General features: G+C 42.0%; 2 protein-coding genes across 2 annotated transcripts; both read left to right on the top strand.

The window, feature by feature from the left end:
* Positions 1 to 20,572: 20,572 nt before the first annotated feature.
* LOC126272129 (peroxiredoxin-6-like) lies at positions 20,573 to 25,176 on the top strand. The gene is made up of 4 exons (XM_049974732.1): positions 20,573 to 20,713; positions 24,259 to 24,415; positions 24,528 to 24,745; positions 24,867 to 25,176. The coding sequence occupies exons 1-4, from the start codon at positions 20,631 to 20,633 to the stop codon at positions 25,069 to 25,071; spliced, it is 663 nt and encodes a 220-aa protein (XP_049830689.1). The 5' UTR covers positions 20,573 to 20,630; the 3' UTR covers positions 25,072 to 25,176.
* Positions 25,177 to 45,961: 20,785 nt separating this feature from the next.
* On the top strand, positions 45,962 to 49,520 carry LOC126272131 (peroxiredoxin-6-like). The gene is made up of 4 exons (XM_049974734.1): positions 45,962 to 46,091; positions 48,668 to 48,824; positions 48,937 to 49,154; positions 49,285 to 49,520. The coding sequence occupies exons 1-4, from the start codon at positions 46,009 to 46,011 to the stop codon at positions 49,487 to 49,489; spliced, it is 663 nt and encodes a 220-aa protein (XP_049830691.1). The 5' UTR covers positions 45,962 to 46,008; the 3' UTR covers positions 49,490 to 49,520.
* The last annotated feature ends 22,569 nt before the right edge of the window (positions 49,521 to 72,089 follow it).

Raw genomic sequence — 72,089 nt, 5'->3', positions numbered from 1 at the left:
CCTCGTGGATGTGGAACATGTCAATTTTTTGAAAGCTGAAATAACAATACTGACAGTATGGGTATATTCATCATTTGTTTCTATTTAAAAAATCGTCAATGGAGTAGAAGGAGTTGGCAACTAGTAAGTCTTTCAGGCTCCTTTTAAATTGATCTTTGTTTGTAAATAAATTTTTTATGTTTGCTGGCAAATTATTGAAGATGAGTGTTCCTGAGTAGTGGACCCCTTTTTGAACTAAAGTAAGTGCTTTTAAGTCCTTGTGCAGATCATTTTTGTTCCTGGTATTGTATGTATGACCAATTATTGTGTTACTCTTCCAGTAATTGTCTTTTCTCTATCGTTTCCGAAGGTACTTTCAGCTTATTCTTGTATAGACAGAGTCGTCTCAAACAAAGATTGCACCAACAGAGATGACTCAGTAGTTAAGTCGCTGTAATCGGATACTTGGCAACGAGCGTTCGAGTCCAGTCCGGCATCAAGATTTAGATTTCCCGCAGTGTTCAGAAATCTTCTTCTTCCTAGCCATACTACTTAGTCAAAGTATCCGCTGGTTCGTGATCTGGTAATTCTTTTATCTTAACAATATATTCGGATAACCGTCTTACATGCACTCCAAGCTAAATCAGTGAGCCACAGAAGCCAAACCTAAATATGCTACTCTCCCACACATAGGCCCACTATCATACCAAATAGAAAACTTACTTAAGAAGAAAAATATCACAATCAGCTTTTCCACCAATAATAAACTACAATAAAAAGTAATCCATGATGTAATTACCTCCAAAGGTCCCTACGGTAAATCAAGAATGTACAAACTCAAAGGCGATACATGCCCAAAATTCTACATTGGACAGACAGGCAGAAGTTTTGAAGTTAGATACAAAGAACACATTGATGCTTTAAGGCTTGGCAGCTTGAACAAATCTGCATTTGCAGCCCATATTGCTGAAGGAAACCATTCATTGAGAACAAATTAAAAACTTTACATCTAGCAGAAAAAGGAGCTACTGTGAATACAGTAGAAGAAATAGAAAACCACACAAACACACACAAAAATAGCACCCCAGACTATATCCTTAATGAACAAACCGAGTTAGCTAACATACCTTTCCTCAAAAATTTCTAAAAATTATTTTCCACCCTCCAAAGCAAATAATAGTTCTACGTATAGCTGCAGATCAAGTAGCAAATTTTTATGTTACTACAATTCTAATGATGTTACATGTAAATAAAGAATGTACTGTCTTACCTATTCAGTACTAAAAAAATGTAACAACTTTATAATTGACGTAACAGTATTCATTCTTAAACTCACAAAATCAGTGTCTCTCTGTACTAGTGTAAAAGGCGTTTCAGTTGCGTAAGTAAATATATGATCTTTTTCCAAACATGGGACATCTTTATAATGTTACGATATGTCATAGCATCTTTGACACTCATATGTTTGTAAGCACTTTGTATGTATCAAAACATGTGGTGCATGTTAGAAATCTATTCTGTGACAAATCTAAAGTGTTCAGTGAGAAAAATTTACGTGTGCAACGATAAGAATGGAGTAGGACTGTATTTACATCTGTTGGACGAATGTTATGAAAACAAACACTCCAAATCGACATTTCACGTAAGTCACATACAATGAAAATCTGTAATGCAACCGTCTGTGTGGCGTGCTTATAATTATGTGTTATTTATATTTTAAGACAATTAATCTGTAGAAAAACGCACCACATGTTGTAATGAAAGCATGAAAACGGTCTGAAGATTAATCGTAACGATTCGAAATCAGTAACGGTACCCTTTGAATAAAGGAACTGAAAATAAATTTGTGGCTACTTGCTGTCTCAACACCATCAACAATTGTCTTCAAATAACAGCAATGGTCTCCAACCATGATATCTTATGACAAAATTGCCTTAACCTTCTTACTGCCACAGTCGTCGGTTAATCTACGGGATGAGAGTCGAATTCCCAGTTTACATGGCGTGTCTCCTAAGAGTCGTCAGACGCCCTTTCTGTAGTATTTCGGCAGATATTTGGAGTTTTATTTTTGCAATGTGTAGCTGGTGTCAGCCCAAAGAAACACTATCCACCACGTCTTTCATGCGATGCCCAGCATCGACGCAAAGCGTCAGTCTGATTTCCATTACAAACAAAATGATTTTAAAAGCGGAATTTTACGAGATCATTCGATAGAGCGATCCAAGATTAGTCTAGTGCGGTATTTGTTTTATCGGTATGTGTTAACACCGGCAGTCGAACACCAAGAATAACGAGTACTCCAGGAGTGATAGCACCATCCTGGTCCATGCTGCTGCCGCCATGCTGGAGCAGCGGCGCTCAGTAGCTGTCGTAGTACTGGTTGTTTTTCGTGTTTCTTTTTGTCCCTATTAATACATATCCATAAAACAAACCTCGCATTAGTCTAAGCTGGGATCTCTCTTTCTAATGGGTATGTAAAGTTCCACCTTAAAAATCGTTTTGTTTTTAATGGACATCAGACTGACGCTTTCTGTCCACATTGGAGGCCGTATAGAAGACGGGATGAGCTGTACTTGTTTTGCCCGACTCCAGCTACACATTGCAAAAATATAAATCGCAAATATGTACCGAAACACCAGAGAAAATGCGCCTGACGACGCATGGGAGAGAGACCCTGTATATATGAATAGCACAAGCTTTGTTCAGTATGCGATAGTATTTTCAGTGTTTGTGTATCGCCCTTGCTGGGGCGGCAATTTGGCACCAAATGCGGTATTTGCCGTGACAAGCATGGAAAACCACATAAAAAGATTACTCATGCTGGCCCGTGTGCGAGACGAAGAGTTGTTAATCCTGCACTGGGATTCGATCCGTGCAGAAACATTATGACCGCCTACTTAACAGCGTGTTGGTCGGCCTTTGGAACGCGATATAGCAGCGATTCTGTATAGGATGGAGTCGACAAGTCCTTAGTGGGTATATGTGGCAGATGTCTACACACAGGTCATACAATTCCCGTAAATTACAGGGCCGTGGGGTGTCGCGGCTGTGAGCCATCGGGTTCGGATCCATCGAATTTGGTAATCCATACAGCTTGAGATCGCTATCACACACCTCGAATTACTATAGCGTAATTCTGACCTTCTGACATGGAGAGCTATGCTGCTGGAAGACGCCATCACTGTCAGGCAAGACATCCAGCTGAAGGGATACTGTGTGGTTCGTGGCAATGTTCACGTGATCCACAGCTGTCCTCAATTATTACCAGACGTCCTCTGGAAGCCACGGTGAATGTTCTCCGCAGCATAAAATTTCCCCCAACGGCCTGTGTCCGTGGTGCAGTGCAAGTTTCGCGCATTCGTTCACTTGGAAGACGGTGAATACAGTCATGACCATTGTCCAGGTGTAACAACAAACGTCATTCATCCGAGCAGGTGACATATTTTCATTAGACCACGGCCCATCTCGATGCTCCTGTAGCCCTTCAATCGTAGCCGATGCTGTCGCTGGACCAGCACGGAAACACGTGGGTGTTATTTGCTGCCGAGACCCATGTTGAACAATTCGCTTAGAACAGTGTGCTCAGAAACATTTGTGTCTGCACCAGGATTGTATACTCTGTCGTGAGGTTTGCCACGCATCGCTCCCTAAGACAGAGCATCTTAACGTTATAAAGGAGCGAGAGAACGTTCAGAGCGTCGTAAAGAACAGGCCAAAGAAGAACACATTTATGTTGTAATCGTAGGAGTATTCAGGATTTTTTTCGATGCGAGGGGTGGGGAGATGGATACGGGTGGGATATGTGCAACCTTATGTGTGTAACAGATACAATATTTACCATTTAATTTCACCCCAAAAAGTATTGATATTAAGGAAACAGTCAAACAGACAAGAGATGCTCATGAGAGTATGATTGTGGATTCCAGAAATCCCGTCATAGACTAAAGGAAAGTCTGTCAGTGACATTCTTGCTCTCAAAGGAAAGTACGTGAGCTGCGATAATGTTTGGTTTGTGGGGCGCTCAACTGCGCGCTCATCAACGCCCGTACAAAGTACCAGTTTTTACTCAGTCCAATTTTGCCACTGTCACGAATGGTGATGATGATGAAATGATGAGGACAACACAAACACCCAGTCCCCAGGCAGAGAAAATCCCCAACCCGGCCGGGAATCGAACCCGGGACCCCGTGATCCAGAGGCAGCAACTCTAGTTACTAGACCACGAGCTGTCGTGCTGGTATTCACAATTTTGCGGGAAGTTCGACGAGTCGGAATTACAGGTTAACGGCTTCCGGTGCACTGATACAGTTGCCGAGAGCTGTGCGCAATGACTCGGCACTACGGCAGTCACATGCTCTTGAAGTTGATCGTGGCCAATGGGAACACGGCGAGCTAGGCACATCCCTTGTGACGTAGCTCTACAGTCGTCGCCATTGAAAGGAAATTTTATCGTGTCATGCCAAAGGTGGCTAACACGGCTATGATATTTACTGTTACCTAACTTACCGTCGCCAAACTTTCATCGTTCCTCAGATGCCTACGATAAACATACTGTAAATACCAGAAAATCGTGAGGAAGATTTCCCAGAAACAGAGCTATAAACTCACGAAGCCATCAAAACGCTCAAAAACAACTAAGCAAGTGGTGAAAAATCCATCACGGCATAATTACTGAAATGTGGCAGAACCAAACATTATATGTCATCTACACTTACTCTTTGAGAACACTGTGAAATCAGAAAAGATTCCAGAAGAGCGGAAAACAGCATTAATCCATACACTACATGAAAAGTCAACAAGTACAGAGAGGTGTCTAGTTTCACTAATGGCATACAAGATATTATCAAAAATTCTCCGAAACAGAGTTAAAAAAAAACTGTAGACGAACATCTAGGAAAATGTCAGGGTGCTTTTAGAAAGGCGAGATCCTGCGTAAGGAGATAATTTTAACTTAATCAATCGCCACAGGATGTAACTCTTATATTATCGTTTATTTATTTCATGAAAGCACTTGATTGAGCAGACAGAGAAACAATATATAAAATCATTGGAGAATTTGGTGTTAACGCAAAATTAGCAAACGTAACTGGCGAAGCATTAAGAAATACGATATCTAAAGTCAAAATTTATAGGAGACCTATCTCAACTATTTGAAACGAAAACTGCTGTTACATAAGGGTAAAGCTCATGAACTTTACCATTTAACTGCACTCGTATTTTAGAAAAAATTGTAAGGATCTAGAATCCGGAGCAAGAAGCACAAAAGTGAAACAATAATTCTTGGAATAAAATCAAATGGAATTAAGATAAACTGCCTTTCTTTTGTAGACCATTTTGGTAACATATACACCGAACTACATAGAAACACAAACAGGTAAAAGAGATAGTAAACTGAAACTATTCAGCAGAATAGACCAGAAAAATTTACAATACATGAAAGAGTTAGCAAAATGGGAAATGAGTGGTCTGACAAAAAATATTTGCAAGAATAGATGTATGTCTAAAAAAACCTAAAGAAGTGTACCACATTGGTAAGACCAGAAAGTTAATATGCTTGTAAACGCTTAATGGTGAACTATAAGCTGGATAGAATAGAGGTGACTGAAAAACGACTTATTAAGAAAATAATAGGTGAAATACAAACTACAGATAGTTGAAAAACGAGAAATAATAAGGTAATCTACGGAAATATAGAGGAAAGATCAGGAGCAAGGCGAAAGTGAAGATAAATCCTCTTTGGACATCTTTACAGATTAACCGAAAACAGGCTAACAAGACAAACATTCCTGTCTTTCTGGAAAAAGAAATCAAATCAATAATAGCATGAATTCCATAAATAAAAGAAAAAGTAGAAACAAACAACATCAAAGAATCGGTAATAATAGAAAGTAACATTTTTAAGAAGTAAATAAGACATTTAGAAGGCTTTCAGGTCGGAAGAAGTAAGAAATCGGTAACAACATGGACAGAAGAAAGGAAAAAAGACAATATGAGGAAAATGAAGGAGAATTAGAAAAGAAGGAAACAACAAAGGAAGAAAGGAACTGAAGTTGTCACGCGATCCTTGTTGGTCAATACGAATGTAAAAAAATACTCATATAAAATATTTTAATATAATAATAATAATGTGAATAATTTGTTTACATAAGTGCTTATTGCATCGTTGTAGCATTGCTCCCAATAAATTGAAATTCGGGGAAATACAGGTTTTAAAAGTATTTTTCGAAAATTTCCGAAGTACATGTATCATACAGTTGATTTTAGAACCGTAAAAGTAAAAGCTCTTACAACTTTGACGAAATCTTTATTTATGCAGCATACTGTCAAAGGGTTCACTCGACATTACGGCTGTTTCAGTAGCGAGTACAGCTGTGAACAAAGGTGTACAGATTACGTGTAGCGAATGCTGTCTTTTTTCCCCAAACATTACGTCCTGCACTCGGGAAGTCAGTCTTTCTGTGATTATTCCTTATACTCCGGGAGCCCATGACGAACAACGGCTACTATTTTATACTAGTTGGAGTTTTAAAATGTTGTTGTTGACGTCTATTATCAAAAAGTTCGTATTCTGTGACATGCGACACCCAAATAGTTTGAAATATGTCGTAAAATGTAATGTTTGGAAACTATCTCATACTAGCCAAAAGCTTTTTATGCATTATTTGGAACATAAGCAAGTACCTAAAGGGAACTAAACACCACTAGTAACGTTCGAAAGGAACAAAAAATATACACAGCTTAATCATTTTATTCTATTTGAAAGTTTCCTCTTTAGCTTCGTTTCTTTTCATATTATCATATAAAAATGAGAAAACAGAATTTCTTGGGGATCTGGGCGATCATCAACGTGTGCCTAAGTTTCACTGTTTTTTATTCTAATTTATTTTACTGTATCATAGTTATTATCCAGTATTATTCCATTGTATTATAGTTAAGTTTTTCAGATTTGATTGTTTAAAATATTTATTGTAATAAACAAACTCCTATTATTAATAAAGTCTATATTTTAATAGTTATAGTGCTGTATTGTTATTGTTAATAACACTCTTTACAGTGCGTGTTATTTGAATAGTGTCCAGCTTGCTGAATTCTTTCTGCCAGTTGATCCTCGACGTAAACAAATGTACCGTATAAAGACCGAAAGAACGACAGCGTGTTTCGTTACAGGTTCATGTAGTAGGAGCGGAAGGGTCATGGAGATGGTCAGCCAACTCCAGTGGCAGACAATACAAGAGAGGTCTTCTGTTCCCGATTTGGTCCACCGTTAAATTTCCGATAGCGTATGTTCCCAGAGGAGTCAACCAGTATATTGTTTTCTCGTACGTATGTTTCGCGAAAAGACCATGAAGATAAAATTATAAAGATTTGAGCCCACATGGAGGCTTCCCAACAATAGTTCTTCCCGCGAACCATACACTATTGGAACAGGAAAAAGAGAGAAATGACGCTGGTACACAAAGTACACTCCGCCAAACACGGTAAGGTAGCTTGAGGAGTACAGATGTAGATGTAGATTTATACCGCTAATAACGTATAAAAAGCTTTTAGCTACTATGAAATAGTTTCCGAACATTACATTTTACGAAAGGTTTAAAAGTGCGTGGGCTTCTCATCTCCCAGAATAGAAACACTTTGGTAACAGGCTTTTGTCGTTAGTAACAAAGTATTAAAACAACAAGTAGTATAAAATATTTGCGCTCCCGGACTATTAGGATAGTGTCTTTCACTTTCTTTCTTGCTTTAGTCCCTGTTGTTTGCCACTCCTACTTATTTGTGGCGTCATGAACCGTGTTAGAATTGTCGTTGGCAGGTGAATGTAGGCCTTTACGTCGCTGGCGGTCAGGACGCCAATCCATTCACGTAGAAAAGAAACTAAAAAGTATATCATGTTGAACATATCTCTTAATTTTCTTGGATTCTTTGCAATTTTCGAGAAGTCTTCGTGTTTCTTTATTCTCTGTAATATGGTTCAGAAATGTGGAGATTGATATACGAATATGTAAAGATGCAAACATTGTGATTAAAATACTTTTGGGAGGGGTCACCTCTCCCACGCCCCTCGCTTTGGACACGTGCCTGTCTCCAGGATTGTTAGTAGCCGTTCTCGTACTCTGAGGGCGAAGCAGGTAAGATAGGCCACCCCAGATACATACATAACGAGTAAATACACTGAAGAAAGGAAGACTGGAAAAACGGTCTAATATCGTGCAGGGCCCCCGCGAGCACGCAGAAGTGCCGCAACACGACGTGACATGGACTCGACTAATGTCTGGAGTAGTGCTGAAGGGAATTATCACCACGAATCCTAAAGTGCTTTCTATATATCCGTAAGAGTACGAGGGGGTGAAGATATTTTCTGAACAGCACGTTGCAAGGCATCACAGATATGCTCAATAATGTTTATATCTGGAGAGTTCGGTAGCCAGTGAAAATGTTTAAACTCAGCCACTCTGTAGCAATTCTGGACGTGTAGGGTGTCGCATTGTCCTGCTGAGATTGCCCAAGTCCGTCGAATACACAATGGACATGAGTGGATGCTGGTGGTCAGACAGGATGCTTACGTACCTGTCACCTGTCAGAGTCGTATCTAGAAGTACAGAAGTCCCACATCACTTCAACTTCACACGCCACATACCATTACAGAGACTCCACCAGCTTGAACAATCCCCTGCTTACATGCAGGGTTCATGGATTCATGAGATTGTCTCCATACCGTACACGTCCATCTATTCGATACAACTTGAAACGAGACTCGTCCAACCAGACTACACGTTCATCAACAGTCTAATGTCGGTGTTGACGAGCCCAAGCGAGGCGTAAAGCTTTGTGCCGTGCAGTCATCAAGGATACACGAGTGTACCTTCGGCTCTGAAAATCCACAACGATGATGTTTCGTTGAATGGTTCGCACGTTCACACTCTTGAATTGCTCAGTATTGAAATCTGCAGCAATTTGGGGTCTGGTTGCACTTCTGTCACATTAAACGATTCTCTCCAGTCGTCATTGGTCCCGTTGCTGCAGGATCTTTTGACGGCCGCAGCGATGTCGTCGATTTGATGTTTACCGGATTCTTGATATTCACTGTACACTTGTGAACTGGTCGTACGGGAAAATCCCCACGTCATCGCTACCTCGAAGACGCTGTGTCTGATCGCTCGTACGCCGACTATAACACCACGATCAAGCTCACTTAAATCTGAATAATCTGCCATTGTTGCAGTAGTAACAGATCTAACAACTGCGCCAGACACTTGTTGTCTTATATAGGCGTTGCCGACCGTAGCGCCGTATTCCGTCTGTTTACATATCTCTGTATTTAGATACACATGCCTATACCAGTTTTTTGGAGCTTCCGTGTGTGCAGTCTTCGCCAAGCTGTTGCGGACAGTAAACCCAATTTATTGACCTAGGCAGGTAATTTGTAATCTTTACACATTGTTTTTTAATAGTACTGTATAAATTTTCCTCTCCCCTCATGAACCATGGACCTTGCCGTTGGTGGGGATGCTTGCGTGCCTCAACGATACAGATAGCCGTACCGTAGGTGCAACCACAACAGAGGGGTATCTGTTGAGAGGCCAGACAAACGTGTGGTTTCTGAAGAGGGGCAGCAGCGTTTTCAGTAGTTGCAGGGGCAACAGTCTGGATGATTGACTGATCTGGCCCTGTAACACTAACCAAAACGGCCTTGCTTGCTGGTAATGGTTCAAGAATCATGAAAGAAGATTGTATACATGGAAGAACCCTGGAGATACTAGAAGGTTTCAGATAGATTATATAATGGTAAGACAGAGATTTAGGAACCAGGTTTTAAATTGTTAGACACTTGCAGGGGCAGAAGTGGACTCTGACCACAATCTATTGGTTATGAACTGTAGATTAAAACTGAAGAAACTGCAAAAAGGTGGGACGTTAAGGAGATGGGACATGGATAAAATGACTAAACCAGAGATTGTACAGAGTTTCAGGGAGAGCATAAGGGAACAATTGGCAGGAATGGGGAAAAGAAATACAGTAGAAGAAGAATGGGTAGCTTTGAGGAATGAAATAGCGAAGGCAGCAGAGGATCACGTAGGTAAAAAGACGAGGGCTAGTAGAAATCCTTGGGTAACAGAAGAGATACTGAATTTAATTGATGTAAGGAGAAAACACAAAAATGCAGTAAATGAAGCAGGCAAAAAGGAATACAAACGTCTAAAAAATGAGATCGACAGGAAGTGCAAAATGGCTAGAGGACAAATGGAAGAATGTAGAGGCTTATCTCATGAAGGGTAAGATAGATACTGCTTACAGGACAATTAAAGAGACCTTTGGAGAAAAGAGAGCCACTTGTATGAACATCAAGAGCTCAGATGGAAACCCAGTTCTAAGCAAAGAAGGGAAAGCAGAAAGGTGGAAGGAGTATATAGAGGGTCTATACAGGGGCGATGTTCTTGAGGCCAATATTATGGAAATGGAGGAGGAGGTAGGTGAAGATGAAATGGGAGACATGATACTACGTGAGGAGTTTGACAGAGCACTGAAAGACCTAAGTCGAAACAAGGCCCTGGGAGTAGACAACATTCCATTACAACTATTGACTGCCTTGGGAGAGCCAGTCCTGACAAAACTCCACCATCTGGTGAGCAAGATATATGAGACAGGCGAAATTCCCTCAGACTTCAAGAAGAATATAATAATTCCAATCCCAAAGAAAGCAGGTGTTGACAGATGTGAAAATTACCAAACTATTAGTTTAATAAGTCACAGCTGCAAAATATTAACACGAATTCTTTACAGATGAATGGAAAAACCGGTAGATGCCGACCTCGGGGAAGATCAGTTTGGATTCCGTAGAAATATTGGGACACGTGAGGCAATACTGACCCTACGACTTATTTTAGAAGAAAGATTAAGGAAAGGCAAACCTATGTTTCTAGCATTTGTAGACTTAGAGAAAGCTTTTGACAATGTTGACTGGAATACCCTCTTTCAAATTCTGAAGGTTTCAGGGGTAAAATACAGGGAGCGAAAGGCTATTTACAATTTGTACAGAAATCAGATGGCAGTTATAAGAGTCGAGGGACATGAAAGGGAAGCAGTGGTTGGGAAGGGAGTGAGACAGAGTTGTAACCTCTCCCCAATGCTATTCAATCTGTATATTGAGCAAGCAGTAAAGGAAACAAAAGAAAAGTTCGGAGTAGGTATTAAAATCCATGGAGAAGAAATAAAAACTTTGAGGTTCGCTGATGACATTGTAATTCTGTCAGAGACAGCAAAGGACTTGGAAGAGGAGTTGAACGGAATGGACAGTGTCTTGAATGGAGGATATAAGATGAAAATCAACAAAAGCAAAACTAGGATAATGGAATGTAGGCGAAGTAAGTCGGGGATGCTGAAGGAATTAGATTAGGAAATGAGGCACTTAAAGTGGGGAGCAAAATAACTGATGATGGTCGAAGTAGAGAGGATATAAAATGTAGACTGGCAATGGCAATGAAAGCGTTTCTGAAGAAGAGAAATTTGTTAACATCGAGTATAGATTTAAGTGTCAGGAAGTCTTTTCTTAAAATATTTGTATGGAGTGTATCCATGTATGGAAGTGAAACATGGACGATAAATAGTTTAGACAAGAAGAGAATAGAAGCTTTCGAAATGTGGTGCTACAGAAGAATGCTGAAGATTAGATGGGTAGATCACATAACTAATGAGAGGAATTGGGGAGAAGAGGAGTTTGTGGCACAACTTGACTAGAAGAAGGGATCGGTTGGTAGGACATGTTCTGAGGCATCAAGGGATCACCAATTTAGTACTGGAAGGCAGCGTGGAGGTTAAAAATCGTAGAGGGAGACTAAGAGATGAATACACTAAGCAGATTCAGAAGGATGTAGGCTGCAGTATGTACTGGGAGATGAAGCAGCTTGCACAAGATAGAGTAGCATGGAGAGCTACATCAAACCAGTCTCAGGACTGAAGACCACGTAACAACATACCTCTTCCTGGGGCATGACTTCAGCGACATGATATGAGTGGAACTTGAATAACTTGATAAAAGCGCCGCAGATAGCTGTCCCACATGCGTCAGCTCTACTGTACGAAATGAAAGCAGACACGTAGCTCAGGTACAGTTTGCGTATTTATTATTATCACTGTCTCATCAAGTGCTCAAAACGTTGGTCACGATCACTGATACACTTTATAAAGAAATTCAAGACAGACGGTACTGCAATTTCACCTCGACTTATTGCAGCACAGATCAGATATTTTTGTTTTTTGCCCACAATGGGAATCAACGAAATGTAATGGAAGTCAACGTTACGATCAAATGAGGGCGTATTCACACTAGATGGTGGGATATAATTCTACTGAACTCACCACTCTTCTTATAAGACTGCGCTCGACTGCGATCTCTGAAACCAAATCGAATCGATTGCTTCAGATGAACACTAGGCTTGTAAGGCCAAGCGTGGGGTATAACCTCCACAGAGATTTTTGATTGACTGCCATCGATATAGGAGTTAGCCACCAGATGGCAGGTTTGTCTTCTTGTAAGTTTTTGTCCCAAAAAGTTCGTCGTGACAGGGCGCTCCTGAGGTGAGAAAATGAGGTAAATCTGTTTTTTACTACTTACATTTATTCTTTCTCATGTTGTACATGAACATTGTATAATGTAGGGTTTGAAAAGAAGAATCAACGAATTACTCGTTGATGATACTGCATTTGAGCTTCACTTCCACGTGGACGTAATTGTCCCAGTCGGTCACCAAAATGATCGGTGTCACATTTGTTGGGAATTGGCGAAACTGTCAAATCTCCACAGGTGTTCTGGGGTAAATCCCCGAAGCTCCAGGAATGTATCTATGTTTCTTCAAAGATAATCCCCGCAAAAAATTAGATTCAACACACATTGCGTGAGATTATCTGATCTGAAGATACAATTCCGGTGTCTAAAATAATGATTTAGAGGAAACTTTGTGGCAAAAAATTGAATGCGTGCTTTTGATGTCGACACGCAATAAAAAACGAATGGAAGAATGATTAATGGGAGAAGGAAACGTTGCTGCTGAGAAGCAAGCGTGCTTTAGAAACAAAATGACATAATACATAAATGTAAAAAAGAAAGAGAAGAAAACAGGTCAAGCAGCCAGCTGATTATTCTTCACAGTGAGATTCAGACTTATCACATCATGACAGACGTAGATGCGGAACCACTATTTAGCGAAGAAGTATATGAATAGGAATAGGAAGAAGAAGAAGTTTTCAAGGAAGAATCAGAGGACATGACCATATTTACTAGGTACCTAGATAGACTGAACTCTTTCAGGTTACTCTAGTATTCCTCCTTTCGTGGAGAAGGAAGTACTACTTTTGCACAAATTGCTTTAAGCATTATTTTCTAATTTACGAGATATTTCAGTTCAGTATCGGCTTCAACACAACAATATTATTACAAAGGGTTACTTCAAGTGTTTTTATTATGCGGTCGCTAAGACCTACACTGTGGGGCTTTACCCCATTTTGTGAGATAAAATCATAACATTTTTGTTTTAGCTAAAATGTAAATTTCTTTGTAGTTGATATTCAGACAGAGCTAGAATTTGAATGGGTTATAGGTAACAATCTAACCTTTGATTGTGCTCATTGAGCACAATATTAGAAAAATTGAAAACTGCGGAGCTTTAACCGCATCTTCCCTACTTTGTAATCTATAACCTGAAAGTTTACGTAATAAAATTTGATTCTGATATATCGCTTACTGCATATCAAAGTCAAAATAGAGCCACACAAAGGGAATGGCTAGGAGTGCAGATGCAGTAATACTGCGTCACCTTTCTCGGCAACGTCGTAGTGGAAATGGTTTGCCATTGCCTTCGTTCGTCCTTTTATGAATTGTCAAGTTTGTATCTGCGTGGATGAATGTGATGAGCGCTTGTGCACTATAGCGTACTTGTCGACTACGACATTACTGCACTTGGCCTCTCGTGGCCGTCATGGGAAACACACGATGACGTTACAGTAAACACGTACAGTGGTGAGTAAGGAAAACCCTTCCAGGACAGTTGTGGGTATGCTATGAAATGGTTCACGATAAGCCGACCGAAGTACCCTCACTCCCAAGTACAATATTACTGTGGTCTACTAATATAGTGTTGTGTCTCTTGCTATGGGTGAAGGTAAGGGAGGGACTGAAACCCGGTGCCGGCACATAGCTTACTCTTCCCGAATTGACAAAAGGGGTCTATGGTCTTAAGTCCCCATCCGGACGGATCACCATCAGCAGTATCACATGATTTCACTCTGAGAGACAATGTGGGGAAATTCGGAATTTAATCCATGACATTGGTGCAAACACTGACGATCAGGAACGTCACGCCACAAACCCTCCTCTTCTTGCCGCCCAAATACTGGCTGCTGCTGAGCAAGCGAGTAACGAGACCAAACAGTGAAGGTTATCAGTCTCTTCTTCACCCCCCGCCCCCTCCTCTCCCCCTCCTCCAGAAGAGAAGCACTGTACCCAATGTGTCTGCATATAGAGTAAATACTGTGTGCAACTGTGAGAAACTGTTCTAAATGTTTGCGTAGCGTGTGTCTGAGGCGGAAAATGGGAACCAGCCTGGTATACACCAAGAGGGATGTGGGAAACCGCCTAAAACCACATCGACACCGACCAGCACGCCAACCCCTGATCGTTGATCCTCCGGAAGGATTCGATCCAGGGCCGGCATAACCAATATACAGTGATGGAAAAAATAGAACACCAAAAAATAATTAATGTTGAGTACTGAAATTTCGGAAATACATTTGTCTAGGTAACATATTTAAGTGCTTGACATTGAAAGATCAGAGGCTAATGCAAGTGTGAGATAACCCATTGTAATTGTGAAATATTGGTACATTAATAAGCCGTGTGACCGCCAGAATGTTGAATACTAACGTTTGGTGAACACACGAGGATCATAGGTGTGTTAAAGGAAGCCCCGGCTGGAGGAAGGAAATTTAAGAGAGCACTGAAGTGTTTTTTTGGTGAAGATTCACATGTAAGAAGGAAAACGGAAGATATTCGGAATAACTTAAGTGATGGTTAACATTTATGTGACATTCAAGTAACTTCGTAGTCGATGGACCCTCTAGCGTAACGGATGAGTGGGAGAAGTGTGAAGAAACTGTTAATATCAGACGCTAATGATCTTGTTTAGAGAAAGGGTGGCTATTGAATGAACAGTGTACTCGGCTAATTAAAATAGCATGTCAACATTCAAAGTAAAAACGAATTAAAACTATCCGATAAATTAAGAGGGTGTAGTATGAAGCGTCCCGTGAGACGACTTTGGTAATAAAGGTGCATGTTCTGAAATAGATAAATTGAAACGGGCATGTACTCTTTATTATGATAATCTGACGTTTTTCGAGTAATGTCTTATGAAATCCTATCCAGTGACATCCTTCAGATTATTTATTATTTTCGAGTAATATCTCATGGAATCCTATATAGTGACATCCTTCAGATTATTTAAGACTTATTTCATATCTAGCATCGTCCATGAGAAAAATTATGAATATAATAAATATAAACAAAATTTGTTCGTAAATAGTTGCTGAGGGCCTCCATTTCCGCCGTTTGTAGCAAATAGGACAAGAGAGAGAGAGAGAGAGAGAGAGATCACGAAGCATCTCACTGCAACAACTCGTGACATCAGCAAGGTAAGAATATACATCACAACTTCGAGAAGCAAATAATAACGAGTTCTTCACGTGTGAAGAATGAAACGTTATAGAACTGAGAAAACAACGGTTTTAGTAATAATAAGAGTTAGTATTTAAATTATAAAAAATTCAGAGCTAACTATTTGCTATAGTAAATATTTTCATGTAATGGAAAAGATTGTAGAGAGAGTTTATAATAGTGGAAAGTATCGTAACTTTGCTTATCCAAAACATTTAGTCTGATAGAGCGAGAACAAAAAACTGTCTCACTGGTGAAATTTCGTTGACCTATTATATAAATACAGTTAAATGCATATTTACTCTGATTAATTCTTCAAAGTGGATCACTTTTGCTCTGCTGTTTGGATTTGGCCCTACAGGTGGTGGCTTAGTAAGTAAATATCGTTCACATAACGTTAACTAAATACAGAATAGTTTTGAATCTCCGTTTCTTTGCTAACTAAATTATCATATGATAAACCTCTGCTATGAGTTTATTCCATGTTCTTGTAGGGTGTCTGAAAGCATGGATACGATTATGAATGTGCGTAGTGTACGCCGTTTAAGGACAGCTTACTGAGGAAGTAGTTTATTCGAGTACAAAAGTCTACGCAGTTGACCAAAGTAAAGATTCACCAGTAGTGATGGTAGCAAAGATATAGTAACACAAAGTATGGAAGTTATAGAAGAAAGTAAAAGTGGGGAATTAATGAAATCATCTAGGTCTTTCTTTGATGCAGCCATCGGTAAATAACATGTGTCTAGACTGTTGAAACCAGTGTAGTCACTGACAATACAAGATGGTCAGAAACAGTCAGAAAAATTGTTAGGGCGTTGCAGGGTAGGTTGCGCTGAGAAATAATTGTTAAGGAAAAACAATCGATACATTGCTCCATTTCTGAGTTAATTAGAACTGAAGTTAGCAAATAAGGTTGCTGCGTGCGCAGATGCAAGCGGTCGCCCCAGACACGATTAGCGTGTTGTTCTGATAGCGTGGGTCAGGGCTAGTCAATCTTTTGTACCCACCGCTCACTTTTGTATCTCTGTTATTATTAATGTTTTAGCTGCCCACCAGTGCCACAGTAATGGTGATTTATGAAGTCGGGAAGTGGCTTTACTTTACAAAATTTGTAAATCAGTGTTACAGCAAATTAAAGCATACAACAATGATTACTTACCAAATACTTTATGTCCAAATTTTATGGTAAAATAATGAAAGTGTTTTTAAAAATCCCTACCTACAAGTATTACCGTACATCATGAGAGCTAGAACGTCCGCTAGTGGACGGTAGGGACCAGCTTGACCACCACTGACGTAGATGGTAGTGCACGAGTCTGTTCAGTCTCTGGGTCGGGTTCGATCCTTACTACCGTCCCATGTCCAATTTTTGAATCGCTCTCTTGTTTAGTTTAAGGAAATCAAACGTAGTATACGTTTGGCGACACCATCCCTGGCGGGCCACGTGAATTTGCGCGCGCAACGGCCTGATTGACCAACTTCAATAATTATTAACTCGGAATCGGAGCAACGTATCGATTTTTTTTCTTAACAGTTATTTCTCAGCACAGCCTATCCTGCAACACACTTAAAAGCTCCTCAGACTGTTTATGGCCTCCCTGTGTTTGTGAATAATAACTGAAAAAGTTTTGGTGAAAAATAATGTGACGACTGCTGCTCTCATCCAGTAACGTGGTAAATGTAAGTAGCATAAGCATTTCTTAAAATAAAATAAAAAATAAAGAGACTTCGATCAGCAGCAAAAATAGGCTTCAATTTGAGAGAGAAATCACATTGCGTATCCGCCTTTTATTAATTCAGTTGCAGAATTTTCAGCTATGTATACTTGAATTTAGAGCACTGAGATTAATGCTGTAATTAGTTCCTTTCCTCTCCGAATAGCCAGACAGTAAAAGGGGATACATGAGTTGGCGTGAATCGCTGTCTGTGAGCCGACAGATAACAAGAGTTCATGATGGTGGCGGGAGCGCCTGCGCTGACGTAATGACGTAGTCGGTCACAGCGGCCAAGGTTGCTGACAAGACGGGCTCTTGTTGTGTATCTCCGTCTCTCTCTACCGCCGACAGTGACTTGCGCGACCCGAGGAACGTCCTCCTCAGCTGCTTTTCTCTTTCAGTTGCATCATTCACGCAGTACTCCATACATTGGACACAATACGCACCTTTAGTGAATTCTAGTTTGTTTGAAAAAAAAAAATAGATTAGAGCCACCCCATTTTCTCAGAATGCATGTACTCTATAAATGAAATTAGTTTCTCAGTACCAAAAGTAGACAGTTTCAGATGTGTGTTCTCTTGTTGCGGTCTTCAGTCCGAAAAATGGTTCTATGCAGCTCTCTGCGCCAATCTATCCTGAGTGAAGCTCTCCACGTCTGCGTAATCAATGCAACCTACATCCATTTGAAGGTGCTTACTGTGTTCAAGCCTTGTTCTGCCTCCACAGCTCTTACGTCTCCGCACTTCCTTCCACTATCAAACTGACGATTCCTCGATGTCTAAATCTCTTCTCTCAGTCAAGTTGCGCCACAATTTTCCTTTTTCCCCAGTTCGATTTAGTACCTCTTCATTTGTTATTATATCTACTTATTTTTCAGCATTCTACTATCGCATCACATTTCAAAAGCTTCTGTTCTCTTTTTGCCTGAGCTATATACCATCCACATTTCATTTTAGTACAAGGCTACACTTCTTACAAATAACTTCAGAAAACCCTTTCTAACACTTAAATTTGTATTCGATTTTAGCATCTTCTCTTTTTGAGAAATGCTTTTACTTTCTAAAATGGTTCAAATGGCTCTGAGCACTATGGGACTTAACATCTGAGGTCATCAGTCCCCTAGAACTTAGAACTATTTAAACCTAACTAACCTAAGGACATCACACACACCCATGACCGAGGCAGGATTCGAACCTGCGACCGTAGCAGTAGCGCAGTTCCGGACTGAAGCGCCTAGAACGGCTCGGTCACAATGGCCGGCTCCTTCATTGGCCCAAACAGATGAAAATCAGAAGGCGCGAGATCCGGGCTGTGGATGAGAAAGAACAGTCCAAGAAAGTTTTGTGAGCTCCTCTCGTGTTGTCAAACCTGCGTGAGGCCTTGCATTCTCATGGAGAAGGAGATTTTCTTTTGCATTTTTGTTGTGGCGAACATGAAACAGTTTCTTCAGTTTCCTGAGAGTCGCGCCTAGAAACGCTCGGACACAGCGGCCGGCTTTTACTTACTACCTGAGTTCTGTTCGCAGCTGTTATCACACTTAAATCATCACTCTTTCTACAATAACCAATATGCTTGTCAATTTCAATGGTTTTGTGTATTAAAGTCACCAACTACACGTCTTTGTGCCATGCTGTGCTGTTGCTGAAGTCAAAAGAAAGAAGGCCTGCTAGTCAGTTGTTACTATTATTCCCGTATTGACCCAATATAACCACGCGAGTTACTCTCAATGAATGTCACTCCTTTGTGTCCCAATTTGTTTCCCCCTTTCACAATGAAGTGTCTTTCTTTCATCAGATCACGGCGGTTTTCTTTACGGCGAGATCTATTTACGAAATTTCAATCACCTACTTTCACTTCCGAATGCCAAAATATTTTGCTGACGCCCACCTACGTAGGGAGAAATGATCATCATAATAAAATAAAAGAAAAAAAATGGCTCTGAGCACTATGGGACTCAACATCTTAGGTCATAAGTCCCCTAGAACTTAGAACTACTTATACCTAACTAGCCTAAGGACATCACACACACACCCATGCCCGAGGCAGGATTCGAACCTGCGACCGTAGCAGCCCCGCGGTTCGGGACGGCAGCGTCAGAACCGCACGGCCACCGCGGCCGGCAAAATAAAAGAAATCAGAGCTAGAACGGTGTTCCTTTTTCCCATGCGCCATTCGAGAGTGGAATGATAGAGAAGTAGTATGAAAATGGTTCGTGAAGCCCTCTGCCGGGCACTTAAGTGTGAATTGCAGAGTAACCATGAGATGTAAATGTAGATGTAATACGTTGTAACAAGGAAACTAATTATCGTACGAGGACCAAAGTTGGTAGTATTAATGTCAAGACCACGGGTAAGAGAAACGACGCAGAGTCAATTCAGCTGAAAAACTTTTAATGTGCTGCTACGCTACGACATACCATTACATACCGGTACCATTACTGCTACGGAAGGGACTCAATATGGTGCACATCAGTGTCTAGAAGTTCTGAAAGCTCTGGATTGCATTCTTCATAGCAGAACGAAGCACGTCCGTAGGTAAGCTGGCTATCTCTCCTGATATTCTGCGAGTCACACGAGCACATGTGTGAATGTTCCCCTGGTAAATCCTGACCTTCAGGTAGCCCCACAACCAGAGAGGTACTGCTGGGTTTGTAACCGGTAGATTCGACCAATACATCTTTCCGCGAATCGCTGTTGTGAAAGGTTGGAGTACCGGCATTTGCGACAGACTGCAGAACGATTCTACTGCCATAAATGTACATCTCACGTAAGGACGCCTAATAGAACATGAGAGAATCGCGGCTCGAAGGGAAGCATATAGTCGTTTTCTCTTCGCTCCATTTGCGAGTAGAACAGGAAAGGGAATGACTGGTATTGGTACAAGGTACCCTCCACCATGCACCACCTGGTGATACGTGTATATATGCAGATGTAGATGTAGGTGTAGAAGCAGTAACAAGCGCCCGTTGTTTTGCTTCCGCTGGAAAGCAGCAGTTGTCGGGTGGGAGTAAGCCAGGCCTTGCATATCGCAGTACGAATGACGCAGTGATTTCTGGCCGGCTGAAGAGCCGGGTGAAGAGCTCCGCGCGCAGCGTTCTTGCAGTGACTGCCCGACAGCAGTACGAGTGTTGGGTGACGCAGCACGGAGCGCGGCAGATATAAGCAGCGGCCGCAGCCTTCCCAAGCCAGTCTGCACACCACCGACCAGCAGTACAGAGGCACAGAGGCAGCAGCATGAAGCTTGAGAGCGTCGTCCCCAACTTCAAGGCGCCCTCCACGCAGGGGCCGCTGGACTTCTACAAGTGGAAAGGCGACTCGTGAGTACCCCAGCTGCAAATACTCACATTTCTGTTTGTTTCACCTTTCCACGGAATACCTTTATTTTTGTTTCCCACGACGTCATGCGTCTATAAAACAATTAGTAAAACAGTTATCTACAGTAAGTAGTTTCTGCCCTGTGTGTTCCACTCCGTAAAAGTAAACGAGTTTGCAATCTTTTCAAACTAATTTCCTAATGTTGTTTCAGCGGTATTCGAAACGGAAATTGCTTCCTCTCCACGCTAATATACAAGATGAAAAGTATTTAAATCGACAAACTCAGAGGTTGTAGGGGACATAAAAACAAATATTTTTCCCTAATGTCATTTTTTCCTATGAGGATTATTTAAACCGATGGAGGCCGTATTACGCTCTTCAGTGGTTATAGGCCGTATAACGATCTTCAGTTGTTAGAGGGCTTATTACGCTCTTTAGTTGTAGGCATCTGCTGTCCTCCAGTGCAGTAGTTTACTAATGGAGCGATACACCTGGAGTGAGTACACTGATATGGTTGGTGTGTGCTACGTAGGGCACCACATCGGACGAGCTGCACAGCGGGTTTATCAACAACAATATCCTAATCGCCGTATCCCGCATCATACGACCTTTGCTGCTGTGTACCAACGTCTGCGTGAGACCGGGTCATTTAGTAAATTACCTGGACAGGGACGCCGTCGCACGGTAAAAACACTGCAAGTTGAGGAAGCTGTCTTGCAGCATGTGGAGCGGGATCCTTCAATCAGCACTCGTGCAATTTCACGTAAGAAGGGGTCGAATCAGAAGAATGTAGAAACAGTCCTTCAAGAGCAATTGTTACGTTCATTTCACTTACAGCGTGTCCGCAACCTGGAATTCATTTCACTTACAGCGTGTCCACAACCTGGAATTCATTTCACTTACAGCGTGTCCACAACCTGGAACCAGTTGATTATCCACCCGGAGCACAATTTTCGCAGTGGTACCTGGAACAGTGTGAAATGCATCCTACATTTCCATCCTCCGTGTTGTTTACCGATGAAGCAACGATAGGGGGTGATGGAGTCTTCAACATGCTCAATTCGCATGTTTGGAGTGAGGATAACCCACATGCCACAGTTACTAGCGCTCATCAAGTGCGGTCCTTCGTTAATTTGTGGGTCGGTGTTGTTGGGGACTGTTTAATTGGGCCGTATCTGCTACCTAGTTGTTGTCTCTTGGTCATAAGAAAATGGAAAAGTGTTTGTTGGTTTAATTAATTTGCCGCCAGAGAAATCTTCCTCTAGCGGTTTAAATACTCCTCATAGGAAAAAATCACTTTAGGGAAAAGTATTTGTTTTGATGTCCCCTACTACCTCCCAGAGTTTGTCGGTTTAAATGCTTTTCACCCTGTAATCGTTTTGTTTCTGTAAAACTACTGCAACACTTGAACCCCAGTCTTCACCTAAAATTTATATCCCTCACCCAGTCCTCTCTTAACAAATGAAAAATTTTGTTATGCCTAATGCTTTCTTTTACCAACCTACGCCTTTTTTTAATCATCTTGTGCCTTTTTTCAGTATCTCTTCATTAGTATTCCGATCTGCTCATCCAACTTTAATCAGTCTTCTGTTCCACCATAGCTTATATTTACTTCTTGTCGGTACTGTTAATCGTTCCTACTTCTCTTCTATATAAGGCTAAATTCAGTCCTCTTTATCAGAAAAGTTTCCTTGCTACTGTGAACCAGTGTTATACATCCTCATCACTTCCGCCATTGTCAGTTACTGTCGTGCGAAAACAACAAAACTCTTCTACCTTTCTATCTTACTCATAAGCTAATTTCCCCAAAACCACCTGCTTTAATGATACTAATCCTTTGTTGCTATAAACTATATTTTTTCGGAAATGTGCCAACTACATTTTCCTTTATTTTCTTTCTTTGTTAGTGTAAATGTCTACCTCTGAATTCAATACCCTTGCTAATGAAGATTTCGTTCGTCCTCTTACTACCGAAATCTCTCTTTCAAAAAGCTATGCTCCCAAGAACTATCTTCCTCAACTAGTCATGCCTGCCAAGGTGCAAACATTTTTAACATCCGTTGCCTTTATTTCCATCTGTCGTTTTCTCCATGTTCTGTTTGCTACATTCATAGCTTTCGTTTCCACCTCCTCACTTACATACTATGTAGCATCATTTGTAGTTTAATTTTGTTCATAGGCTCGAATTGCAATGGAAAATTATAATTTCACTATTAAAGTTCCTGAAACAAGTTTAACACTAATAGTTACTGTAATTGCGTCTAGAAATTGGTATTTCTATCAGTAGTTCCTACAGAGAATCTACCAGAAGCGCCACCATTCCAGGAGCTCATGCGAGACCATAGCGCAATTGTCGATGTTTCTGTCTCTCACATTAAAATTCGTCTCCCAATCTGGCACGTCATAATTAGAGAGAAAAATGGAAAAGTCAATTTCTTTGACCACTCACTAAGATTAACAGTTTCGTAATTTGCTAACATGAATCGTACTGTTATTTTTACGGGCATTAAACTTTTACGCTGAGTTCGTTTGCTAATTAAAAACCCCTCAGTCACACTAATTTTGCACAAACAAAAAGCGAATCAAAAGTTTTATTTAATTGTAACTCTGAGACATTTTGTTGGTGGTTTCAGTAAATCTAGATCTTAATTATTAAAAAGTATGAAATTCCAGCGTACGTTTGGACGATTTATAAACTTTAAACGTCGACTATCAATAGCTTTACAGTAATTATTATTGTGGTTAACAAAACGTTCCCCATTAGTTTCAACTAGTATAATTAGTGCTAGTAAATGGACAGTCGTATAAGTACTACGAAATCAGTGAAATTCCTTCACCCTTGTAGAGTAATTGATGATTTGATCTTATATCAGGAATATACGTTTTTGCCCTGGATATCCAGGTAATTGTAACTTGGAGTATAATTTGTAGGAGCCCTTTTTCTACAAGTCACACAGCGTGGCCACATTAACTTTCTTGCTCAGTCATAACTTTCTGAAGCAGCTACATTTCTGGAAGACTCTACATCTTTCACAAACATCCATTACCCATTTCTCGCGTATGTTACTCTAAACTAATGCTGAATAATTCGTCTCACAAATAATCATTCATGGATGCATCTTACAACGAGAACTAATTGCTTTAAGCTGTTAAAATGTTTATAATGAGTGCCTAGAGGATAAGAACGTGCAAATTCTTGTGTACTGGAAGTGAGAATAAAATTTAAAAAACCTGAAACTGAATATTATAACTACACGATGCACTACTTAGTAACATCTGTCGAACATTATCATATAATTACGTTTAAAAAATAACGATTAATTGGCAATGGTGGCCATTTGTTTTTCAAACAAAATATACAAAACTTCAGCGATCAAATTTCTGATTATACAGTAGAAAAAAGAACACCCCAAAATATAAATTCTGTTTACGTTATCAAATTATAATTAAGAATTCAGTTCATAAGAAAAATCTCAAACTAACAGTATAAGTGTGGATTAGAATGGTACACAAATTTAATCTGTGTATTCGTTCCTTTGTTCCGCAGATGGTGTGTTCTGTTCTCACACCCGGCAGACTTCACGCCGGTGTGTACCACAGAGCTGGGCCGCATCGCTGTCCACAACCCGGAGTTCCAGAAGCGAGGAGTCAAGCTGCTGGCGCTCTCCTGTGACAAGCTCAAGGACCACGTGGACTGGGTCAATGTGAGTGGTCCTCACTACTGGCTTACTCTGACTGAACTGAGAACGAAATGACTTTCGTAATATCTCCACATTACACAAGAGCTCATGGCTATCACCCCTGTGTTGTCCACAGGACATCAAGTCGTACTGCAAGGACATTCCCGGCGACTTCCCGTACCCCATCGTGTCCGACGAGACGCGCGAGCTGGCCGTCAAGCTGGACATGATCGACGAGCGCGACAAGGACAACGTGGAGAAGGCGATGACGGTGAGGGCCATGTACGTCATCGGGCCGGACAACCGGCTGCGCCTCTCCATGGTGTACCCCGCGTCCTGCGGCCGGAACGTCGAGTGAGTACCGCTGCCACACCCTCCACACCCTTCCCCTCCCCACACACACTACACACACACTGTACACTGTACACTACACTCTCTGCATGGTTGGTGAGACGCGTGCCTGCTGGTGTTTCAGTGAGCTGCTGCGCGTGATCGACTCCCTGCAGCTGACGGACCGGCTGAAGGTGGTGGCCACCCCCGCCAACTGGACGCCCGGCACCAAGGTGATGATCCTGCCCCACGTGCCCGACCAAGACCTGCCCAAGCTCTTCCCCGGCGGCGTCGAGCGCGTCTCCATGCCCTCCGGCAACAACTACGTGCGCACCACCACCGACTACTGAGATACTACTGCTATTTCTCATCTCATTTGTACATAGTTTCATATCAGTTTTGTAAATCATTTATATTTTTTAAAGAAAATAAACTGTCTTGTGTGATGATCCTAATCATGAGTAATTTATCACTAAGTTCGTCTGACGAAATCTGGAATGAATTAATGCTGTTCATTTCTCGGTACCACGAAGGCAATAATGTGGTCAAAAGATGAAAGAAGAAGAAACGCAAAAGAGACTATGGTAGATCAATATAACTGATGAGCATTTACAAAAATTTATCATCCTTTCTCCATTATTCGTGGGTTTTGGTGTAATAGTTTAGAATATCAGATTCATAAATTACATCCTGCAACATATAGAATGACTTTTATCTTAATAATATGAATATTTATATATGTGTTTGGAGAGAGAGCGATTGATTTTTGATTGAGACTTTAAGTTGTAACTGCTACCTGAATTTTGGTTGCTGCCTCCTTAAATGATCAGTAACGACACCAGTTGGTGACGTATTATAATTTGGAGGAACTTATTGTTCTTTAAGGTTTTAAATACGACTCTGTTGGTTACTTGGCCATATTGTATATAGCTTCGAGCCTGTTTTTCGTAGGTTTTCATACCTAAGGGACCACTGTTCTAAGTAAATAAGATCAAACACCAATCTGCTTTTCGTGAGAAAAGAAGATTGCTTGGCACACAAACTTCCTTCAAATTACACGTCCTGTTGCATCAGAAATGGTCAGTGGAGATCAAAACCATACTAATATACAAGAACATAATCCAATTACTGCGATTAAGAAATGATGAGAAGCAGTTGAGCCACATGGAATTATTCTCCTCCTGAACAATTCATTTTACTCCTTATCTGATGTAATTACATTTTGCTGGAGATATACTGAGCCTCAACTTTATCTTTGTTAAGGATTAGTTCTTAACAAAGATAAAGTAACCATTAAAACTTGTGCCAAGGGCAGGACTTGAACCCTAATCTCCTGCTCATTAGGCACATGTGTTACCATTACACCACCCTGGTATTCTCCCTAACATAGCTGCCTGGACTACCGTTGACCAATGTCCTCCTAAAACAAACTGCAATTAGTACCTCAACCCGTCTTGATTTTCCCTATCTTCAGCACTGCTGAGGCACAGAAACTACTAGACCTGACTGATGTTAATTAGAAATAACTCGAATCCTTAGGGGAATTATAATTGTAGGTAGTCAGTTATAAATGTGTGCATGGTGGCATTTGGATGTACAAACAGCAGTAAAGCTGTCCTCAGCCCTACGGTTGGTTTGTGTATGTTAAAGTGTCACTGAGTGACTTAATAGTATATGAGATGACTTAGGCAAATTTCTAGTTGGTGTGATGAATGGCAACTGGCTCTAGATGTAGAAAAATGTAAGTTAATGCACATGAATAGGAAAGACAATCTTGTAATGTTCGAATACAGTATTGGTGGAGAGCTATTAGATGCAGTCACGTCTATTAAACATCTAGGCTACTCATTCTTGAGAACTTCTCGAGTGTTTGGGATCCCCATCAGATTGGATTAAAAGAAGACATCGGAGCAGTTCACAAATGTGTTGGCACCCGTAGTTTCGATGAACACATGGGTATAGTGGAAATGCTTGTGAACTGAAATGGGAATGCTTCGAGGGAAGACGACGTTCTTTTCATGGAACACTACTGAGAAAGTTTGAAGAACCGGCTACATAACGTACTACTGCCGCCAACGTGCATCTCGCATAAGAACCACGAAGATTAGATAAGGGAAATTATTACTGAACGTAGGCTGTTTAGGTTTTTATGTTGGTAACGCCACGTAGCGCTCTGTATGAAACTCACTGACTGTGCTGTGTGCAGTCTGTGGCTGGTTGGCATTGTTGGAATATTCGCTATTGTAGTGTTGGGCAGTTGGAGGTGAGCCGCCAGCAGTGGTGGATGTGGAGAGAGAGATGCCAGAGTTTTGAGCTGACGATCTGGACGTGTGTCTGTCGGAAAAAGGAAAGTTTGAGTAACGAAGATTTTTGTGAGCTAAGTGATTCATGAATGGTGTAGGTTATTGTTAGTGAGGGCCATTCTTTTGTAGGGATTATTGGAAGTCAGATTACGTTGAGCTAAAAAAATATTGTTTATCAGTTTAGTGATGATCAGAACAAGAAAGAGAGAACTGTCTGAGTACGTTCAGTTTTACTCAGCTGTCTTTGTATCAAATAATGTAGAAGTTTACCAGCACAGTAATTCATATTTTTTCTAAGGGGACATTACAGGACGTGTGAGAACGCATATAGACTGTTATTCTTCTGTTGCTCCGTTTACGACTGGAACAGACGAGGGAATGATTCGTGGTACTCGTTACCCCACATCACACCGTATGGTGCCTTAAGGAGTATGCATCTAGATATATACTGCGCCACGCAAAGTTTCTATGGGCGTGCTCCTATGGGAAGTTTTATGTTCTTGTCTCGCTCCGACCTCTGCCGTCTCTAAAGATCTCGTTGCCGGGACGTTAAACCCTAATCTTCCGAAATGAGTTGGCTGATTACGAGTGGTTGTAGCAAGGTGTAGATATGAACTCTGGTCATGGTGCGATTTGGTATTTTCGCATTAATGTATAATTTCCAGAGGAGAAAGAGGTGATGGGTGACAGCATAGCAGGGGTGAGGACGTCAGTACTGACCAGGCATCGAGCGCTGGACCTAGAGATTGATGCTCTGGTATTTGCCCAGATTGTCTTCGAGCCACGCCAAACAGCTATACTGGCTGTCCGAAGAGGAATGGGAAATATTCAAGGTTATGACACCCATTCGAAGCAAAAAAGTCTAGTAACTGTGGACTCTGAAAGGCGTATCTTAAGAACTGCGAGAACTTCTTCGCTTCTACTGCAATCTCTTTGATTTCTATGTCTTGAAAGTTGAGAGGTGGTAGTATGGATCAAAAGAAAAAAAAAACAAACAAAAAACCCTGTAAACATGGACTCTAAAGTGCATACCTTAAGAGATATGAGCACTTGTTCATATTCGCTACTGTTAAACACTTCTGTTTTATTGAAGAAGTGCTCACAGTTTGGAGACCATGTTTACTAGACAATTTTTTCTTCTTTTTGTCCATACTACCTCCTCCCAAAATGTGGAAGGCAAAGAGTCTGCAGCACAACAGATTTGTTTCACTGTATCGAAGACGGAGAAGTGCTCGTAGCTCTTTCTTGTTTCATCTGATAATTCCTCTCATATCTCTAAATATTAACCATCCATTCTGGGATACGTTGTAGCCGTACATATTATACAAATTTATGTATGTATGTGTGTGTGAGTGTGTGGGGGGGGGGGGGTGTAGCTATGTATGTCCCAAATATCCTTCTAAACGCTGGACCGATTGGAACCAAACTTGGTACACATATCCGTTCTGTGTATGTTCCAAATATCCTTCTAAACTATTGGACGGAGTTCAACCAACCTTGGTATACATTTTCCTTATTGTCAGGCAACAATCTCTGTCGGAGTAAGAACTGCCTACCTACCATGGTTCAGGAGACATGACGTCATAAATAATGAGACGCGTAGAAAACTGCCACATATGCCGCTGATTTTAACTACACAAATACATCATTGTACGGCACATAGTTCTAGAGATATGACATCAGCCTGAGATGCGCGAAAAAATGCCGTATCATGCCTCAAGTTTTAATACATTTTGTTCTTTACCACTAAGACACTCATACAGTCGAGTCAATTCAAGGGAATTCGTGACCAGCACTTTTGACAACTTTCAACTGCGAAGAGCAAACGACTGTGGGCGAAAACGATAGCCGTCTATGGAACTATGAAGAAGTGTTGCCATAGAGACGTCTACAAAATCGAAAAAAGAACACATTGACACCGGTGTGTCAGACCCACCATACTTGCTCCGGACACTGCGAGAGGGCTGTACAAGCAATGATCACACGCACGGCACAGCGGACACACCAGGAACCACGGTGTTGGCCGTCGAATGGCGCTAGCTGCGCAGCATTTGTGCACCGCCGCCGTCAGTGTCAGCCAGTTTGCCGTGGCATACGGAGCTCCATCGCAGTCTTTAACTCTGGTAGCATGCCGCGACAGCGTGGACGTGAACCGTATGTGCAGTTGACGGACTTTGAGCGAGGGCGTATAGTGGGCATGCGGGAGGCCGGGTGGACGTACCGCCGAATTGCTCAACACGTGGGGCGTGAGGTCTCCACAGTACATCGATGTTGTCGCCAGTGGTCGGCGGAAGGTGCACGTGCCCGTCGACCTGGGACCGGACCGCAGCGACGCACGGATGCACGCCAAGACTGTAGGATCCTACGCAGTGCCGTAGGGGACCGCACCGCCACTTCCCAGCAAATTAGGGACACTGTTGCTCCTGGGGTATCGGCGAGGACCATTCGCAACCGTCTCCATGAAGCTGGGCTACGGTCCCGCACACCGTTAGGCCGTCTTCCGCTCACGCCCCAACATCGTGCAGCCCGCCTCCAGTGGTGTCGCGACAGGCGTGAATGGAGGGACGAATGGAGACGTGTCGTCTTCAGCGATGAGAGTCGCTTCTGCCTTGGGGCCAATGATGGTCGTATGCGTGTTTGGCGCCGTGCAGGTGAGCGCCACAATCAGGACTGCATACGACCGAGGCACACAAGGCCAACAGCCGACATCATGGTGTGGGGAGCGATCTCCTACACTGGCCATACACCTCTGGTGATCGTCGAGGGGACACTGAATAGTGCACGGTACATCCAAACCGTCATCGAACCCATCGTTCTACCATTCCTAGACCGGCAAGGGAACTTGCTGTTCCAACAGGACAATGCACGTCCGCATGTATCCCGTGCCACCCAACATGCTCTAGAAGGTGTAAGTCAACTACCCTGGCCAGCAAGATCTCCGGATCTGTCCCCCATTGAGCATGTTTGGGACTGGATGAAGCGTCGTCTCACGCGGTCTGCACTTCCAGCACGAACGCTGGTCCAACTGAGGCGCCAGGTGGAAATGGCATGGCAAGCCGTTCCACAGGACTACATCCAGCATCTCTACGATCGTCTCCATGGGAGAATAGCAGCCTGCATTGCTGCGAAAGGTGAATATACACTGTACTAGTGCCGACATTGTGCATGCTCTGTTGCCTGTGTCTATGTGCCTGTGGTTCTGTCAGTGTGGTCATGTGATGTATCTGACCCCAGGAATGTGTCAATAAAGTTTCCCCTTCCTGGCATAATGAATTCACGGTGTTCTTATTTCAATTTCTTGGAGTATATATATATATAAAGTTCATGACATCCAGTCTTACAATTTTACTGTCTCTGATGGATACACATCCAGATCATCCGCTCTCAAAATTCCGCCATCTCTCTCCTGACATCCACCACTGCTGGCGGCTCACCTCCAACTGCGCAACACTACGCGCTGTTAACATCCAGCTGCCCAACACTACAATAGCAAATTCCAACAATGCCACCCAGCCACAGACTGCACACAGCACAGCCAGTGATTTTCATACAGAGCGCGACGTGGCGGTGGCGTTACCAGTATAAGAACCTAAAATAGCCTACTTACAAGGCAATAACGTCGATCTTGTGCTGCTACAGCTGATTAACGCCAAATTTCGCCGCACTGTCCTTACGGATACGTTCGTCGTACGTTCCGCATTGATTTCTACGGTTATTTCACGCAGTGTTGGCTGTCTGTCAGCACTGACAAGTCTACGTAAGCGCCGCTGCTCTCAATCGTTAAGTGAAGGCCGTCGGGCATTGCGTTGTCCGTGATGAGAGATAATGCCTAGAATCTGGTATTGTCGACTCGCTCTTGACACTGTGGATCTCGGAATATCGACTTCCCTAACGATATCCGAAATGGAGCGCCTCATGCATCTAGCTCCAAATACCATTGCGCGTTCAAAGTGTAATAATTCCCATCGTGCGACCCAATCACGTCGGAAACATTACCACACGAATCACCAAATAACAGCTCCATCAATGCATTGCTCTTTTATGCTTCGCGTATGTGATACTGCCGCCGTCTGTATATGTGCATATTACTATTCATTGACTTTTAGCACCTCAGTGTAAATCTAGTCCCATCCCTAGAGGTTAAATACCACCAAGGTTGTTACCAACCAGCCAATTGGCACATAAACTATGAGATCGACTTCAACGAAGTTCATAAAATCCAGGCTATAAGGATATTTATTTTATGCGGTTTAGGCCGTGATAAAAAGTACATTTCTTTGTTAATGTTTCGTCTCTCAGTCTCTGTAGCCTGTGATGATGTCTTTAGCACTGACAGACGAAACAGCGAAGAAATAGGCCGTTGACCACGGACTGCAACCAATAAAACAGTTCGATTTCGCTAATCTTTGGATCATTCACTTCACATGTCTAAAGGTTCTAGGAATGTTTAAACACGACAGTATATTATTTCAGAATTATGTTCTATACACGTACTATATTACATAGAAATTCTTACAGGCGGTCCAGCATTAGTAGAAAGTAAATCTTTGATTTTTTCCTCTTAATATTTGATGTTGGGGGCTAGAATCTTGCGAAAATTGTTTCTGCACTCTATAATTTGTTAGCCACATAACAGTCACTGAGTGCACCCACTTTCCGAATGGAAGGTAACCTGCTCCAAAATTTTGCTTATTTCAAGTTATTCGAAGGGGATATCAAATATCTGGGCTTGACACATGCGACTTGTCCTGTGTTTCTGATGCCACGAGAAACGTCACAAACTGATATTACTAGTTTCGTTGTAACACCTTAGACTTGCAGGATGATACACGATTTATTTTACGCACCTCTAGAGGTTGTAGAGGGGACTTAGTAGATCACATTTTGCAGTGGAATCCATGTCCAGAAGCGTCATCCAACGATGCTACAGAGCGTCAGAGTTATAGGAGTCGGCGCCTGTAATTGTATGTATATACATGATGATGTTATACATGAAGAAGGATGATGGAGAAGGATAAGTGTATCAGTTTGAGATAAGGATCCCTGCTTCGGAAACGAAAGAGTCGAAAATTACCTCTGACAGTGGAACATTTGTAACAGTATTGTTGTTGCTAAGAATGTTGGATAGGCGACTTTCAGATGTGGTAGTATGGACCAAGAGAAGAAAAAAATGTCTAGTTAGAGTGGGCTCTAAAATGCACACCCGAGGAGCTATGTGCACTTGTTCATCTTCGCTACTGTGAAACGCATCTTCGCTATTGAACACGTGCTCACAACTTTTAAGGTATGCATTTTGGAACCCATGTTTACCAGCATTTTTTCTTGTTTTGGTCCATACTAACCATCTCTGAAAGTTGCCTACCCTACAATAACGACACATCAGAAAGGTTATCGCTTATAGAATGAGATTTTCACTCTGCAGCGGAGTGTGCGCTGATATGAAACTTCCTGGCAGATTAAAACTGTGTGCCCGACCGAGACTCGAACTCGGGACCTTTGCCTTTCCCGGGCAAGTGCTCTACCATCTGAGCTACCGAAGCACGACTCACGCCCGGTACTCACAGCTTTACTTCTGCCAGTACCTCGTCTCCTACCTTGCAAACTTTACAGAAGGTCTCCTGCGAAACTTGCAGAACTAGCACTCCTGAAAGAAAGGATATTGCGGAGACATGGCTTAGCCACAGCCTGGGGGATGTTTCCAGAATGAGATTTTCACTCTGCAGCGGAGTGCGCGCTGATATGAAACTTCCTGGCGGATTACAACTGTGTGTTCGAGTCTCGGTCGGGCACACAGTTTTAATCTGCCAGGAAGTTTCGTTATCGCTTATAACTTTCGACCCTTTACGTTCATCTGAAAGGACCCGCGATCACACAGACGCCCAGAAAGGGCTTGAAATGCTGTGTGGTGTCTCTGTGAGGGTACTTGTTTTGGTGTAGCCGTGCTGCCTCTCGACCGTTTCCATCTGTCTGGCCGTACACAGACACCATCTCAGCTTGTTCCCGACATGAGTGCTGGACCATCTGCTGTTTACAGTACTCTGCGTAAATCAGTACGCCCTTCAACGCACAAGGAACACAAGACACGTGGTCAGAGGAACTGTCATTCGTCAGCGCCGTCTACTCTGGCAACGCTGCATTTCCGGACACATGTCCATAGGACCTTTTTTCCTTCTTTTCCAGTCAGGAACTCATCTTTGCAATTTGTCGATTTTGTTTATGTTCACTTTACATAGTAGGTCCCAGAAACCTATTAAGTTAATTATTTAATAGATTCCTTGTAGTACGCTGAAACATTTAGCTTGCTGTGCTGTGTAAGTGTCTTACGTGATTTAAAAATCATATGGAATTTTATCACATTGCGTATCTAGAGTGAATAACTTAGACGCCGAACTTTCAAAGCAATGTCTTCATGCTTCTTTCATTTCTTATCATAAAATACAGTCTTCAATAGGTTTTCCGTGCTTAACAGTGATTACTGTCATGTTCCGTGCTTAACTGTACTTAACGTCGGTGCAGCATGTCACGCTTGCACAGCGCAGGATAAAGGACTGTGCACAAAAATATACAGCTCAACACAGTCGCAGCTGCGGAAGCGTCACAGTTTTTGCTGTGGAACTATGGCCGCGCTGAGTTGTCTGTAAGTACAGGGTGTTTCAAAAATGACCGTTATATTTGAAACGGCAATAAAAACTGAACGAGCAGCGATAGAAATACACCGTTTGTTGCAATATGCTTGGGACAACAGTACATTTTCAGGCGGACAAACTTTCGAAATTACAGTAGTTACAATTTTCAACAACAGATAGCGCTGCGAGTGATGTGAAAGATATGGAAGACAACACAGTCTGTGGGTGCGCCATTCTGTACGTCGTCTTTCTGCTGTAAGCGTGTGCTGTTCACAACGTGCAAGTGTGCTCTGGACAACATGGTTTATTCCTTAGAACAGAGGATTTTTATGGTGTTGGAATTCCACCACCTAGAACACAGTGTTGTTGCAACAAGACGAAGTTTTCAAAGGAGGTTTAATGTAACCAAAGGACCGAAAAGCGATACAATAAAGGATTTGTTTGAAAAATTTCAACGGACTGGGAACGTGACGGATGAACGTTCTGGAAAGGTAGGGCGACCACGTACGGCAACCACAGAGGACAACGCGCAGCTAGTGCAGCAGGTGATCCAACAGCGGCCTCGGGTTTCCATTCGCCGTGTTGCAGCTGCGGTCCAAATGACGCCAACGTCCACGTATCGTCTCATGCGCCAGAGTTTACACCTCTATCCATACAAAATTCAAATGCGGCAACCCCTCAACGCCGCTACCATTGCTGCACGAGAGACATTCGCTAACGATATAGTGCACAGGATTGATGACGGCGATATGCATGTGGGCAGCATTTGGTTTACTGATGAAGCTTATTTTTACCTGGACGGCTTTGTCAATAAACAGAACTGGCGCATATGGGGAACCGAAAAGCCCCATGTTGCAGTCCCATCGTCCCTGCATCCTCAAAAAGTACTGGTCTGGGCCGCCATTTCTTCCAAAGGAATCATTGGCCCATTTTTCAGATCCGAAACGATTACTGCATCACGCTATCTGGACATTCTTCGTGAATTTGTGGCGGTACAAATTGCCTTAGACGACACTGCGATACCTCGTGGTTTATGCAAGATGGTGACCGGCCACATCGCACGGCCGACGTATTTTATTTCCGAATGAATATTTCGATGATCGTGTGATTGCTTTGGGCTATCCGAAACATAGAGGAGGCGGCGTGGATTGGCCTCCCTATTCGCCAGACATGAACCCATGTGACTTCTTTCTGTGGGGACACTTGAAAGACCAGGTGTACCGCCAGGATCCAGAAACAATTGAACAGCTGAAGCAGTACATCTCATCTGCATGTGAAGCCATTCAGCCAGACACGTTGTCAAAGGTTTCGGGTAATTTCATTCAGAGACTACGCCATATTATTGCTACGCATGGTGGATATGTGGAAAATATCGTACTATAGAGTTTCCCAGACTGCAGCGCCATCTGTTGTTGACAATTGTAACTACTGTAATTTCGAAAGTTTGTCTGCCTGAAAATGTACTGTTGTCCCAAGCATATTGCAACAAACGGTGTATTTCTATCGCTGCTCGTTTAGTTTGTATTGCCGTTTCAAATATACCGGTCATTTTTGAAACACCCTGTAGATTGCCTGTCTAAGCCCAGAAGCAGCCTGCTACACCGACAATGATCCTAACTGTTTCGTTATCGAAATAAAAACATCAAGAACGAAAGCACTGTCATTAATACTGAACAGTCTGCTCTTAACAAATAGTAAAAAGAACTGAATTGTGTAACCTCACGTTTTCCTTGGCGAATACTACTCTTTAAAGGTATAACAGAGTAAAGCGAGGAAGGTATTATTTATGTAACAGGTATAATTCAGCAACAGTACTATTTTGATGATGGCACCTGTAAGATACTCCTTGAGTGTCGATATATAACCAGCCTAGTCCAGCAGCAATGGTGCCAGGGGAGACCCCAGTGATCGAGAAGCTCGGTTTGGCATCATGCGTTACGGGTGACGAGGAAGGTAAGCAGTAGCGAGAAGTCGTGCCTGGATGTCAGACGTGAATGGACAATATATGGCCGCCTGCTGTGAGGAGTTCAATGATCCGTTTAATATTGCCCTGTTGGTGGACAGGATTGAGGCCTCATCAATATTAAAAGAGAGCCGTTAGCAAAGTTCTGTAGAAGCCATGGTTACCTTAGAAAAATAATAAAAGGCTGAAATAAGTGTGGACGTCAATACGTGTGGCAGAAATGGTTCAAATGGCTCTGAGCACTATGCGACTTAACTTCTGAGGTCATCAGTCGCCTAGAACTTAGAACTAATTAAACCTAACTAACCTAAGGACATCACATACATCCATGCCCGAGGCAGGATTCGAACCTGCGACCGTAGCGGTCGCTCGGCTCCAGACTGTAGCGTCCAGAACCGCACGGCCACTCCGGCCGGCCAATACGTGTGTGTAGAAACGTTACGAACGTGTACCGTGCTTTGTACAAGAGACAATAAACTTTTCAGTTATATGAAGTCAATGTCTCCTTTGGAATCCTTATCGTATCTTTTAGAACTAACTGTGTGTGAAGATTTTTGATGGTAAGTGTGGTGATTTTGATAGGGCATGTAGTGGCAGCCACACGGTGCCATCTTACCCTAGAGGTGTGTGTTCCTTGGGGGTAAGATGCCCACTCAAGCTGTGCAGCATAAACATAACTCCGACCGCTGTGGTTAGAACAACACAGCTGGTGTTAGAGGGGAACTTGTACGTGATGCATACTAGTAGAGGAGACGGTGTCCAACACACCAGAATTGCCTATTCCAAGTCAATTCACATTCGGTAATAAAAAGGAACCTTAAAGAAAGGGTTATAATTATTTCCTAACGATACGATTTTCACCATGCGTGTTGATGTTGTTCCCATGGGTATAATGCTTTCAAAGGCTTTGGTTCATCCCTTTTGGAGTTTCGCGTTCAGAAAATTCAGCATCAGTGATAGAGCTGTAGTGTGGTCTAAACTGACAAGTAGAAGTGAATGCATTAGTGGCGCAAATGAATTAATTAGTGGCTCAAATGAATTCCATGAAATTATAAAAAACATTAACATCTAGGACGGTCGTTCCCAATTCTTCTGAGACCACCAGTGAAAATTGATATTAGCTGTTACCTACCTTACCTCCCTGTCTCTCCCCCCCCCCCCCCCCCTGATCCTCTTCCTCCAATATCACCAACATTAACCCCTAACTGAACTTCAAAAATTAAAAAAAAATTCTTTGAACTCATTCGTTTTTAAAATCACGAGAGGGAAGCATTTATTTTTTGCGTGTTTTATTAACATCAGTGACATTATGGTACTGTTTATTTCACAACATTTTAATATAACGATAAAATTTATCTAGTAAAAGAAAGTTAACTATCTACACTGAGGGTAGACACTTGTCAGAAAACATGCTTCCTCTTTACAAAATGGTTCAAATGGCTCTGAGCACTATGGGACTTAACATCTGTGGTCATCAGTCCCCTAGAACGTAGAACTACTTAAACCTATCTAACCTAAGGACATCACACACATCCATGCCCGAGGCAGGATTCGAACCTGCGACCGTAGCAGTCGCGCGGTTCCGGACTGAGCGCCTAGTACCGCTAGTCCTCTTTACAAGTCCTCTCCTTAGCGGCACATATTTCGCCTACCCCAATGTACCCCAGTTAATATCAACCAAATTAAAAGGTGTCTACGACACTTTCACCTACTGGTTGTACATCACTTGACTGGCGGAAAAGTGGAAGACTTTACACTATCAATGGCTAATCACTGCCACTAATAATAATAATACAGGGTGACACAGAATAACGGGCATGTTTGAAATGAGTAGTGGCAGCCATGGGCAGGTGGCAGCACTGCGGGTTCGTGACAGATGGCGAGTAAACAGCCCGCCATTTCAGTAATCATGGATCAGTGGAACGGACAACAGCGTGCGTTAGCCATAAAAATGTTTTATATGAACAATGATAGTTTGGTAGCGGCGCAGAGGGAGCTTCGACGATTTTATAATTAGGGCGTCATATTGCCTTTCCGTCAAAACACGAGATAAAATGTTGGATTAATAACTTTGAAAAGACTGGATCTGCCCTCAAGAAGAAATCAACAGGACCACGAAGAAGTGTGCATTCTCCAGTGAACATGATGTACGCGAATCTGTCTTACGGAGCCCACGCGTTCAATTTTGAAGCAAGCAGCAGTGGTTGGAATGTCCCGGGAGAGCGTTGGCAGAATTCTTTATCTTGATTTAAAATTTCATCCGTACAGACTACAGATGGTGCAACAATTAAAGGACAACGATTACCGGTTACGATTAGGATTCTATCAATAAATGATAACAAAAATAAACAATGATGATGAATTTCTAAACAAGTTGTGGATGGCAGATGAGACACATTTTCATCTCAAAGGTTATGTGAATAAACAGAACTACCGTTACTGAGCAAACACAAGTCCTAATGACGTTCATGAGCGCACTTTACACGTCAGTAAAGTAACAGTATGGTGTGGTGTTTCATCACATGAGATTATCGGGCCGTATTTTTTCGGAAATGAGCAGGGAAACACAATACCTGTCAATGCCGATCGTTACGTGGAAATGTTACGAACTTTCGCTACACCTGCTTTCCAAACGTTCAATAAGCCTGGTTTCAACAGGACGGAGTGACATCACACACTAGACGGCAATCAATGGCAAACGAGCGACAATTCTTTGGCAATCGTGTGAGCTCACGATTCGGGAACATTCCGTGGCTCTCCAGATCGCCAGATGTATCCGTTTGTGATTTTTTCTTGTGAGGCTACCTCAAGAGCAAAGTCTACACGACTCGACCAAGAACCCTGGATACTTTAAAAAGAGAACTCGGGGTGCAATTCACAGTACCCATCTGAAATGTTGCAGCGGCCAATGACGGATCTCAACAGCAGATTTCACGAATGTATTCGTTCAGGAGGAAGCCATCAAAAGGAAGTAATTTAAAAAAAAATGATAAATGCCATCAAAGATTCGTAAATGGCAAAGTTGTAAGGTTTCATTTTTCTTTTCTTCATCACTTCCAGTTTTATTGGATTGTGGAAATTTTCCCGTTCTCCTGTGTTACCCTGTAATAATAATAATACTGTGTAGGCCACACAACAGTGTAGTAATGTGTCTGTGTTGTGTTGTGCTGTAATTAGTTTCTTTTTGTGAAGTGAATATTGAAGCAAATTCTGATCTATTGTAGGAACTACCAACAACGTGGGGAAGGCATTTCCATGAGATATTGAAACATACTGGATGTGTGATATATATATATATATATATATATATATATATATATATATATATATATATATATATATATATATATTACATGGTACAGAACATGTGTATAGTGGATGAACTTTGTGAGGAAGATATTTTTCATACATTCGTTACCCAAGCTGTAACCTACTCTACGTTGTGTTGGCAAATGCAAGCATTTGAGGAAAAAAATCTGATAAATTATGTGATTAGTATTACAGTCTTACAAAATAGTGATAATAGTAATGATCTTTGAAAAATAATTCAATTTTATGACCAAAATAGAACTGAACACTTTTGCTTTTACACCTCAGAAAATTACATTTTACCCTTCAGGAAGCTACTGATCAAGGAGCTCGGCCGAAGAGTTATTAAAGAAGAAGATAAACAAATCATGAACACTTTTGAAAAATTAAAATTGTGTCTGACGCGGTCTTGCAATCAGGTGCCCGCCCGCTAAAGGCAGGAATTGTACCGAGTCAAAGTCCCATAATCAATTTTAGTTTTTATTGCAGTCTATACTCTCCGTGGAAAACTGTCATTTCTAAATAAGAACTCGTAAGTTCCCTCTGTTATGGTGTGCATGGTGTATCATAATTAATAACAAAAACTAACACGGGTAAAACATGCTAATAGAAGTACATAGGGATCCGCAGACGAGCCGATTGCGAGAAAATTGCAAATATCTGTTTACGAACTGCCACTGATTTCAGTATGAAGCATTGTGCTAGGTAGTACAAATATTTTTGAAATGTGAACATTTCGATTAAATCCCATTTATTTGGTCTCAAATTTGGCGTAAACCATTATGTCCGCCGTAGAAACCGAAGGTACTCCTGTCCATCATGTTTCCTGGGAAGGGAGTGTGGCCAAATGAGACGTACCCCTAGTCCGCAATCCACAAATTCACTAATCAACATTGTTCATGTGGCATCTGGTTAACGTATGTTACTTTACGTCGAATTTGGCCCCATTTAAATGGAAAGTTAATCGCAAACTTTGCATATCAAATATATTTCTATTAACTATCACAAAATTTATATTACTAAACGGCTGAAAACACTAGTTGTAGTTGCAGGTTGCCTAGTAACGGTTCCTAAAGGCAACAAAAATTTGATTCGCAGATGCTGTGCCCTACTCATTAAGAGGTATAATCTTACGTTAAAGGTTGAACACAGTAGGTAAAGTAGTAAAGCTAGAAACTATGTCTCGCAGCAGTGTAACTGACGGCTCGCGAATTCCCAGACTGTCTTTATGCAGTAGTTGCGAATGAGAGCATTTAGCGACTCCCAACATACATAACTACACATAATTTCAAACCTTTTCGAAACTTTTTCTCGCTGACTCTTCTGCCCCTCCCCAACACACAAAGTAATGGAAGGAAAAATGTTTATTGCTTACTACATTTACCCTGCTCAGGAGATACGACGTCATACACATTGAGATGAATGAGAAACTGTTTTACAAACTTCTATCATGCTGAAGCAGCTGTGGGTCAGCAACTTCTGTTAAGCAGTACAACGAAAAAGCAGTCAAAAGTTGCAAATTTCACTTCTTTTATTCACTCGATGACTGGTTTTGGAATGGTACCCATTTTCAAATCATCGTAACATAGTCAAAAAGTGGTATTTAAAAAATGCAAAACCGTGTCAAAAATGTGCAAACGAACAGTTACAGCGGCGCTAAACTAGTCATCGAGTGGATAAAAAAAAAGGGAAATTTACAAGTTTGGACTGGTTTTTCGTTGTACTGTAAAACTGTTTTGTACGTAGGGGTTAGATTCTTTACAGACTCAGGGGTGGGTATGGGGGAGCCTTGGGGGTTTACTGGTTTCATACTAATACTACTATTTGCTCGTAACCACAAATTCGCAATTATCTCGCTCGTTTGTGAACCACGTTTCCTGTAACAGCTTTGCTTCTGCAATTGTGTACTTTCCACCCGTCTTATTTTTCGCAATTAATACTGATACATTTACGTTTGGCCAGAATTTGTAAGCATTAGAAAGCCTTTGAATCAACAAAAGTAATAAATTATCAAATTAAGAACTGCCTGAAAGATGTTAAATTGCAGTTCAACATTTTAATCCAGTAACACCTGTAGCTTGCAATATCTTCATTGCTTGATTGTAATATTTCTGTATTTTTTTAGTTTCTTATTTCTTTTGTCAGAAGAATGAAAACGTTGACAGACACCTACGAGTCTTGTCGCTTATCAGCTCAGATAATATTCACGGTTGCGTGTTCGTCATCTCCTTTGCAGTTTACTTTAATTAAATTATTCTGCCAAATTGTCATACAAAATCTTTGCTTCACCCAATTTCAGTTTTATGAAAAAGTTGGTAATTTCGTGAAGCACACCACTCCTGCCAGGCTGTAATTTTAGCTTCATGCAAGACACATTTTATTTTTATGTAGTTATTGCAATAATCATACACCTACGTTGTGATCTGGTTTTTCTGTGTGGGCTTGTAATGCATCACGTCTAGTTTATATTGTCCAGAGCGAGGAAGACTGTCCCATGGCTGCGTACCATGACAAAAGTTAAACAGAAAAACGAGACAACTATTTAATTGGGTATAGAAAGACGGGAGGCAGGAGTGGTCACATGTTTGTTTCACTCACAGGAGAGCGACACGATAATGTTGAAAAACCTGAATTGGCAGACTATTGAAGATCGCCGCAAATAATCAGGCGAAAGGCTTTTTACAAAATTCCGAGAACCGATATTAAGCGAAGAATCTAGAAACATTTTTTAGCACTCAAGATTAAACTAGTTACAACTTACACAGAGTTATTTAAAGAGTCATTCTTGCAGCTCTCCATTCCTCATTCGAAAGGCAAGAAGCTCTTTAACATATGGTATAATGCTAAGTGCCCTCTGCCATGCACTTCACAGTAGTTTGCAGCGTTTGTAAGTGGACTGTATCCCTTGCGTTGTGCACGAAGTGACAGAAACACGTAGTTACAATTTCACTGATTTTTCGAAAAGCGTCCGCCGTGCTTCCCATGCTGTTTCCAGCTCGGCGGTGCGAGTCTTACTGAGTACTGGCTGAATCTAAGTCGCTCACAGTGACTCGGCACAATGGCGGCCCGTGTGTCCCTGAGGCTTGCGGTGGCCAATGGGGACTCGGAGAGCGAGACACACCTCCCTGTGACGAAGTTCCGCTGCAGGCAGATGAGGGGTTCCGCCGCGCCAGGCGTAGAGCCAACGTCTGGGGTCATCAACCCTACGAAAAACATTTTGTAAAAGCGTTTAAATTTCCGAATTTCTCTACTAGTTTCCAGACCGTAAAGTAGCATGAAGACTAGCAGTCTCGTAAAGGGCAAAGGAAATCTAGCTGAACAGAACTGGAAAACAGTGATTGTTAGAGTTATAAAGTTCCACAAAATTTCAAGTAATTTTCTATTTCGAATCCATATTTTGGAACTCGTCACTATCTGTCAGTCTTCCGTTACAAGATTTCCTCTTCCGACATTCTAAACCACGCGACACATTCTCTAAGGACAAACTTGTGAAGAAATCGCAAGATGGAATTTCCACGTACAGTATACGACAAAACGCTAGAATACAGTTCTCTTGTTTCCTGTACTTCTTACTCGGTTGTTGTTATCTTCAGTCTAAAGACTTGTTTGTTACATCTCTCCATGCTACTCTGTCCTGTGTAAGCCTCTTCATCTCCGAGTATCTACTACAAGCTACATCCCTCTGAATCTGCTTACTGTGTTCATCGCTTGGTCTCTGTCTACGATTTTATACCCCCCCCCCCCCCCCACAAGCTTCCCCAAGCTACAATGGTGACCCCTTGATGCCTCAGAACGTTTCCTACCAACTGATCCCTTCTTTTAGTCAAGCTATGCCACATATTTCTTTTTTGCCCAATTCTGTTCATTACCTCCTCATTTGTTACGTGATCTACCCACTTAATCTTCAACATTCTTCTATGGCACCGCATTTCGAAAGCTTCTATGATCTTCTTGTCTAAACTGTTTATCGTCCATCTTTCACTTCCATATATGTCTACACTCCATACAAATACTTTCAGGAAGGACTTCCTGACATTTAAATCTATACTCGACGTCTACAAATTTCTCTTCTTCAAGAATACTTTTCTTGCCATTGCCAGCCGACATTTTATATCCTCCCTACTTCGACGATCATCACTTATTTTACTTCTCAAATAGCAAACCTCATTTACTACTTTTAAGTGTATCATTTCCTAATCTAATTTCCTCAGCATCACCTGATTTAATTAGACTACATTCCGTTATCCTCGTTTTGCTTTTGTTGGTGTTCATCTTGTATCCTCCTTTCAAGATAGTGTCCATTCCGTTAAAATGCTCTTCCTAGCCTTTTGCTGTCTCTGACAGAATTACAATGTCATCGGCAAACCTCAAAGTTTTTATTTATTCTCCATGGATTTTAATACCTTCTCCGAATTTTTCTTTTGTTTCCTTTACTGCTTGCTCAATACACAGATTGAATAACACTGGGGATAGGCTACAACCGTGTCTCACTCCCTTCTCAACCACTGCTTCCCTTTCGAGCCTCCCTACACTTATAACTGCCATCTGGTTTCTGTACAAATTGTAAATAGCCTTCCGCTCCAAGTGTTTTACCCCTGCCACCTGTAGAGTTTAAAAGAGAGTATTGCAGTCAACGTTGTCGAAAGGTATCTCTAAGACTACAAATGGTATAAACTTAGGTTGCCTTATCTTCTAAGATAAGTCGTAGGGTCGATATTGCCTCCCGTGTTGCTACATTTCTTCGGAATCCAAACTGATCTATCCCTAGGTGCGCTTCTACTAGCATCGAGCTACATGACTGGCTCTAAACTACTCAGATTACTGCTTGAGATAGTTGTCGAATTACTGTTGGAGCGTATACGACTGGACGGATAGCAAAGTGAGAAGGAGGGTGAGCCAGCAGATATAGAAGCCAAGCCCCCGCCGGCAACGGGAAGGCCGAGCCTTACGTAACGCCACGTGTTGTGCGGACCCGAGCGCACCGGCCAAGGCTGGTGACGCGGCGTTTGTCGTGTATCTCCGTCTCTCTCTAGCGTCGGCCGTGACTCGCCGAGTCCCAGTGCGCCCTTCCCTGCTGTTCTTCTGTTGCAGCCGCGTCATCCACGTAGCGCTGGATGCAGTACCTTGCGCTTAGATTGTCTCTGTACAAATTTTTGCATCCTGATTGTATCTTAAAAGCTGCTCAGGTTCGATTCCGATCGTTTTGTTAAAAATCATGAGTGCTTTGGACGTTTATAGCGTCAAAAGTAAGTATTTTGTTGATCGTTTCGTATTCCGACTTAACTACCACGGCCAGGGAAGCACTTTTCCCGGTTCTGTGCGTGTGCACCGGGGAGGGGGGGGGGGGGAGGGATGGACGAGGTTGGGCGAGGGGGGAGGGGGGGGGGGGAGCAGAGGGCTGCTTACAGTCGATTTGCCACTCTTTCCTTGTCCTGCTCCACCTTTGCCTATCTCGAAGTTGGCGAGACGCAGACTTACTTTTCGTTTATCTACTGTCGAAGCACAGATCATCACGTCTCATGTGTTTAATAAATATGGTCAGTTTGAATTATTGGTCCTAGGCTTCTGCTCAGTCACATCTCCGTAAAACTTTCCTTCGAGGAGTCCTAATCTCGCAAGGTACGCAGGTATACAGAGAAATGTGGAAGATAGGAGATGAGGTAGGTAGTGGGGGAAGTAAAATTGTGAGGGAGAGTCGTACTTGGATAGCTTGATGCACCCGCAAACGAGGTACAAACCTGTTTTAATAATTTCGCCCGTATTATAACGTTCTCACCTTAACCAATGACCAAACACCCTCCCATCTCCATCTGTACTCTCAATTCACTTCCTTCTACAACTGCAGAGGAGAAATATGGGAATTTAATATTTATTTGTTACTTCCAGTACACTTTCCGGATCTGAGAGACATAGCGCTAAGTCAGGCATCAACGGGAATGCTATGGTCATTCAAGAATTTAGCTCATTAAGTTGTGTAAGTGTTATTTCGTTTTGGTTTAACGTAAGATTCCTTTAATTTCAAGAGCGTGAAACCGTATCAATACCGGTGAAGGGACCTCGACGTAAGTGCGGACGATGGATTTATTTTTCAACAACAAATATGGATTAACAATGGAAAGTCTAGAATAAAGTAGCCCAATACTTCGTTTAAAGTTCTACGTATGACAGAAGATGCCGACACCGATGAAGACTGTTTTGGCGAGCGATGGAACGGCAATAGTTAAAAAAAGGGAAAAAAAGCATCTCAGCCGGTAGAGAATTTGCCTGCGAAAGACACAGTCTCTAGTTTAGAATTTTAATATGCCAGGAAGTTCTGAATCAGCGCACATTTCGCTGCAGAGCGAAAATTCACTCTGGAAATTACTACTCCTTGTCCGTCGTCTACGCCGACGTAGCTGTCTAAATTATCTTTTCTCTGGCCGACAAAATGAAGTGGGTAGCCGGCCCCTTGTGGCCGAGCAGTTCTAGGCGCTTCAGTCTAGAACCGCGCGACATCTACGGTCGCAGTTTCGAGTCTTGCCTTGGACCTGGATGTGTGTGATGTTCTTAGGTTTGTAAGGTTTAAGTAGTTCTAAGTTGTAGGGGACTGATGACCTCAGACGTTAAGTCCCATAGCGCTCAGAGCCATTTGAACCATTTTAAGATAATTTCGTGGTCACGCGAAGGCTTACCAATAATTGCTCTTCATGCGGACCAGTAGCGTCTGGATATGCAAAGGGCAAATGGGGCGGTGATACGCAATGTACTTTCGAAACCCATAAGGCTGGTTTGGGGAATATGAATGCAGTGGGTAGATTTAGGTCTTCACTCGACGCTCAGTTCCTGAGTATAAGACTGACCTTGAGAGAGCAGCAGTCGTGTGGCAACCGTTGCCATTCATCCTCCACGTCTCCCCGTCTCCGCCCTTGCGTGCCGCAGCGCCAGTGACGGCGATCTTACGCGCTGGGCTGCAGTGTGGGCTCCCGCTTCGCAGTGACTGTCAGCAGTGTTGGGTGACGCAGCACGGAACGCGCTAGATATAAGCAGCGGCCGCAACCTTCACAAGTCAGTCTGCACACCACCGACCAGCAGTACAGAGGCAGCAGCATGAAGCTCGAAAGCATCGTACCCAACTTCAAGGCGCCCTCCACGCAGGGGCCCCTGGACTTCTACAAGTGGAAAGGCGACTCGTGAGTACTCCAGCTCCAAAAACTCACATTTCTGTGTTGTTCGTTAGTCTACGGAATACCACGATTTTCATCTCTCAACACGTCCTTTAGCCACAAAATAATAGCCGTATACTTGTACATCAAACACTTCTGCTCTTTTCAACAGAGTATTTAATGGTTTCTCTCCAATTTCAATTACACACATAATCAGTAAATTAAGTATCATTTCTCTCAAATTAATTCCGCTATATTTATTTCGCAAACCAAGTTTTGCTAGCCTCGTCGTCTTACTAAGGAGAAAACCTATCCTCCTGATAAGAATCTGTCTTCCTCAGCCACTTACGTCCTGTAATATCACAAATCCCCCAGCTGCGACATAACGCTAACCGTTTGATTCCGTGCTTGTAATAGTATTGTAATTTTTTATATATTTGTTTGCTTATCTCCTTTGCAATCGATTAGGAGCTCACTTAAGGAAAATACGTGGCGGCTGCCAAATCATTTTCACTTGTCACAAAACCATGCACAAAACGAATCAAGTGTTTGCATCGCATTCTTGTTTTGTGACCTTTTTTGGGGTTTCGGGCAGAGACTATTTCCGCAGTTGCAATTATGTCTCTTAATGATACAAACAGGATACTTAACTATTTCTTTCGAAAATATACAACAGAATGTATTACATAATCAAACTGTATTAAAAGGAGCGAAAAATTGTGTGAGGTAATTAGTCTACAAAATTACTTTAGTTTGACTCCACTTTTAGAATGAAAATTAGAATTTTATATGTAACACGACTGAATAGTTTTTTTAATCTTTTAGTACATATACTGAACTCAAGGAAAACTCTTCACTTCTCAAACTTCCCCTATATACTCTTATTAAAAAAAAAGCTGTAGCTCTATTATAGCGGCAGAGTCAGACTAGCGTACTTCGCAAATTAATTTAAAAAAAAATGCTCAACTGTGTATGAAATCTTATGGGACTGGGTCATCAGTTTCTAAGCTTACACACTACTTCACCCAAATTATCCTAAGGACAAACACACACACCCATGACCGAGGGAGGACTCGAACCTCCGCCGGGACCAGCCGCAGAGTCTATGAGCAGGTTAATTATCTTGCAAAATTTTTTGTTCGCTCTTTTCTTATATTACAACATTCAGGGTGAATCACCTAAAACTTAGACCGCAAATATTTCGATACTGGAACGCCACTGATATGAGGATTTCACGGATTCGAATGGTAGGCAAGGGGCCGCTTATACAGCCCATACACAGGGTGTTATGCGTTTCAAATGTATATTTATTTAAAAAAGATACAAGTATTTCAATGGAACAATGCATGTTAACTCTACCACAATCAAAGGAGATTAATTCAGAACGTCAATGGTATTTGTTGCACGAGTCTAGTGCAAGTAGTTTACGAAATACCGTAGTCTGAATACTGTAAACATCGGTAGTTGTTTATTCCATGTCGTTGCACAAACAAATGCGAATTTTACATCGGTGCCTGCCTGCAGCAATATACAGATGTTACGGAGTCTCCGGAGGCGTTGTGTTGTCAAATGCGACATAGCTTAGGACAAACGAAAGACAAACAGAGGTGAATGCAGTATTTCTGTGGGTCTGACACGAAAAGGATCAATGTACCTCAAAACTTGTGCTCTAATGAGCAGCACCAGCATCAATACAAGCTTGTACTATGCCATGCAACGATTGCAGCACCAGTTCTAGCATTTCAGTGGAAACCGCAGTGCAGGCAGCGGTAATGGGCCGTTTCGTGTCATCCTTAATTGTTTTAAGAGGTTGACGTATATTGGGATATCTCTTGGCGTACTCGGTACACGAATAAACGGCATACGTTTTATGGTCACCATAATCCATGAACATGTCCGCTGTTTTTGCATTAGGAAATATCGTCTTCCAAGCAGGTCTTATTAATTCCACTATCACCCAATACATGACAGTGCCGTCGCAATGCAATCGCAGTGTACACACAACATAATGTAAGCAACATGATTGAATGAAGAGCGGTCGCCGCCTATAATGTTCACAATACGATAATTCGTAAACTACTTGCACTAGACTCCTGAAACAAACACCACTGACATTCTCCTTTACATTACTTATAGCATTTTACAATCAATAGGCATTGTCCCATTAAAAAATTTTTTACTGCAGTAAAAAAACTGCACTTTAATTAGCATTTCAAAATTTATGTTTGTGTTGCAAATACACGCCCTTGCCTACAATTCAATTCTGTGCGAAGCGCTACCTATAGTACTTTTATCCGCATGCCACAACAATAACTTTTGTTTTTCGTCATCGGTGTCATCTTTACTTATTGTCACTCGCATTATTTAATCCTGTACACAGGAACACATTGCGATGATACGTCATAAATTCAACATTAATGCTTCTGAAGTAAAGTTCTCTAGTATTGGTAAATATTTAGTCTGTGAGAGCGACCAGTGATCCCTGCGAAGAGTCTTAAAACTACTCTCCTATTCTTACTAATATTTACTTCAGTGTAATAAAAACTTCTTCGAAATATGTGGCAAAGTGTATTAACCTGTCAATGAATATCTTTACTACACAGGTGGTGTGTTCTGTTCTCCCACCCGGCAGACTTCACGCCGGTGTGTACCACAGAGCTGGGCCGCATCGCCGTCCACAACCCGGAGTTCCAGAAGCGAGGAGTCAAGCTGCTGGCGCTCTCCTGCGACAAGCTCAAGGACCACGTGGACTGGGTCAACGTGAGTGGTCCTCACTGCTGGCTAATTCTGAGTGCATTACGAGTGAGATGAGATCGATAATATCTCCACATTACACCAGCGCTCGTGGATATCACCCCTGTGTTGTCCACAGGACATCAAGTCGTACTGCAAGGACATTCCCGGCGACTTCCCGTACCCCATCGTGTCCGACGAGACGCGCGAGCTGGCCGTCAAGCTGGACATGATCGACGAGCGCGACAAGGACAACGTGGAGAAGGCGATGACGGTGAGGGCCATGTACGTCATCGGGCCGGACAACCGGCTGCGCCTCTCCATGGTGTACCCCGCGTCCTGCGGCCGGAACGTCGAGTGAGTACCGCTGCCACACCCTCTTCACACACACCCTCCCCCTCCCCCCCCCCCCCACACACACACTGCACACACTGTACACTCCACTAGTGTACATGGTTGGTGAGACGCGTGCCTGCTGGTGTTTCAGTGAGCTGCTGCGCGTGATCGACTCCCTGCAGCTGACGGACCGGCTGAAGGTGGTGGCCACCCCCGCCAACTGGACGCCCGGCACCAAGGTGATGATCCTGCCCCACGTGCCCGACCAAGACCTGCCCAAGCTCTTCCCCGGCGGCGTCGAGCGCGTCTCCATGCCCTCCGGAAACAACTACGTGCGCACCACCACCGACTACTGACACATGCGTCACATATAAAAGTTCTCATTGTCACATTATTTATGTTTAAAAATTTATTTATACTGTAAAAATTATTTCTAATAAAATATTTGTTACTCTTAAGTGTACGTTTATTTAATTTGATTACAATTTTATTTTCAGAAGTACATTTGCTTTTATACTAAAATCTTCAGTATAAATACACCCCTTCCCCTTACTCTTCCAATCTCTTGTTGTATTTTTTAGACGAAATATCGATCGCCTGTTTTTTTTTTTCTTGACTGAATCCACAGTCATCAGACACTTGTTAAATGAAGACATGTTCCCAGTGTGGCTGTAACTTTATGTAATAATTTTATTTGGTAGTGGCCTTTCTCAACTTCAAAGTCGTTATGAAATATATGCCTATTAACACAAAGCAGCCAAACATATATCAAACACGTAACTTTAAATGAAGAGATAAATCCTAATTACAAAATCTCAGGTAATGCATTGTTAATAACGCTACAAGGATGTTACTTACATATACTTAGGCCTGTATCTACTGTCTGCAAGTCAAATGTGAATCAAAAAAGAAAATATTGGCAAAGAATACCAGAGTATGTTCCAGTTAGCATTTTTGATCCTGTTTATAACGAAGACATGATCAGTATATGGTGAGTGTGCAATATCGGTACGTCCAGCTATTGCACTGAATCTTGTCATTATAATATAAATCACACACAATGACGTATTTAGAGCTGCTATTGAACATCTGAGCACCTCACTTCAACTGGCGTGAAACACTGCGGCAGAAACATGTCTCCATTAAAAAAAAAATAAATGTGAAGATGTGAAAATTTCGATTGTTGTAGCCTTTGATTGTGTAGACTGAATTACACTATTTTGAATGACGTAGTAATTTGAGCTAAAATAAAGGGCAGCGAGAGATTATTCATAACATGTGCAGATACCAGACTGCAGTTCTAAGCGTCGTAAGACATCAGAGGGTGGCAGTTGCTGATGGAGTGAGACTGAATTTTTGCCTATTCTCACGTTATCCTATCTGAGCATTAAGCAGTAAAGAAAAGGAGGAAAATTTCATAAATGAATTGTGTTACAGGAAGAAGAAATAAAAACCTTACTGCCTCTGATGACGCTATAAACTTGTCAGTGATTGCATGGTGAGGCCGAAAATTCAGGAAGCAACTCTGGTTAAAGTTGATTACTTATTACAATTAACAACTACTGACACGAAAGAATCATAAATTCACATCATACTAATGGTAAAACTGTAAAGTCCTTTTCTTAATGGTAATCATGCTTAAGCAAAATTAAAGTGGGAAGCCAGTGTGAGCGCCTTCAGAGGCAAAGTAGTGAAAATTGGGAATCCATTCATAAAGGAGGACCATCCAGCACTGACATTAGAATAAACACAAGTAACGTAGTGTCCAAAAGAGTCAGTTGCTTCTCCCCCAGCACTGAACCAGAAAGGTGAAAGACATTGAGCTACAACGCGACTGAAGTCGATGTCAGAGGCTTCCCACATTTTTATTCCTTCTTTGAGCCATCAGTCTTCTGACCGGTTTGATGGGCTCCACCACGAATTCCTCCCCTACGCCAACCTCTTCACCTTAGAGTAGCACTTGCAACTACATCCTGAATTATTTTCTGTATATATTCCAGTCTGTGTCTTCCTCTACACTTTTTACCCTCTCCAGCTCCCTCTAGTACCATGGAAATTATTTCCCGATGTCTTCTCCCATCCTCTCCGTTCTCTTGTCTTTCTATATATTCCTTTCCTCGCTGTTTCTGCGGAGAACTTGCTTACGCCTTACTTGGCCACTCCACCTAATTTTTCACATTCTTCTATAGGATCACATCTCAATTGCTTCGATTTTCATCTGTTCCAGTTTTCCAACTGTTCACGTCTCACTACCATGCAATACTGTGCTCCAAACATACATTCTCAGAATTTATTCCTCAAATTAAAATCTATGATTTTTACTAGTGAACTTCTCTTGGCCAGGAACGCCCTTTTCGTCAATGCTTGTCTGCTTTTTATGCCCTTCTTGCACCATCCGTCCTGGGTTATTTTTCTGTGTAGGTAGCAGAATTCCGTAATTTAATCTACTTCGTGATCGCCAACCCTGATGTTAAGTTTCTCGCTGTTGTCATTATTTTCATCTTTGTTCGATTTACTCTCAATTCACATGCACTTAAAATTGATAAATTCGGTAACGTCAACTATATTTGAAAACTTTATGAAAATTGGGGTTCGTTCTACATAGAATCACTTTTTCTATTCAATAGGTAAGCCTGAGCTCGCAATGTCTTTTCTTTCTTCACACATGGCAGTCAGGTCACACAAAGATTCCACGCCATAAACAGAAGAGCTACGTCAGATTACAAGATCAAATCCATATTAATACTTATCACGACTGCGAGCTCATCGCTGAAGGCGATAACTTCCAACATCAGTTGCAAACTATCTCTCTTCTACTCGAGGATCTTCACATGAAACCATCTGTCAGCTTACGCTCCAAGAAACTATTCTCGCAAATTTAAGGAAACGCTTCTTTCAAATAAACGCAAAAAGATTCTCAATTAAATAAACACCATAGCTGGTAGTATATGATTGTTAGTGATATGAGCAAAGGAAGAAATCTAAATATCACTCGCGAAAATAAATTTAAAAAAGTAAATTCCACGATTCGAAATAATAAACACTCGCAAACATTTAATGAAATTAATGAAGCGCTTTTCTAAGAGAGAGAAGTAACTGTGCTCACTAACCGGAATAGAAATCGTACCAAAGCATATTCCAAGGCTCATTCATGGTTACCAGGAGAGACCCAGGGAGACGGCCGAGAACGCCAACCATAGCCGCTACCGCAATGTCCTTTGCTAGGCCTCTCTGGACAACATTATCGAGATATGTAGTACACTATCAGACAGCACAGGAAAGTCTCAACTTACCTCATCGGCTGATTTGAATACATACGTCCACACATTCACGCTTGAAGAGATTATTCTAGGATAAGGAGTGGGTCAGGAGAGCTTACTAGTTATTACACAAAATAAATACTTTCACATCATGCGCATTCTCTTTCTATAGGACTACAACACATTTGAAAGCCACTTGTGCAACATTAATAAGTAATGTTACTCTAGAAAAATGAAAGTGGGCTTGGGCAGCCCCCTATCAGTCCGAAACCACAGAAAGTAGTGATGCTGGATCCTTGGGTGTGAAGCGAAGTCGACGTTCTAACTCGTGCTAATCTTCGATAAGGGTAGAAGCTGAAGCAATGAATTAAAATTAGTGCTGCAGCCAGGACTTGAAACTAGGTCTCCTGCTTACTAAACATATATGCTAAGCAGTATACCACCGTAGCACAGCGCCTAAATCACCTGCATGGGCTGCTCTAGCCCAATGCCCAACTCATTTTCCGCTTCTTAAATGGGCTGAAGTCTGTTCTAGGGATTCATTGGGCCAGGGTGCTCTGTGCAGGAGTGGCAGCCACAATGCTATGGTGACGTTCTGGTTAGAACATATGCCTAGTGAGCAGGACACCTGAGTTCAAATCCTGGTCATGTCACAAATTTCAATTCATTGCCTCAGCTTGTATCCTTATCAGAGATAAAGCTGAGACTCATATGTCTCCAGGAAAATGTAATTCAGTCATATCATCCCCTAGTGTTTCACTGAGTGACAGGAACGTTATTGTCCAAATCCAAACCTTTCCATCAGATTGCCACAGGATGTAGCGTGTTTAATCACTCCGCGTCACTTGATTTAGTAATCCACTCTCTTTATGCCACCTCAAGCACTGATGAGCATTTTTCAGAAATGTGTGGCTTGTGAGAATCTGCTCGGCCATTTTAACCTATTCTCTTTAACGCCCCACACACAGTCATTGTGTTAGCTGCAATGCAGTTAGGGCTTCGGAACTCGGAAGTGAATCCTTCTGCAGATTTCATGGATTTCTTTTACAACCAACCTCCGCAATGCTGAATGGTTCCTGGCTGTCAGTATATGAAGCCTACATGATCTTGTGTGCCTGTCGTTGTTTCTTTGTATTCCCAGTTTCCAATTACATCACCAACCTTAGGACTGTTGAAAGGTTACTGATTGATTTGTTACTCAGGTGACACCCAATGAAGATATTGATCTATCTTGACAGACCCAATCTGCTGTGACTGCTTCTCTACAGAAAACACGATCCCCCTCGCCTCCTTTTATTGCTGGTGGATCCGATTTTCGCAACAACTAATGATCAATTCCACATTACAAGATGGTATCCAGATAGGTTTGATTAAACTACGTAGAAGACATACATACGTCTGTTTTGGGCACCCTGGTCCGTTGTCTGGCAACTTAAGACAAAAATCTAGTTTAGTATACACTAAAAACTAAGAGAACGCTTTGATTGCTTGGGTGAGCAGTGACCACTGATAGGTGTTTATATTTATACACTCCTGGAAATTGAAATAAGAACACCGTGAATTCATTGTACCAGGAAGGGGAAACTTTATTGACACATTCCTGGAGTCAGATACATCACATGATCACACTGACAGAACCACAGGCACATAGACACAGGCAATAGAGCCTGCACATTGTCGGCACTAGTACAGTGTATATCCACCTTTCGCAGCAATGCAGGCTGCTATTCTCCCATGGAGACGATCATAGAGATGCTGGATGTAGTCCTGTGGAACGGCTTGCCATGCCATTTCTACCTGGCGCCTCAGTTGGACCAGCGTTCGTGCCGGACGTGCAGACCACGTGAGACGACGCTTCATCCAGTCCCAAACATGCTCAACGGGGGACAGATTCGGAGATCTTGCTGGACAGGGTAGTTGACTTACACCTTCTAGAGCACGGTGGGTGGCACGGGATACATGCAGACGTGCATTGTCCTGTTGGAACAGCAAGTTCCCTTGCCGGTCTAGGAATGGTAGAACGATGGGTTCGATGACGGTTTGGATGTACTGTGCACTATTCAGTGTCCCCTCGACGATCACCAGAGGTGTACGGCCAGTGTAGGAGATCGCTCCGCACACCATGATGCCGGGTGTTGGCCCTGTGTGCCTCGGTCGTATGCAGTCCTGATTGTGGCGCTCACCTGCACAGCGCCAAACACGCATACGACCATCATTGGCACCAAGGCAGAAGCGACTCTCATCGCTGAAGACGACACGTCTCCATTCGTCCCTCCATTCACGCCTGTTGCAACACCATTGGAGGCGGGCTGCACGATGTTGGGGCGTGAGCGGAAGACGGCCTAAAGGTGTGCGGGACCGTAGCCCAGCTTCATGGAGACGGTTGCGAATGGTCCTCGCCGATACCCCAGGAGCAACAGTGTCCCTAATTTGCTGGGAAGTGGCGGTGCGGTCCCCTACGGCACTGCGTAGGATCCTACGGTATTGGCGAGCATCCGTGCGTCGCTACGGTCCGGTCTCAGGTCGACGGGCACGTGCACCTTCCGCCGACCACTGGCGACAACATCGATGTACTGTGGAGACCTCACGCCCCACGTGTTGAGCAATTCGGCGGTACGTCCACGCGGCCTCCCGCATGCCCACTATACGCCCTCGCTCAAAGTCCGTCAACGTCACATACGGTTCACGTCCATGCTGTCGCGGCATGCTACCAGTGTTAAAGACTGCGATGGAGCTCCGTATGCCACGGCAAACTGGCTGACACTGACAGCGGCGGTGCACAAATGCTGCGCAGCTAGCGCCATTCGACGGCCAACACCGCGGTTCCTGGTGTGTCCGCTGTGCCGTGTGTGTGATCATTGCTTGTACAGCCCTCTCGCAGTGTCCGGAGCAAATATGGTGGGTCTGACACACCGGTGTCAATGTGTTCTTTTTTCCATTTCCAGGAGTGTATTAACGTTTCCGTAAGCGATTGAACTACTCTGATAAGCTTGTACAATGTATTAAAATAGTTTTTACCCTCAGTTGCCGGCAGGGCAACACATTCTTCAGAAAAGTTCGATGGCCAAACTTTTTTTAAGATGACGGAGGATAATCCTCCAAAAGGGGTACCAGGAAGATCAGTAAAAGACTTTGGTGACGGTGTATTTCAAGAGGATACTTCCAAAATTCAGTTAAAGATTTCCTTGTGGCACACTCCTTCGACTCCGTAGATAAGTTCTTCGTAGCAGTTGAGAACTTTTTTCTCTTTAATGCGTTATTTATTTTTAATGTTCCTGTACCTACTATTTGTACTTTCGTGTTTTATTCATTCATTAAATCTTTGTAAATTTTCTAATGAGCACATGTTCCATGATCAAAGGCCTTCCACTCGAAACGCACAAAATGATGCACGACTGACTAAGGATGGTTTAACCGTCCATTTTAAAAATATCCAGGATTTTACTCACTATAAAAATCTGTAACTGAAGAATTAATAACACCCTCCAGATAACTTTAATACATTACTCAGAACTTAAATATGTGGAACTCGAAATATTTACAAACGCTGCGTGGATCACAAAATCATGTGTTGTAACAACAAAAACAGTAGAAAAGGCCGGAAACGTTTTGTGGTGGTTCCTGGTTCGCATGCCTTTACGTCATGATAACGAAACGCCGACCAGGAAAGATCGCGTTTACCTATGTACAACACTCTCCCCTACCAACCACTATCAGTTCCAAGAACACGTTGTAGCTACTCGTTCCTAAGGACGTTCAGAATGTTCATCGCGCAGTCTCGTCTCGTCATTCCCGGTAGTAGTGTGTGTGTGTGAGTGTGTGTGTGTGTGTGTGTGTGTGTGTGTGTGTGAGAGAGAGAGAGAGAGAGAGAGAGAGAGAGAGGGAGAGAGAGAGGAGTGCTGTGTCAGCACATTCGTGATGTCGCAGTGCCGTTGAGATAAGCCATTACGATCCATCAACGCCTCTCCCAGCGAGGCACTTTGCTTTCAGCCCGCTTATCATAGGGCGACCAGTCGCTGTAACCAGATAATAACGACTCGCCGGTATCACACACGCTTAATGTTACTTAGCTACAGATACCGTTCCCCTCTAATATCAACAGTGCAAACCAAGTCAAAGACTCACGGTTCAATGTCGAACTCCAGTCGTGGGGCCGATCCGAATGTATTGGGAAAAAAATCACATCAAGTTATTTTAACGAAGCAAAATAATCGAAACAGCTATTCATAGTCCCAAAAATTTAGCTTTTCGAGTTCATTTTGATATTAACAGATTTTTTGAATTTCAGTTAAAAATGTGAACAATTTTGTGTTTCTCTCCTAGTAATTGTCTTTTCTCTGTCGTTTCCGAAGCTACTTTCAGCTTAATCTTGTATACAAAGAGTCATCTCAAACAAAGACTACACAGATAGAGAATGCGTAGTAGTTAAAGTCACTGTAATTGAATACTTGGGAACCAGCGATGGAGTCCTGTCCCTCTTCCAGATTTTGATTTCAGCAGTTTCCATAAATCTTTTTCTTCCTAGCCATATGCCTGTAGTCAAAGCATTCGCTAGGTCATGATCTGGTAATCTTTTACTTTAACAATATAGGCGGATAACCTTCTTACCGCCACAGTTGTCAGTTAAACGCCCGCATCCCGTGGTCGTACGGTAGCGTTCTCGCTTCCCGCGCCAGGGTTCCCGAGTTCGATTCCCGGCGGAGTCAGGGATTTTCTCTACCTCGTGATGGCTGGGTGTTGTGTGTTGTCCTTAGGTTAGTTAGGTTTAAGTAGTTGTAAGTTTTAGGGACTGATGACCATAGATGTTAAGTCCCATAGTGCTCAGAGCCATTTGAACCATCAGTTAACCTACGGATGAAAGCCGAATGCCCTGTATACATGGTGTCTCTCGTAAGTGTCTTCAGTCGCACTTTCGCTAGTGTTACGGCAGACATTTCTATTTACGTTTTTGGTATGTGTAACTGATGTCAGTCCAAGGAAATACTGTTCATCGCGTTCTTCATGCGATGTCCAGCATCGACGCAAAGTGTCGATTTGTGTCCCGTTACAAGAAAAAAAAGTTTAAGATGGAATGCAGTAGCAGCGCAGTTAAGTAGCTGCCGCAGCACTGTTTATTCTTCGTGTTTTATTGTCCCTTTTAATACAAATCGATAAAACAAAAATCGCACTAGACTAATTAGAAATCGCTCTAACGGGTATGTAAAATTCCACTTTCAAAATAATTTTGTGCTTTACGGGAATCAATACACACTGGATGCATGAAAGACGTGATGAGCTGTATTTGTCTGGACTGACTCCCGCTACACATTTGCAAAAATGTGTACTGCAAATATCTGCCGAAACACCACAGAGAAAGCACCTGACGACTCGTAGGAGATTCCCCCCCCCCCTCCCCGTGCCCACACCCCTCCCATATACGTGACTAGTACAAGCTTTGTTCCGTGTGCGACATACTTTCAGTGTTTGTGTATCGCGTTTCCTGCGGCGGCGATTTGACACCAGCGTGGTATTTGCCTTGACAAGCAGGGGAGATCACCTAAAATGATTACTCAAATTGGCCAGTGTACCGGACGAAGGGTTGTTAATCCTGTCCTGAGGTTCTATGTTCTATCCGAGCTTACTTAACAGCACGTTGGGCCACCTTTGGAACACAGTACAGCAGAGATTTTGCCTAATATGGACTGGACAAATCCCTGGTACGTTTCCAGGGATATGTACCAGCGGATATCTGAGCGCAGGTCACACAGTCCCTGTGATTTACAGGGCCGTGGTTTGTGACAGGTGTGATCCATCAGGTTCAAATCAGTAGAATTTGGTAACCCGTACAGCTCGAGTTCACTATCATATACCTCGAACTACTGCAGCGTAATTCTGGCATTTTATTATGCAGAGTTATCCTGCTGGAAGATACTACTGACGTCGGGCAAGACATCAAGCATTAAGCGATACCGGGCGGTTTGTAACAATGTTCACGTAATCCACAGCTGTCCTCTATTACAACCAGAAGTCCCATAAAACCCCCCAACAGCCTTATCCATGGCGCTGTGCGTGTTTCGAGTGTTCGTTCGCCTGCATGACAGAACATACGGACACGACAGTTGACCGGCTGTAACAACAAACGTCATTCAGCCCGGCAGGCGACATATTTTAATTAGACCACAGCCCGTCTCGATGCTCCTGTACCCGCTGCAATCGAAGCTGACAATGCCATTGAATCAGCATGGAAACGCGTGGGTGTTATTTGCTGCCGAGTCCCAATTTGAAAAATGTGCTCTGAGCAGTATGCTCCGAAACATTTGTGTCTGCACTAGGATTACATACTGTAACGTGAGATCTGCCACGTAGAGAACAACTTTACATCGTAAAGAAACGAGAGAAAGTTCAGTTATATTATAGTCGTAGCGGTATTGAGGATTTTTTCAGTGGAAGGAAGGGAGGGATAGGAGCGGTGTATAACGGATATAATATTTACTATTGAAGTACATCCCAAAAATTTATCGATATTAAGGAAAGAGTCAAACAGAAAAGAGCTGCTATCACTTATGTTTAGCAAGTAGTCACGTTATTAAATGAAAGGTTTCAGGAATTACTGGAACCAATTGCCGTTTTTTCTTCAATTTTTATTTATTCATGACCGGCTTCGAATCGCCTGGCGATTCATCATCAGGTGATACAATTCAGTTTGGAGTATTGTGGGGGTCGTGCATCCGTGGCAAATATAAAGACGAAAAAGTGAGCACTGTATGTGGGAAGAATTTTGTAAGATTAATTTGATGGTATTACTCCCTGTTTTTATTCTTGTTGCAAGTACTGCTCTGGAGAACATAATGTATTCTTTCCAGTATTGTTAAATATCAAGTGAAACAGACACCTTTCCACCGATGGTGACTCCCACATACTTTACAAAAAATAAACAAACCAAAGAGTGTGGCTGTTGTTGTCCCAAAAGTTCTGTGGAGGCGGAGATTTTCTTTGCTCATTTTTAGTTTTGTGTGGCATTCGTAATAAAATATATATTTATTACATTACATAAAAATTAGTATTACGTTTTTAAATTGCATTTTCCCTCCCTTCCCCTCTCCCATCCCTCCCTCCCTCCCCCCTTCTCCCGCTCCACTCCACATATGTATACTTCCCTCCTTATTGAGCAATGAGAAACATGCCAAACACATCTTCATTGCCAGAAATATTGTCCTAAGCAATTTGTCGTAGATTTTGTAAATAGCACAAAAAATTTGCAAAACTCTTTGGAGACAACAACAGCCACACGTTTTTGGTTTTTTTTATATTTTGTATGGTATGTGGGAGTCGCCATCGGTGGAAAAGTGCCTGTTTCACTTAGTATTTAACGATACTGGTAAGCATAAACTATTTTCCAGAGCAGTGCTTGCAACAAGATTAAAAACAGTGAGTAATATCATCAAATTAATCATACAATCTTAATATTCTTCCCACATACAGTGCTCAATTTTTCGTCTCTAAATTTGCCACAGATGCACGACCCCTACAATACTCCAAACTAAATTGTATCATCTGATGATGAATCGCCAGGCGATTCTAAACCGGTCATGAATAAATAAAAATTGAAGAAAAAACGGCGACTTGTTGCAGTAATTCCTGAAAGCTTTAACAAGACAGTTGCAGTGTTCCAAATACAGAATGGATAAAAGTTTTATTAAATGAAATCCTCCCGATTTAGGCTCTTAAAACATGATTAACTGCGATTGCAATTTCGATACGTGGTCATTTTCAAGTATTCTGAAAACAACCAGTCCTCAAATATAATAACGTATTTACGAAGTTAACAAACGCTATAAGCGAAAATTTCGAAGGTACTTATGTGATGTGTTGTAACCCACTCAGTAATACGTATAAAGCTGTGACGGGCTGTGTAAGACCAGTTGCATGTGTTTTTGTGAATTTACCTACTGTTTTGTATGCTACACGCGTCAGAAAGCTGTTGAAACGGTGGTATAAATACGTACGTTTACATTTAAGGTAGCAGGCGTGGTAAATGGATCACAAAATGTTTTCAGTATCATTTGCGGATTCCATTTTCATCACATATTTCTGTCACTATACCCTTTCCGCGCACACATTTCACAAAGCACATGACATCGACTCCATATATATTAGTATATTTTAACTCCATTGCTCATACTCTTGGTATATTTACGTCTTTGGCGATTTTATGATCCATTTATCACGTCTGTTATTTCATCAAATTTCTAATGTCTATGATATATGGAAATCAGATAAATTCACAACGCCGCAAGCAACTACTCTTATGCGACACATCTCCGCTTTGTATTATCGAGTGTTTTACAGCATCCCACGTAAGAAGCTTCCAAATCTTCATCTTTAACCATCTGTCAATTTCATAATTACCTGTATTATATTTGACGACTAATTGTTATCAGAATGTTTGAAAACGATCATTTCTCGAAATTGTAATCGCAATAAATAGTGATTTAATAGCCTAAGGCGGAATCATTTCATTTAAAAATTTCACAAAGGCTGTGGATCCAGACATCATAAAAAAATATTCAAGTATTTGTCCGTTACGGCAGTTTGGAATAGTGAACCACTACTTCCTTGGAACAACTGGAACGCTGGGATACACGGAGAGGAGAGCAAGAGCATTCACTACATTATGCTTTTGCTATTCCTTCAGTATTTTTTAAATGTTTTAAGATCTATAATTAGTTCAGTGAAACTGTCAGAAAAAAGCCTGTACCTTGCAAAAGGTGGGGTAGAAGATCTTATTTTTTTAACTCGTTCATATTGTTGGAAAGGTTAGAAAACCAATTGTCTTGGGAAAACTTTCTGCAGTCAAAAAACTTCGAAAATTTCGGCCTTTTTAAGTTTTTTCAAAATATCTCAGTTTCATTTGCTCCTATCGCTTTGACGTCTATTTTCTTTTTTAAAGAGCACAAAATTCTCTACAAATTTGATTGTTACCATTTTTTCTACTCCCACTATGTATGGCGCTACAGCGCGTCAAAAAATACCAATTTTTCAAATTTCGAGCAAAGAATAGTTGGTGACAATTTCCACGATGTAAAGTTCCGTAGAAAAGATAATGTGTGACTCTCCTTTCTGCGTTCAATTCTGTAAAAGCTGGGAGCACTAAATTTACTCCTGTTGATCCTTTAACTCTTTTCCAAAGGATTTGTTTAATGAAACAAAGTGAAGAAGAGTTAAAAGCCTTTCTGAAATATGAACTTGTTCCTTACCCAATGTCCCAATTCCCAGAAAAAGGCATGCGAAAAGGAACAAAATCTTCATTCTACAATGCCTCTTTCCAGTGGAAGTTGTGAAGCCAGGTGAACCGAATAAATTTTTTGTCATTAATGGAGGGTACCTTATCCACAAAGTGACTTGGACTCGAAATGTTTGCTTCAAGTCAATAGCCCAAAGCTATGTTTCTTACCTGCAACGTCATTTTGGATCTCAATTTGCTATTGTATTTGATGGGTATCCATGTGAGGGAGACAAATGTAGCACAAAGAGTGCTGAGAGGATTCGTAGGTCCAAACAACAGTCTTCCGTTGACGTTGTGGTTGAATTAGAGATGATGAACCAAGTCCCTCAGGGCAAGTTCTTGTACAACAAACGAAACAATATGCGTTTGATCACACTTCTTAAAATGGAATTTCTGGAGTGTAGCATTGAAGTGCACCAGGCACAATAAGATGAAGACGTTATAATTGTAACATCTGCCATTTCAAGAACCAAAGATTTTGGAAGTGTTGTCATTGTAGGAAAAGATGTTGACCTGCTTGTGCTCATGACCGGTTTGGGGCAAGGTATTGAAAACTTATTTTTCTTAAAGCCAGGAAGAGGAAATGCATAAGACAAGTGGTTTTCCACTGCGTCTTACAAGTTTGACAGTGAATGTATTCTGTTCACTCACGCCTTTAGCGGATGTGATACAACATCTGCATTTTTTGGTCAAGGAAAAATTAAGTGCTGCAATATTGTTGCGAAAAATGAACACCTAACATCAGCGCTTTGCACGTTCCATAAATCACATGCTACCCGTGAAGAAATAATAACTGCAGGAGAACATGTTATTATCGCATTGTATAGTGGAGGTGTCAGCAGTTCCCACACACTAGACCATTTGCGGTACCAGCTATTCGCCAAGTCTGCCACAAAAAGCAGACTGAATCTTGCACGGTTGCCACCTATACAAGATGCTGCACAACATCATTCGTTGCGGACTTACCAACAAGTCCAAAGTTGGAGGGGAAACTGGGAACCTCACAGTGACCACGGTCCAATACCCGTTATAATGAGCCGAGATCCAGCACCTGAAGCACTTCTTCACATTGTTTCATGATCATGCAAGCTGAACTGTGGCGAAGCGTGCTCCTGCATAAATGTGGGTTTGAAATGTTCTTCAGTTTGCAAGAAATGTACTGGGGTCAACTGTGAAAACGTGCCAAAATTTTTATATGAAGACAGTGAAGAAGATGTTATGGAAGATGTTGAGGAAACCGCTGACGAAACCAACGAACTTGCTGAGGCTGACTCGCTGTTTAAAGAAGAGGTCAATCTGGGATTAACTCTACGTACAGACCCTGAATCCGTAACTCAAGGTATTTCTGGTGACACTGAGGAACCTGGGCCATCAAAACGTTGGAAGTGAATCTCATATCTGTCTCAAGTGCGCTTAAGTGCAATATTTTACAATTATTACACACCCAGAACTGTCAACATTTTTAGTAACTGACAATGCATTTTAATTGTAATAAAGCTACTTATTTTTAATGTCAACTGTGTGGCTTTTATACACAAGAATAATTACCTACCTCATTAGGTTGCCTATTGCAGCTAATAATAGTTCAGTTTCCTGAGACAATTTATTTTGTGTGTGTGTGTGTGTGTGTGTGTGTGTGTGTGTGTGTGTGTGTGTGTGTGTGTGTGCTTATGTCTCTTAATGATGTATTTTTATATTTATAGTTTTACAAATACCAGGGCTGAGGTGACCCATAGTGAAATTGAGGTAGTGATGTAAGAATCACATTAGTTGAGTGCCCAGCAACCCTCATGTTGCATACAGAGAAATTGAATACCTGAAAGTGAGGTGGTAAAGTCCAACTTATAACATGATGTATAATGTATTTATACTACACAAAGAGAAACTGAAAAAATAGTGTTCAAAAATTAGGTATCTTGCCACTATGCCTTAGATATTCGGAGTAGAAAAAATGGCAAGAATCAAACTTGTAGAGAATTTTGTACTCTTTAAAAAAGAAAATAGACGTTAAAGCGATAGGAGCAAATGAAACTGAGATATTTTGAAAAAACTGGAAAAAGTGCGAAATTTTCGAATTTTGTGGGTGCAGAAAGTTTTCCCAAGCGAAATTTTGTTGGCAAAACTCGGTTTTCTAATCTTTCCAACCATATGAACGACCTGAAAAAATAAACTCTTCTACCCCACCTTTTGCAAGGTATATCTACTATTTGTCTCGACTAAATGTCGTTTCTGGCGTTGTTGTTCATGTTACGAGGGTGACTGGAGTTTGGAGCAGAGGGCTACCAGTAGGAACAATTCGCCCTCAATGTAACACACCAGTTGGACAGAATTTGGCACGACATCCCTCAGGAGGACATCCAACAACTCTATCAATCAGTGTCAAGCCGAATAACTGCTTGTATGAGGGTCGGAGGTGGGCTAACGCCTTATTGACTTGCTCGATTAGTGAATCTCTTTCATTTGAATAAATCATCCAATTTTTCTGAAATTTAATAACTTGTTTGTCTGTACATGTACATCACATCTACCGATTTCTGTTCCATTCAGATACTTCCTTTGTGGATCAGCGTCTTTTTTTTTATCTGAGAGTGTACATAAGCATATGATGCAATTCTTAAGTGTGTGAGAACAACGTAAAATGCAGACAATGTAATGAGACATTATTTGGAGAAAGGGCGGAAATGTTAATCACAATTCAAAATACTCTCCCCTTTATTTATTGTGACTTGTCGAAAACCTTGTTCCGAAGTCTTGAGCACTTCATGAAATAATAGTTGTGATAACTTTTCTTATGTCTTGACCAAACTTTCATTTTTCCAACAACCTTACGCGTTTCAACTGTACGTCATTTTCAAAGGCTACGAAATACACTACTGGCCTTAAAATTGCTACATCAAGATGACGTGCTACAGACGCTAAATTTAACCGACAAGAAGAAGATGCTGTGATATGCAAATGATTAGCTTTCCAAGAGTATTCACAAATGGTTAACGCCGGTGGCGACACCTACAACGTGCTGACATGAGGGAAGTTTCCAACCAATTTCTGATACACTAACAGCAGTTGACCGGCGTTGCCTGGTGCCTCGTGTAAGGAGGAGGAATGCGTACCATCACGTTTCCGACTTTGATAAAGGTCAGATTGTAGCCTATCGCGATAGCGGTTTGTCGTATAGCGACATTGCTGCTCTCGTTGGTCGAGATCCAATGACTGTTAGCAGAATATGGAATCGGTGGGTTCAGGAGGGTAATACGGAACGCCGTGCTGGATCCCTACGGCCTCGTATCACTAGCAGTCGAGATGACAGGTATCTTATGCGCATGGCTGTAACGGATCGTGCAGCCACGTCTCGATCCCTGAGTCAACAGATGGGGACGTTTCAAAGACAACAACCATCTGCACGAACAGTTCAACGACGTTTGCAGCAGCATGGACTATTAGCTCGGAGATCATGGCTGTGGTTACCCTTGACGCTGCACCACAGACTGGAGCGCCTGCGATGGTGTACTGAACGACGAACTTGGGAGCACGAATGGCAAAACGTAATTTTTTTCTGATGAATCCGAGTTCTGTTTACAATATCGCGATGGTCGATCCGTGTTTGGTGACATCGCGGTGAACGCACATTGGAAGCATGTATTCGTTATCACCTACAGGCGTATCACCTGGCGTAATGAGAAGGGTTGCCATTGGTTACACGTCTCGTTCACCTCTTGTTAGCATTGACGGCACTTTGAACAGTGGAGGTTACATTTCAGATGTGTTACGACCCGTGGCTCTACCCTTCATTGGATCCCTGCGAAACCCTACAATATATTTGTCCAATGAATACCCGTTTATCATCTGCATTTCTTTTTGGTGTAGCAATTTTAATGGACAGCAGTGTACAACATAAAACTGGTATCAGAAGATATGAAAATATGATACATTTCACCATCGATAAGGGGAATACTACAATGAGAAGAATATGGCTTCCTAGCTTATCAGTGTTACGCCAGTTATATAAAACTGTTCGTAGATACATTGTATCACGTCAGTATTCTCGATCACTCGCACTTGTCTCGTGTTCGGGAATGTTGACGTGATACAATGCTTCTACGAACAATTTTATATAATTGACATAACACTGGTACGCTAGCAAGCTGTATTCTTTTTGTAGCATGTTCAATGGTGAAATGTGTGTTATTTTCATATCTTCTGATACCAGTTTTATGTTGTATTTTGTAGCCTTTGAAAATGACGTACGGTCGAAACACGTGAGGTTGTTGTAAAAATGAAAGTGTGATCAAGACATAAGAAAAGTTATCGAAAGCGCATCTAAATGACCGCATCGTTTCACAACATTTACATGCAAAGTGCAGTTGAAATAATAGTACTGAATGCACGACTTACTTTCGAACTGTTCACGAGAGTGTGGTCGTCGATTCGAGAAACCACGTCACAGACTAAGGAGAGCATGTCAGTGGCATTCTTACTCTGTAAGGGAAGTATATGAGCTATCGCGCTGGTATTCACAATTTTCCGGGAAGTTAGACGCGTCGTATTTACGGTTTACCGGCTTCCGGTGGATTGATACAGTTGGCGGGAGTTGCTTGCGATGACTCAGCACTATGGCAGTCACATGTTTTTGAAGTTAGTGGTGGCCAATGGGGACACGGAGAGCTGGCACACATCGAGGACTACGATCTCATGGGCCTCGCACATACCCTTGTGACGTAGGGCTACCTCGTCACCTCTGTAGCCGGGATTTTGTCATAACATGACGAAGGTTTGTGACACAGCAATGATATTTACTGTTATCTAACTTACCGTCGCCCAACTTTTAGCATGCCTTAGATAGCTATTCATGAATTCCAGAAAATCTTGAGGAAAGTTTCCCAGCAACAGAGTATAAACTCACGAAGCAATCAAAACACTATAAACAATAAAGTAAGTGGTAAAGACTCCATTATGGTATAATTACTGAAATGTGTCAGAACCAAGTATTTATAAGTCATCTGCACTTTCTCTTTGACAATACTTTGAATTAAGAAAAAAACTCCAGAAGAGTGGAAAATCGCATTAATCCATCCACTACATGAAAAGGGAGGGAACAAAATGTCAACAAGTACAGAGAAGTATCTACTCTTGCTAGTGTCATACAAAATAGTGCCAGTAATTCTCCTGAAAAGAGTTAAAAAACTGTAGATGAAAGCTTCGAAGATATCAGCGTGGTTTCCGAAAGGCGAAATCCTGCGTAAGACCATAATTTTAACTTAAAATGAATATATTGCCACAAAATGTTAACTGTAAAAGCATCATTTGGTTTCAAGAAAGCACGTGATTATGTAGACTGAGAAACAATATACAAAAGGATTAGAGAATTCGGTGTTAAAGCAAAATTATCTAATATACACTCCTGGAAATTGAAATAAGAACACCGTGAATTCATTGTCCCAGGAAGGGGAAACTTTATTGACACATTCCTGGGGTCAGATACATCACATGATCACACTGACAGAACCACAGGCATATAGACACAGGCAACAGAGCATGCACAATGTTGGCACTAGTACAGTGTATATCCACCTTTCGCAGCAATGCAGGCTGCTATTCTCCCATGGAGACGATCGTAGAGATGCTGGATGTAGTCCTATGGAACGGCTTGCCATGCCATTTCCACCTGGCGCCTCAGTTGGACCAGCGTTCGTGCTGGACGTGCAGACCGCGTGAGACGACGCTTCATCCAGTCCCAAACATGCTCAATGGGGGACAGATCCGGAGATCTTGCTGGCCAGGGTAGTTGACTTACACCTTCTAGAGCACGTTGGTTGGCACGGGATACATGCGGACGTGCATTGTCCTGTTGGAACAGCAAGTTCCGTTGCCGGTCTAGGAATGGTAGAACGATGGCTTCGATGACGGTTTGGATGTACCGTGCACTATATAGTGTCACCTCGACGATCACCAGAGGTGTACGGCCAGTGTGGGAGATCGCTCCCCACACCATGATGCCGGGTGTTGGCAATGTGTGCCTCGGTCGTATGCAGTCCTGATTGTGGCGCTCACCTGCACGGCGCCAAACACGCATACGACCATCATTGCCACTAAGGCAGAAGCGACTCTCATCGCTGAAGACGACACGTCTCCATTCGTCCCTCCATTCACGCCTGTCGCGACAACACTGGAGGCAGGCTGCACGATGTTGGGGCGTGAGCGGAAGACGGCCTAACGGTGTGCGGGACCGTAGCCCAGATTCATGGAGACGGTTGCGAATGGTCCTCGCCGATACCCCAAGAGCAACAGTGTCCCTAATTTGCTGGGAAGTGGCGGTGCGGTCCCCTACGTCACTGCGTAGGATCCTACGGTATTGGCGTGCATCCGTGCGTCGCTGCGGTTCGGTCCCAGGTCGACGGGCACGTGCACCTTCCGCCGACCACTGGCGACAACATCGATGTACTGTGGAGACCTCATTTCGCCCCACGTGTTGAGCAATTCGGCGGTACGTCCACCCGGCCTCCCGCATGCCCACTATACGCCCTCGCTCAAAGTCCGTCGACTGCACATACGGTTCACGTCCACGCTGTCGCGGCATGCTACCAGTGTTAAAGACTGCGATGGAGCTCCGTATGCCACGGCAAACTGGCTGACACTGACGGCGGCGGTGCACAAATGCTGCGCAGCTAACGATATTCGACGGCCAACACCGCGGTTCCTGGTGTGTCCGCTGTGCCGTGCGTGTGATCATTGCTTGTACAGCCCTCTCGCAGTGTCCGGAGCAAGTATGGTGGGTCTGACACACCGGTGTCAATGTGTTCTTTTTTCCATTTCCAGGAGTGTATTTGGCGAAGCACTAACAAATACGAATCTAAAGTTAAAATTTATGGGTGACGTATCACAGTCATTCGAAATGAAAACAGCTGTTACACAAGGAGCTAACTTGTCATCTTTACCGTTTAGCTCTATTTTAGAAAAAAATTGTAAGGATCTGGAATCTGGAGATAAAATCACAAAATTGGGGCAGTAATCCTGAGAAGAAAATCCAGTAGAATTAAAATAAACTGCCTTGCTTTTATAAACGATTTTGTAAACTGAAAAAATATCTGACAGAAACAGTTACTCAGACCATCTGAAAAATGTAGAAAATAGAACTGGTCTCAAAATTTCCCCTGGAAACAGAACATTCATGTGAAATATAAAAAAGATGCACCAAACTACATAGAAACAGGTAAAATAGTTAGTAAATTTAAATATTATTGGAGAAACCATACAGCAGAACGGACTACAGAAATTTTCAATACATGTAAGAGTTAGTAAAGTGAGAAGTGCGTAGTTTGACAAAAAATATTTGCAACAAGAGATGTATGTCTAGATAAACAAAACTAAAACACCATACCACACTGGTTAAGACTAGAAAGTTTATATGAATGTGCATGCGTAACGATGTACTGGAAGCTGGATAGAATAGAGGTAACTGAAAAGTAAGAAAGCAATAGGTGCAATAGAAAATCACAGATAGTTGGAAAACGATAAATGATAAGGAAATCTACTGAAGTAAAGAGAAAAGAACAGAATTAATGCGAGTGCAAAAATTAATCTTCTTTGGGCATCTCTACAGAATGACTGAGAACTGGCTAACGCGGGAAACATTCCTGTATTTCTGGGAAATGAAATGGACAATAGCCTGAATTCCCTAAATAAAAAAGAACTTGAAAGAAACAACAGCAAAGATTTGCAAATAACAGAAAGTAACTTTTTTAAGAATGAAATACTTCATTCAGAAGGCTTTCACGTCAGAAGATGTAAGAAATCAGGAACAACATGGACAGAAGAAAGTAAAAAAAACAACACGAGGAAAATGAAGGAATATAGAAAAATAGGAAAAAACAAAGGAAGAAAGGAACTGAAGATCCTAGTTGGTCAGCACAAAGATAAAAAATGAAAAAAATACGCATATAATTTTTTAAATATAATAATAATCTGCTTACATAAATTGTTACTGCTTAGCTATAGCATTACTACCAAGAAACTGATATTTAGGAAAAGACAGTATTTGAAAAGCATACTCCCGAAAATTTCCGAAGTACATGTATCGTACAGCTGACGTAAGAGCTGTAGTTGTAACAAGCTCTTACATCTTTGACGAGATGAGAATTTATTCAGTCAATTTTGAAGAAGGTTGGGTTATCCCGACTGAAACCTAGATAAATTCTGGGTAAACGGTGCAACTGAGGCTGTTGATTATTAAAATTAAAATTAAAGTCAAAGGCTTTAATCAACATTACGATAATTTCACTTGCGACTACAAATGTGAACAAAGTTCTTCAGACAACTCAGTCTTTCTGCCATTATTTCCTTGTAGCCCAGATGCCTGTGACAAATAAGGACAACCATTTTATGCTAGTTGGTATTTTAATAGGTTGTTATTGACACCTTAAGAAACAAAGGCGCTTTTTCAAAAAGTTCGGTTTTGGGGACATATTTCGTAAAATGTAATGTCCGAAAATTACCTCATACTAGTCAAAACTATTTTAAGCATCGTTTGCAGTATAAATTGCTGATGGACAAAGTCAGCAGCACCTAACGGGGACTAAACGCCATCAGCAACATTCCAGAGGTGTTAAAAACGTACGCAGCGTAATCATTTTATACTGTTTGAAAGCTTCGGCTTTTGCTTCGTTTCTCACTAAATTATCATAAGAATTAGAAAATAGATTTTTTTGGGACTTTGAGTGGTTGTTACCGTTGAAAGTGACAACGCGAGCACGATGAGTGCCGCGCGTTTTATTGATTTTCATTCTAAGTTATTTTACAGTGTTATAGTTTTTACGTAGTATTATAGTTATTACGTAGTATTATACTTATTATATAGTATTATAGTTATATTTAAAGTAAGTCTTTCAAGTTTGGTTGCTTAAAATATTTATGATGATAAACAAACGTCTATTATTAATATAAGTATATATTTTAACATGTACAGTGCAAAGTTGTTATTAGTAGTAACATTCGTTACAGAACATATCATTCGAATTGCTGACTTTTTCTCTCAATCGACCCTCGACGTAAACAAATGTAATATATTGGGGATACATAGACTGAAAGACCCTTTACCGTATAATTAAAAAATTATAGGACAATCACTAGAAGTAGTTACTACCATAACTTATCCAGGATATACGTACCGATCAACTTGAAGTGGAACGACCATATAAAATTAGTAGTGTTAAGGCAGATATCAGGCTAAGATTCTTTGGAAGACTCCTCTGGAGTTGAACCAATACTTAAATATTGCTCGTCAGTCTGTGAAACGTACCAGATAGGCCTCATTGAGGAAACAGAAAAGACCAAAAGAACAGCAGTACGTTTCGTTACATGTTCATTTAGTAAGCGTGAAAGCGACATGAAGATGCTCAGCTAAATCAAGTGGCAGCCCCTGCAAGTGAGCCTTGTGCATCAAGGTACCGTCTACCGATAAAATTCCGAGAACTTATGTTCCTAGGACAGTAAATCAAATTGTTTCCTCTTAGGTATATCTCGCGAAAAGACCACGAAGATAAAATTAGAAAGCTTTGAGCCCACATGGAGGCTTACCAGCAATCGTCCTTTTCGCGAACCATACGCAACTGGAACAGGTAAAGAGGGAAATGACGTTGGTACACACAGTATCCTGTGCCACTAACCCTTAGGTGGCTTGAGGAGTATAGATGTAGACGTAGACTGATACCGCTAATAATGCATAAAAATCTTCTAGCTAGTATGAAGTAGTTTTCGAACATTACACATTACGGAACTTTTGAAAGTGTGTGGGCTTCTGATGTCCCAGAATACAAACATTTTGGTAATAGGCTTTTGTGTTTTAAGTCACCAGTAACAAAATATTAAAATAGCAAGCAGTAAAAACACTTGCATTTGTTTGTCACGGCGGCCGTTGTGGCCGAGCGGTTCTAGGCGCTTCAGTCCGGAGCCGCGCTGCTGCCAAGGCCGCAGGTTCGAATCCTGCCTCGGGCATAGGTGTGTGTGATGTCCTTAGGTTAGTTAGATTTAAGTAGTTTTAAGTCTAGGGGACTGATGACCTCAGATGTTAAGTCCCATAGTGCTTAGAGCCATTTGTTTGTCACGGGCTTCCGTATTATTAGGGGAGTGTCTTTCACTTTCCGCCTTGCCTTATTCCTGTGGTTTGCCAGGTCTATTTGTAGTGTCATGAACCATGGTAGATTTGTCGTTGGCATATGACTGTAGGCGTTTACCTCGTTGGCGATAAGGGCGGCAACCCATCCACGTAGAAAAGAAACTAAAAAAGTATCTTATGTTAAACATTTTACTCGTAATTTTCCTGCCTTTTCGAGAGAGTTTTCGTGTTACTTTACTCTCTGTAAGTTAGTTAAGAAATGTGGAAGTTGATATACGAATATGTAAAGATATACACACTGTGACTAGAATTTTTTGAGGGTA

The sequence above is a fragment of the Schistocerca gregaria genome, chromosome 5, assembly GCF_023897955.1.
Source record: "Schistocerca gregaria isolate iqSchGreg1 chromosome 5, iqSchGreg1.2, whole genome shotgun sequence".
Classification (NCBI taxonomy): Eukaryota; Metazoa; Arthropoda; class Insecta; order Orthoptera; family Acrididae; genus Schistocerca; species Schistocerca gregaria.
The sequence above is the reverse complement of the archived record's forward strand: the minus strand, read 5'-3'. Positions and strand labels throughout refer to the sequence as shown.

What these genes read in the sequence shown, in the direction of transcription:
- LOC126272129 (XM_049974732.1), top strand. Translation starts at nt 20,631, where the DNA reads ATGAAGCTTGAGAGCGTCGTCCCCAACTTCAAGGCGCCCTCCACGCAG. An exon ending in ACCACGTGGACTGGGTCAAT is followed by an intron (nt 24,416 to 24,527) that starts GTGAGTGGTCCT and finishes TGTTGTCCACAG; the next exon opens with GACATCAAGTCGTACTGCAA. An exon ending in TCCTGCGGCCGGAACGTCGA is followed by an intron (nt 24,746 to 24,866) that starts GTGAGTACCGCT and finishes CTGGTGTTTCAG; the next exon opens with TGAGCTGCTGCGCGTGATCG.
- LOC126272131 (XM_049974734.1), top strand. Translation starts at nt 46,009, where the DNA reads ATGAAGCTCGAAAGCATCGTACCCAACTTCAAGGCGCCCTCCACGCAG. An exon ending in ACCACGTGGACTGGGTCAAC is followed by an intron (nt 48,825 to 48,936) that starts GTGAGTGGTCCT and finishes TGTTGTCCACAG; the next exon opens with GACATCAAGTCGTACTGCAA. An exon ending in TCCTGCGGCCGGAACGTCGA is followed by an intron (nt 49,155 to 49,284) that starts GTGAGTACCGCT and finishes CTGGTGTTTCAG; the next exon opens with TGAGCTGCTGCGCGTGATCG.